The 72,089-nt window shown below is 38.2% G+C and overlaps 2 protein-coding genes and 1 long non-coding RNA gene across 3 annotated transcripts in view; all 3 read left to right on the forward strand.

Annotated features, from left to right (window-relative positions):
- LOC111890745 (LRR receptor-like serine/threonine-protein kinase FLS2) overlaps window positions 1-134 on the forward strand; it is a 2,915-nt gene extending 2,781 nt beyond the window's left edge. The window contains exon 1 of the mRNA XM_042896352.2: window positions 1-134. This exon is cut by the window's left edge and continues 2,781 nt beyond it. Coding sequence (XP_042752286.1) covers window position 1 — 1 coding nt within the window. The 3' untranslated portion in view covers window positions 2-134.
- A 21,364-nt stretch (window positions 135-21,498) lies between these two features.
- Window positions 21,499-22,827, forward strand: LOC111891222 (uncharacterized). The gene has a single exon (XM_023887290.2). It carries the CDS (start codon window positions 21,499-21,501, stop codon window positions 22,825-22,827), a length of 1,329 nt encoding a protein of 442 aa, XP_023743058.2.
- A 9,454-nt stretch (window positions 22,828-32,281) lies between these two features.
- On the forward strand, window positions 32,282-34,766 carry LOC111890739 (uncharacterized). Its single transcript, XR_002849970.3, has 2 exons — window positions 32,282-33,212; window positions 33,853-34,766. It is a non-coding gene; the product is annotated as an uncharacterized LOC111890739 (long non-coding RNA).
- Window positions 34,767-72,089: the final 37,323 nt, after the last annotated feature.

Below are 72,089 nucleotides of genomic sequence, written 5' to 3' on the forward strand. Positions count from 1 at the left end.
ATTAAGCAATAATTGTTGGAGTGAAAGTATATATTAATTTTCTTCAAGGCTGAAAATGGTTTGATCATAGAAGACAGAAAATGATGTATGCATAGCAGTAGAGTCAACGAGTTTTTATTTGTGTTTTGTTTTTTTGTTTTTGTTTTTGTTTTTTTGGAAAAATTAATCTGTCAGAAACCATTAAGTTCTTGAGACTTTTGGGTAAAGAATGAATAATGCCCCCATCACATATTGCTACAAGGATGAAAACTTGGGAGGATTCCAAACTTATAAATAGAGTCCAAGACTTTGGTTTGAAAGACACTCAACCAAAATATACTTGAACTCTTTAGTTCTTTCCTTTTATCTTGTGTTAAAGTGTAGAAAGCGTTAATGAATACTTTGGAAGAGTATGAGAACTTATGAGGGAGACTTGAGAGATTAGTGTACGTATGTGATTGTAACAATTTACTATATAGTAGATCTTTCTCTTTGGAGGCATGTAGTTTTTTTTATTAGTTTTTGTAGTTTCTACTTATATTCTTGTGTATTTTTATTTTATATATTATTGTTATTGGAGGATTGTTCGGGATCCATGAGTCCATTTTCCCAACAACTGGTTTCAAAGCGAGGAAGTTGCACCATAATTTTTCAACATGTGTCGATATGAAATTCTTAGAATGATTTATTCAAAATGGAGATACTTTTTATGGTGGAGTATGATAATTCTATTTTTTTTTTAAATTATGATTGTCAGTTGAAGATGATGTTCCTTTTATGTGGTTGTGGGTATCATCCATTTATCCCATGTTAAGATTTTCGAATAGAGAACACTACTAGAATATACGCCTTTAATGACACGCGAACTATGACACGCATTGATTTACGATACGCAAAAACGTGTATCCTAAAATAATGTCATCTCTTCTAAATTTGAAGAATGTAAGACACGCATTTTTGTATTCCCTTAAAATTATTGTCAGAACAAAAAAAATAAAAACATGGAGGGCACTCGACATAAAAGGCATGTCGTCTAAGCATGTCGTAGTACAAAATTTTCATGGAACATGCGTTCTCCTCTTTAATATCTATAGGGGGAATCAAATCCCAAAAAAACTAAAACCCCCCACCTTATTCATCTTCTACCAACCAAAAATCCCTTCTCTTTTCCATGAAGCTCTACAAATTCCATGGCCGCTTTGATATCTATAGATACACTTTGAATCAGATCTAACCATACCTTTGCCCAAAATTCATCAAATATGGTGCGTCTTCATCTTTTATCTTCGCATATGGCCCATCTTCACATAATCAATAAGTTACTAGGGTTTAGAACTGGAACTCACATAATTCTTAGAGCTCACAACAACTTCTCACACTTACAAGCGCTCCCCGCTAGTAAAAAAACCCTTCCGGTGGACACCCAAAGTCGACGTCTTAAGCAGCGCCTCCACCGCCCACCAGGTTTGTCATCATTTTCATCTGGGAGTTGTTCAGTTGTTCAGTGGGGCCACACAACTTCCGAGAATTCATTTTAAATTTATAAATATAACCATAGTAAAGCAAATCATCTCACAAAAACATAAGTGATAGTATCTCAAAACATCATATCAAAACATTGTATCAAAATCACATGTCCAAACATCAGAGTAAATCATCACAGGCTAAACGTTGTGGTGTGTGCAATGCATACATATAAACATTCCTCGGGCCCCGCCCGACATCGGACGTAAATCCGGAAACATATAAACATTCCGCGAGCTTGCCTCGGCATCGGACCGAAGTCCAGAAACATACAAACAGACACTTGCAAGAATCACGAAGACATCAAGCATACAAACATTCCTCGGGCTTGCCCCGACATCAAACCGAAGTCCGAAAACATATAAACCTACATCGAGCACAGCCCGTCATCGGACCTTAGTCCGACATATGCTAACATACATAAACGGGCCAACATTGGTGCCTTCGACCTGTTCCTACTAGAGGTAAACTCACGTCAAATATCGGGTGAACTATTTGAATGTCTCTGCTCTTGCAAACGACTCTACTCACGTCCTGTTTAGAAACAATCCCTTAGATACCATTCTATACACAAGACCCGTTCACGGGTCAACCATGGTCAAAGTCAAGGTCAAGGTCAAAGTCAACATCCAATCAAAGTCAAAGTTAACATACCGAGTTGACTCAACTCGTCGAGTCATCCTTCTGACTTGCTGAGTTTCCATGCTCAGCAGAATCGTGATAAAACGAGTCAACTCGTCGAGTCCCTCCTAGACTCGCCGAGTTCTGCCCTTTACATTGTCAGGAAAAATCATTCTAACTCGTCGATTCCATACTGAACTCTTCGAGTTTTTTCTTCTACGGGGCCGGGGCATTTCGAACTAACTCATCGAGTTCCTCTATGGACTTGATGAGTTCTTTAGTCTGTTAAGCCATCTTAATGGATTAAGCCCCTATTCTTCATATTTGAGCTTCATACTTCACATATACTCTAAGAATGTCCTTTTAAGCCTAAAGTTTCCAACTTTACCTGTTATTAGCCTTACATAATGGGTTTGGCTCAAACCATAATTCTTTAAGAACTAGATTTTGATCCCAACACCATCAATACTCTAAACCAAGGAATATAAGCTGAGATCTGGACCCTAGACACTACAAGAACACGCAAATCTTCCACCTTTTTCTCCATGCATGGAATTTGTAGCTTAAAAGTCCAAAATAACATCCTAAAGCTTCCATGGGGCTTCAACAGCTATAAAGTTTGCACCTTTATGCCATGAGAGCCCTTCTATGTTATAGATCTGAACGTATACTCACTTGGGATGTCTATTTCCCAAAGATCAAGCTTCTTGGACCAAAAGCCCAATAAAATGACAATAAGGAGATCTAAGAAGTTACTAAGAAAGTTTCAGACTTGCTTACCAGAAAATGATGAGAATGAATTCGAGTCTCTGGATCTGCTAGCTTCTTCTTGATTCCCCAAGCTTCTCCTTCCTTTACAAGCTTCAACACACATAATACTTTACTCAAAAATGGCTCACAAGCTTACAAATGCATTAGGGTTTCTGGATTTAAGGTTTCGGACTTGGAGGCTGGAAATGAGGCTTGCATGAGGGTATTAAGGTACTTAAATAGGGTGCAAACCTCGAAAGTAGGGTTTCAACCTTGTCGGCCTACTCGTCGAGTTGAGGCTCTAAACTCGTCGAGTAGGTTGCTTGAACTCGCGTCCCTTCTAATCTCTACTCGACATGTTTGGGGCTACCAACTCGTCGAGTTGCTTTATAAAAACAAATAAATTATTATTTTAATTACATACCAAGAACCATGCGTTACATTGGTACTTGAAGAAATCGGTCGTATGTAATCTTCTAGACCTTTGTAAGTTCAATAGTTTTAAGCTTTATTTATTTACATTCATAAATCTAGTATTTTGTTGGGTTTATGTTAATTTTATAAAGTTTTGATCCCTTTAAGGTTTATTCCATGGAGTTTGAAGAACTTTAAAGCTTGAGGGTGAAATTTGGGTACATATCTGAGCTTTTGGTGGAGTAAAGAGTGCGTGTAAGAGTTCTCTTTGTTCCATGGTAGAAGAAATAAATATTTTAGACAATTTATGAATTAGGGTTTCAGATCTTGCTTGTTTGGACCATCTTAATGAATAAAGTTGGAAACTTAGTCCATTAAGACATCAAGGAGTTTCAGATCTGAGATTTGGGGGTTCTCACTTAACGGATAAAGTCACCCGTTAATATATTTTGGTATAGAGCATGGTGTGCTTCCTGGAAGGCATGGAGTGATTCTTAGCTTTTGCGGCATTGGGCGTCTTTGACCTGGGTTGTTGACTTTGACCATTGACTAGTTGAGTTTCAGTAGTTTCACTTTCGGGTCAAACCTTGATGAAATTAGTATTTGACTAAGGACTGGTCTTATATTGGTATTAGGTTAGTTGTGATAGCTTTTTCATCTTGGAGTCTGCTGTTGAGTTCATTCTATTGACTCATATGAGTTTCTTGTTGGATTAGTGTCTAAGTCCATAACTATTTTGGTATGTACTTGACCCGATTGTGCATGGTCCTCTTGGGTTGCCTTCGCCAAAGCAACTTGATAGGATGAATTATGGAGAGAGAGGATTAATTATGATTTATTAATATGTTATGAGAATAATATATTAAAGGAGAAATCATATTGTTTAAATAATATTAGTCAATAATTAATAAGAATTAATTTTGTGGCTAAAAGAGATTAATTAAATAAAGGGGACTAGAATGGTCAATTGTGTGATAGTTGAATATTGAGCTAATAGACTCCATAGAGGATGGAGTGTACGAATTCTATGGGGAAACCCATTAGAAATCGTCCAAGGCCTCTATGGAGGGAGTCCATGGGTTCCTTAGGGCCTAAGCAGTCAAATTAGGGTTTCCTTGTTAGATAACCCTAATAGCCTCACTATTTAAGGACCCTTAGGGCACCAAAAACGTGGCCAACTAATTCCTTAGGGTTTCTACACGTTTTTGGGTGCCTCCTCTCTTATCATTCTTCATCCTCTTGCTCTTGGTGTTTGTGAGCCATTAAAGAAGTGACACTTGTGACTCTAAGCTTTCTAAAGCCATTACAAGGAGGATTTGAGATTGTTATTGCTACATAACAATCAAGGTAAGATCTAAACCCCATTCTTATCTTAATATTATTAATTGTATGCTAAATCTAGGGTTTATCGCTTTGGATATTCAATTGCATGTTCATTAGACAAACTAGATCCAAAAGCTATTAGGGTTTGCATGTACACCATAGGAATGATGTTTTGCTCAAAACCCATCATTTCTCACTATTCCACGTGTCACATTTTATATCCTTTGTATGATAGGATATAGGTATTGTAAGGGTATGACTGCTAGATGACGAGGATAGCCTTTGTGATGTATATGGTTGATTGATTGTATGATAGTATTTTGTGTCATGATTGGATGGGGGTATTGGTAGTATTGGTTTATTGTTGAGACAATGCGCTAGGGGTTGTATGTAGTTTAAATTTGATAGCTTGAGACGTCTTAATCTGTTTTTATTGTCTTGTTCTTTTCTAACTATTTACTCTCACGTAGGATCATATGTTCGACTATCTATGTTATTTTCTAACTACATATGACAATGCATTCATAAGGTGGTCTTTCAATATTAGTAGTAGTCTTCTATATAGGTTTCCTTATATGTTATATGATTGGTTGGGCTGATGAAAAAATAAGAGAGAGCGTGAGTCAAATAGGTCATCGGGCTGATAAGAAGACTAGAGATTCTATGAGTAAAATTGGTCGTTAGGTTGATGACAAGACCGAAAACGACCATGAGTCAAACAGTCCTTATCAGGATGATAGCAAGACCGAAAAGTCCGTAAGCTATAGAGGCTCGATATAGATATGAAAACTGATATGTTATGATCGGATGAAGCTAAGAGCCTTTGTTTATATGCATTGTATATATAGTGGAATATGTGGTATATTGGGGAAGTCACTAGGCTTATTTGTCACACCCCCAAACCAAGGATGGCGGAAACGTCCGGGGGTGGAGGACTTCATGTAATATCACAACAACGAGTATAATAGTGCTCAAAGTAAATACAACCATCATAAATATAATGGAAAAAGTTACACCAAAGTATATGTTTACATGATTCAAATCAATTACATGATGATGACAAAATGAATTGTTTGACAATTTATCGTCCCATCTTCAAAATGCTGTTGATTTCCTGTTTCACTGAATTCCTAAGAATACAAGTAGTTTTGAAAAAGTGTCAACAATTAAGTTGGTGAATTCATAAGCTTTTTAGATACAGAGTTTGGAAACTGTTCTTTGTAATGTGTTGTGTGTTACCAAGAAAAATCCAATATTTTCCTTATAAAAGTTATGTGGTCCTAAATACCAGAACCGAAAATGAACAAGTATTTTTCATACTTAAAGATATAAAAATGGTTTTAAATTGGCGTAAAACCCTTTTTAATTTTGAGAAGAATCCCGTAATGAATGATGTGTAGTCTTAAATACCAAGACCGAAGGTATACAATAAAATCTGTAATTATTGATGTAAAAATTGATTTTAAATCAACATAAAACCCCTTTTGATCTATAAAAATTCCCGTAAACTTTATGAGTTGTTAACTTCCTATGTGAGTCGCTATAATCGTACTATGACTGAATGAACCTGCCACGACGTTTCTCAGGCGTCGCAAAATTGATATGACATTTGTCACCACAGACCGGCCAGTCTAGCTGTTGCATGCAACTCAGGTGTGGGGTGTCTAACCCAATATAGATCTATACACAACTATCACGTTCTCCGTACAAGAGACTCTGATTATAACTACCAGGAATTTGGATCCCGCACTCGGACGTACGGGAAGAGAATGTCTCACAATTTAAGTTAACAAGTTTACGTGTGGTGTGCGTGAGTGTAAAACCTTTTTCTGTGGGAATAAAACCTTCCGAAATGTGTTTGATGTGTTAATGGAAACATAAACCATACATATTATAGTTTATCAAAACGTTTAAATGTAATAGTTATAACTTTGTTTATTATGGTTAACTACTGTGTTTGTGAAGGTAAAAACTCTTTTGTTTACCGATATGTATATGTACTTTTTACTAAAGTGAAACAACATGCATTATAACAACTAATTGATTTCCATACTTTTGTAGGTAAAAATCCATTTGTTTTCTGATGTATGAATATATACTAAGTCAAAATGTCATCTATTTGTCAGAACATATTTTCACATAAAGATTTACACCTTACTCAACATGTTACAAAGTGAAATGAAATTGATAGCATTTTTCTGTTGTTAATATTTTCATTTACTGTTCTTAGAAAATTTATAGAAAAATCATCAAAGGTCCAAATCAGAATCCGTAAATTCTGAGAATTTGGGAAATGAGTCTAGTTTGTTCATAATTTTTATTATGAATTTTAATGACCTTCAACTTGTGTGAAAAAGTACATAATCACAGACTGGTCTGGATTGATGTTTGAAATGATAGGCAGTTTTGTAAAAATCACCATAACTTGTAGAAAATCGTATGGAAATGTGCATGTAGTCATTTAAAGCTAAGAACTTGAACTATTTGCACCTAATACAGTTTTGAAAACTAAAATGTTTAAATTGTCCAAAACAGTCCGTGAATAGAGTCCAACTTTTCTGATGAAAGCTGTTAGAAAAGTTTTGTTATGTTCTTGGTGTTTTAACTTGTATTCCCCGCCTAAAAACTTAAGAAAACACAAAAATTTAGGGGTATGAACTCACCTTATGTGATTTCAGTAGATGAATGTTGGAGAAGAGAAGTGTTCAACTCAAGAACACTTGAAGATTTTCGAGAATCTAACACCCAAGTGTTGGCGTTTGTGTAAGAAATCAATGATTTGAGTAGAATGAAGTGTAATAATCACAAAGAGGATGAATTATACTTACCAAGAGTATAATGAAGCTTGATGATCAGCCTTGGAGTCTCAAAATAGAGAGGAAAAGTTTGAGAGAAAAGTGTTTGATCTTTTGGTGGAAAATGAGAGAATGAATGAAGTGTGAGGAGAGAGGATGGATGTTCGATCTCTAAGAACATGGGAAATGGCTGATGATTGATGAAAAGGTACAAGGAAGTGACTAGGGATGGTGGGGAGGAGTGTGGGTTAGTCATGGAGTGGGTATGGTGGTTGCTTGTGTCATAACTAAAGAGAAGTCAACACTCCACCTCTTGTACTTCACCCACCCTTCTTGGATAAGGCTTATCCCCAAAAACGTGCTTAATTAATAAATATGGGGCCTTATATGTTAAAATGAAGTTTTGGGAGAAAATCCCGTGTTAAAACACTTAAAAAAGGGCCTAAAACGCAAAACTAGTTGAAAACCAGGTGAAAAAGAGCTCCCTGCGAGGCCTGTCGGTCCTAGGCCGAGGTTCGATCTGAAGGAACCTTCGGTTCCTGAGAGGGTTTGGTCCGAGATGGTTCACTTCTGATGCCTTTGCTTTTAACAAGTTCGCTTCTGACAAGTTCGGTTCCTAAGAGGGGTTTCATGTCCTTAAGAGGGTTCGACTCCTTAAGAGGGGTTTCGGGTCCTTAAGTTCTTTTTATCCTTTTTTGCCACGTTTTAAGCGGCTTTTGACCTGGTTAAGGGTCGGGATGGCCCGAAAGACTACAAAAAGTTTAAGGAACTTTTGAGAGGGATTTGGGAGAGATTTCACATTCTTAGAGAGATTTCTCATACAAAGAGAGATTTGGGAGAGATTTCACATTCTTGGAGAGATTTCTCATACAAAGAGAGATTTGAGAGAGATTTCACATACTTAGAGAGATTTGGGAGAGATTTCACATTCCTGGAGAGATTTCTCATACAAAGAGAGATTTGAGAGAGATTTCACATACTTAGAGAGATTTGGGAGAGATTTCACATACTTAGAGAGATTTGGGAGAGATTCTAAATAGAGAGAGATATATAGTGAAAACGATTGAGAGGGGTTTCGTGTGTGACATTTGTGAGTGTCTGGCTTCGCAACGCAAGGTCCATAAACCCCATTAAGCCATGTTTAAGGATCTTACACACTCTCGATGAGTATGCAATATTGTTTTATCGGTTTGGTTCGTTACTTACCACAGTTTTAGGTTAAGGAAATCTAGATGTACGTACTTTTCAATTTATGATTTCTCATTAGAATAGTGAGTTGTATCGTAATTACCTAACATAATACCTAGTACACAAGGGTTAGTTGAGTCGATCGGTTTGACTTGTTGACTTTAGTTGACTTGGACTTGACTGGAATTTGACGGTTGTCACATCATCCACCCGTCAGATGGAATTTCTTCCCGAAATTAGCACTTTGACCGGGACTTCATGAATTTGGAGAAAAGATGGGGAAAACGTTTCGTAATACAAGAAACTGGTATGGCGGGGACCAATCCGCCTGATGTTAAATGACGCCTTGGAATTTTTTTTATTGTAACTTGAGCTAAGTCAATTTAAAGGAGTTATTGTTTTATAATGATAGTGTATTCTATGTGTGTCTTTATGCTCCCCGCTACAAAGTGGTGACTCTCGTTCATTTCGATTTCGCCAAGAAGTAAGTGACCACACCCACGTTTTACGAAAGTTAATCACCCAAGCTATTAACATGTCGCCCAAGTTTTGAAAAATCCCTTTTGTTCTGCCCGTTGGTTTGCTGTTTGTAGGCCATACACAAGTCCAACCTAGTTCCGTGTAAGGGTTGCCAGGGTGACGAACCGAATCTACTATCTCTGATAGAGATGACAGATATTAATAGACCATGTGGTCGCATAATCTCTTTGATGTACGTTCTAGTCAATTCCTCCATCTTGTCGGTTTCTTTGATTAGCATGGAGTGTACGGATTCGGCCAGTCTGTCGACGGTTACCCAAATGGTATCGAGACCATACATTGCCCTTGGGTAGCTTGGTTATGAAACCCATGGTCAGCCGCTCCCACTTCCTTTCAGGTATCACTAGTTGTTGTAGGAGACGCGAAGGCTTCCTTTATTTTCTCTTGATATTGGCACAAGTCCGATACTTTCCCACATGTGTAACGATGTCTACTTTCCTATTCGCCCACTGATGGTACTTTTTGAGGTCCGGACACATCTTGTCCGAGCCTGGATGAAGGGAGTAGCGAGTTCTCGTGTGCTTCGTTCGTGACATTATTTTCTGAATCCATCAACCTCGGTGTCCAGATCCGGTTCATGGGATGACATGCCCCGCCGTCCGTGCCCTCTAGGTCCTTATGATCGGTGAAGATTGTTTGCTTCGTGTCGTAGAGATGGTGCCTCTAAACCTCTAGGGCGAACACTACCACTCCTAATTCGAGGTCATGCGTTTTCTAGCCGGCCTCGTACGTCTTTAGCTGTCCTAAGTCATAAGTAATAACTTTTCCTCAGACTGCATAGGGCTTGTTGTAGTGTTCCTCGATTGCTTAGCTCGGTAGGAAGCATGAGGGTTTGATTTACACGACTAAACTTATTCGGATAGTAGGACGTTCGCTCGTCCTCCTGGGCAACCTTGGCCTGAAGTTCATGGCAGGACTCGTACTTGGTCCATCTATCATTAACTTGCGCATATAGGTCGTATGTGCTTAAGGTTGGCAAGACAGTTGGATGAGTGACTCTGCCCCAAGTCCACAACTAGACATGCAACAGGAAATAGGGCGGAAGCGCACATCCAATGTCTGTAGAATCTTAATTATTCAATATCCTCATGCATACACGTAGTAGTGGTAGACTAACTGTATCCGTCCTAAGCTTCTGTGCTTGAACCATGTCTGCTGTATGCATGACATTCCGGAAAGGTCTCCTGTAAATACTTGTGATAAAGTTTCGGGAAGTATAACACTGCTCTGTTGCGTGTTTTGGGGTTTCACAGCGAGAGATGACCCGGAGGTCCGTGCTGGACGTGTTTATGGGAGACAAAGGTTTCGATATTCGGTAGGTTAGGTGAAGGGTCCTTTTGTAGTCGTTAAATCGGGAAGATGAGGACTATACCAATCGAAATTGAATGGTGACAACCGAATCTTTTTAGATAAACTTGTGTTAAGCTGTATTAATAGGAAGTGCTCATTAGAGTGATAGAGTATCTTGTGTTTCTTTTTAGTATGTTACGTTTTGTTCGATGTTATTATTACCACAGATGGTTCATACCACAGTGTATAGCACTGGTAGTAGATGTGTTTCGATAGCTAGTAATGATACTTGATATCATGATCCTTGATAGGTCACTCTATGATCGAGCGGTATATGTACGTCGTATGTAATTTGATATTGGTGAAATCGTCGAGTGGGTGGATCCACTCAATTCCCACTACTAGACATGGAACATGAGTCAGGTTGGGATTATTTGTTTAAAGTCTTTAGTATTTTGATTATAATTAACACTGATGTACATACAAAGTCATCACAGCTTATAGGTAATGGTCCTAAGGTCATATATGAGTGTCTTTGGTTTGATTTGAACGAGAGAGTATTTTAACTACATTTAGAAAGACGGTAATTTTAGCAATCATACCAAATTTATTACAAGCATATGGTACTTAAACGTTTTGTCGTTGAAAACATTACAAAAGTCCTAGTAGGTTTCCTTGTTGCTCCTGCTGGTGTGTTCATCACGCTCCTCCTGCTCCTCCGTCATTCTTCTCAGTTGGACACTCTCTCTTGAAGTGTCCCGTTTCACCACATAGGTAGCATACTGGGCCTACCTTGGTGCTGGTGATTGAAGGGAGATGCTGGTTCAGGGCCTTGCAGAAACAGACGGTATGTCCTTTCCTGTTGCAGTTGTTAAAGTGTAAAATCCAGCAAGCTCCTGTGTGATGGTAGTTACACTTGTTACACTTTGGGAGTGCTCCCATATATTTCTTGTCTGATGTTTGAGCGATAGATGTTGTGGCTGATGTCGAGGCATGTGTTGTGACTGTTGTCCTAATTGTAGGGGTGTCCATGGGTTGTTGCCTTTTAGCGGATCTTTGAGATTGGTTGCGCTCCTTTTTGTTCCAAAACTTTCGCTTCTTGTTCGTAGGTTTGTGGCCTGAGGTATTTTCATTGGTAAACGCCCGCTGGTGTTCTTGATTGCTATTGTGGTTAGTATTTCCGACACCATCTCCGTGTCTGCTGGCGTGGTTAGCATTGAGTTGCGCCATGACGGCTGCCATGGCTGCCGTGACTGCAACTTGAAAAGTAGCAGAGTCTATTTGCAAGGTTGGCGCCTTGCTAGTTGGTTGATTGCCTCTTGGTGAAGACATAGCTCTATTTCACGATGAAAACGACTACGTGAGTGGGGATAATTATCTCAAGTGCATTCTTACGATTTATATTCACTTATATAAATTTTTGCACATTGTTGTACTATTCTTAGTGTTTCTGCTAACGTTCTTGATACGGATTTATGGTAGTGGGTATAAGTAGGTTTCATACGGGCGTTTTAAGATTTACTCATCTTGGGATCATGCTTGTTCAAACACACTTGGCTGAGGAGCTTTGATGGGATCTGATGCATTAGTGCTCGTATGATCGCACCCTGTAGGTCTACGAAGAAGAAACCTCTCAACCAAAATGTTCAAAGGTGAGACGATAATGATTTTTTAGAATGGCTATGTCGCGAGTTTTCTTACTAAGTTTATCTTAGTTCAATTTGCAACGTAATTTGGTTGTTAAGGGTGTTCTGTAAGCAGTTCATAACGAGAGTCTTTATATGGTAAACTCATGTGTTTTAGTAGTTCTGTATCCCAGTGAAACCTTGTAATTTGACCCAAGCTAGGTCCTTATTATGACCAACTTATGTATGCTTAGTTATATAATTAAGACTAAATAGACCTTCGAGTCTGTTAGGTATGTCCTAAGCCCATCTTGTTAATATGATTCTAGTAATTCTGGTTTTAGCGAAAATTTTACCTAGATGTAGGTTTACTCCAGACTATTGTAGGGAAAAGTTTTGATAGCAACTAGATCCCTTTATTAGTATAACTGCTTAAATCGCAGTGTCGTTTTTACGCTTAGAATAGAGTAGCACCAACGCATACTCATGAACCTATTTTACGAGGTCTTGTGAGCGGTATGTGTCACACCCCAAAACTGGAACGATGGAAACGTTCGGGGTGGAGGACGTCATGTTTAGTATCACAAGATATGTATATGGTAAGCAAGTAATGAACAACCATTTCATTTAGAAAGAAAGTGTTTACAATGTGTGTGCTCACAAAACATAGAAGTCATAAACAAATAACAAAACAAGACTTGAAGCTATAATGCTCCATCTTCTGAATTCCCAGCACGAGCACCTATCTAATAGTCTCCTGAGAATACAAGTTATTTGAAAGAGTTGATCAGAAATTAAGCTGGTGAGTTCATAAGATTTTAGTGATGTGAGTAAGCTGTAAAATGTGGTTGAAAATGTATATGCACAAGTGATGTAAGCTGTAAGTTCTGTTTTGAAATGTTCGCCTGTTCCTCTAGAAAATCCTATATTTCCTACTTTAATGGAAGTTAAGTAAAATGATACTACAAGCCTTTCTATGCGTACTAAGTGGGTACCAGTTATATATACTTAGAGTAAATAAACAATCGATTATGCGCATCTGCCCTAAATTCACAACCCAACGGGGAACAGCAAGTAAGGCGGATAGCACACATTCCATTAGCTGTTAGATCGTTGTCATATATAACCTTGGTGTATTCACTTGTTACTCATGGAGTTATTTTTAATGGTTCCTTTATATCTAATGGAGAGTTCTTTAAGAAAACTTATTTCTCTTATAGTAAAATATTGACTATGGTGATTACTTTTATAATATCTTTGTTTATACTGCTATATATAATCTGATATCGGGTAGATAGTTAATTGGGGGAATCTGCCCTAAGCCCACATCCAACAGGAACAGGACGTCGGGGGAAAACACACATTTAGCTATCTATTGGATATTAGTTTTATATATAAACATGGTGTATAAACTAAGGTGTTATAGAGTTAACTCGCCTAAAGTTTTTAAAACTGTACTGGCTTAATAAAATGGATTAAGCCCTTATCTGGGAAATCACTAGTTTTGTATACCAAAAGTACTGACTTTGAAAAGTATGTTTTGTACTAGAAAAACTGTGCTTCGACTCTGTGTCCTATAACCTGATCTATACTTGATACCCTTATGATGACTTAATGTATACTAAGCATAAATATATATAGATTCGGGTAGTTAATAGGTTGGGGGAACTCGGTGCAATACCACAATCAAACAAGAACAGGCAATGAAGCGAAGGAACACATCGTATTAGTTAAAAGATTCATTACGGGGTGTTCAACTTGTATTCCCCCCCCCCCCCCTTAAGACACTTAAAATAGTTAAAAGATTCATTACGGGGTATGAAGTCACCTGATGTGGGTGATTCAAACCGGTATGCGTGTAAGGATGAGAAGTTCCACGAATGAAGTCCCGAGACACAATAAGTCCTAAATGATATGTAAGGACACATATTGACATGAATATTGGGTTTATAAACAACTATATGAAAGGAAACACCTTCCGGGACAAGGAAACACCTTGACCAAGTGTTGGAATCACATGTGATTCAACATATGAAGGTATAAAGGCACACACATGAGTTTACTACCATGAGTCCATGGCCCAAGGGAGTTTACAGACGTAAACTCATGGTTACTCATGTGTAAGTGCAAGTTTGAAGGCTAGGGAATGATTAAGGGACATTAGCTCTACCCTAGGATGAGAAAGACCACTTCCTTTGGCACTTTTAGGGTGTTCACGGCCCTAATGAGCTTACAACCATAAACGCATGGCCATTTATGTTTATGAGGGTCCTAAAGGTCATAAAGAAGCATCCTAAATTCAAGTCTAAGCCTTTGGAAGTGTTTGTGGCATCAAAACACCCCTAACTTGAGTTTACGGCCCATGGACCATTTGGTCATGTGTTTGCGGCCGTAAACACCTATGGGTGTTGGTATTTTGGTTGCTTTGGGTCCTAGACACATTAAGGTAAAGTGTTATGCTTGTCTCTTGGCTTAAGAATGGCATTTAGGGCATTTTGGCACCCAAAAATGGAGTTCACGGCCCAAGAACTTCCTTGGCCGTGAACTCACTTCTAGCCTTTGTTTCTTAATGATTTTGAGGTCTAAACATGTCATGGTAGTCCTTAGGTTCAGTTCCAAGGCTTGGAGGGACATTGGGCACACTTTGGCCCTAAAAATTAGTGTTCACGGTCCAAGAAGATCTTGGGTCGTGAACACCATTTCCTTGGTGTTTTGGCTTGATTTTTCATGTTATCATAGTATATAACAAACTTAAATACACTCTAGGTTGAAGTACTCACAATTTGGGGGAGATCGGGTGAAGATCCTTGAGAGATAAATCGACTTTTCTCTAGTTGGAAATGTAACAAATGAATCCAAAATGGCTCAGAATCATATATATATACTCTTGGGGTTTTTGGCAGAAAATATTTTATTCATGCATTGAATTCTAATATCATGAAGCTTTGGAATAACAGAGTTGCACAAAACCCTAGTGCATCCTCTCTCCTGATATCATCTTCAAGTGTATATCCTGAAATGCTCAAACTTATCCCAAAAGTTTGAAAGTTAGCGGAACGGATTTAACTTTGATTGATGTGGATGGTTTCACTGAATGGAAATTTTTGGGTTGTCACAGTATGAACTCTACTCACGACGATCCGTCCTTTGCGATGCCTGAGGCAAAGTCGATGCACCTTGCAACTCTGTCAATCGATGCTTGGCTGCAATCCTCCTCTCTTTGAATGCCATGTGTCTATCATGTTACTCTCTTGCCTCTGCCCGAGTGGCGATAAGGTCCGAAATAGAGAGTTGGTCTCTGAAATAGTAGTCTCCTTTCGAGTCTCTGGTTGTAATCTTCCTGTTTTAATCCTCGATGTTAGCGATCTGCCGGATCTTTGCCGGGAAGGCTTTGTCAGTCGGTCCCCCGTGGGTTGAGGTCATAGCACCCTCATTGGTCTCCACATGGTGGTTGCTGTCATTGATGTCGACATTCAACCGTCGATCACGGTTGCCCAACGGGGCACAGGTTTGATGTAGTCAAAACGGTTTTCGGAAACCCTTACTATGCATGGAGGATTGATTACCTCCGGTTCCGCTTCTGATTCTTCTCATAACCATTCACCATTTCTCGGGTTCGGATTGGGAAAGTAGGGGTCGCACGGTAAGTAGGATCTTGCTATGTTATACGTGCGAGAATAGGAGTGGAAGAGATAACTGCTAGGCGTCTAACTCTATAATTAATTACTTATAGGGGTCTTTAGTTTTCACATAAGTTGGTTATCGTATTACAAAATACTCCTATAGTATTTTAGTGTTTGATTTGTGTTTTTCAATGTTTGTTTGTAGATAGAGTTGGTAAGTTTTTAGACTTGTAGCAACGCCACAACCATTCTCGGGCATATGCTAATCACTTCTGGGTTAGACATAGTTGATCAGGCTATGTCCTTCCCAGACCTGACTATACATCCCCAAGCCTACTTGTGCCATTCAACAATCATTACTTTTGTTTCGTTCTAGCATGATGCTGACCTTAGAATGTATGCATGCATGTATACTTTTAATAAGAAACTATTTATTTCTAAAAGTATAGTTATTTGGAAAATGTTAAATAAGAGACCTTAGTCCCAATGCATTTATAGTTTGTATATCTTATGTGGTTCGATATACTTAGTTCACTATAAACAATGCTCTGATACCAATCTGTCACACCCCCAAACCAAGGATGGCGGAAACGTTCGGGGGGTGGAGGACTTCATGTAGTATCACAACAACGAGTATAATAGTGCTCAAAGTAAATACAACCATCATAAATATAATTGAAAAAGTTACACCAAATTATATGTTTACATGATTCAAATCAATTACATTATGATGACAAAATGAACTGTTTGATGATTTATCATCCCATCCTCGAAACGCTGTTGATTTCCCGTTTCACTGAATTCTTGAGAATACAAGTAGTTTTGAAAAAGTGTCAACAATTAAGTTGGTGAGTTCATAAGCTTTTTAGATACAGAGTTTGGAAACCGTTCTTTGTAATGTGTTGTGTGTAACCAAGAAAAATCCAACATTTTCCTTATAAAAGTTATGTGGTCCTAAATACCAGAACCGAGAATGAACAAGTATTTGTCATACTTAAAGATATAAAAGTGGTTTTAAATTGGCGTAAAACCCTTTTTAATTTGAGAAGAATCCCGTAATGAATGATGTGTAGTCTTAAATACCAAGACCGAAGGTATACAATAAAATCTGTAATTATTGATGTAAAAAGTGGTTTTAAATCGACATAAAACCCCTTTTAATCTATAAAAATTCCCGTAAACTTTATGAGTTGTTAAGTTCATATGTGAGTCGCCATAATCGTACTATGACCGAATGAACCTGCCACGACGTTTCTTAAGCGTCGCAAAACTGATATGACATTTGTCACCACAGACCTGCCGGTGTAGTTGTTGCATGCAGCTCAGGTGTGGGGTGTCTAACCCAATATAGATCTATACACAACTATCAGGTTCTCCATACAAGAGACTCTGATTATAACTACCAGGAATTTGGATCCCGCACTCGGACGTACGGGAAGAGAATGTCTCACAATTTAAGTTAACAAGTTTAAGTGTGGTGTCCGTGAGTGTAAAACCTTTTTCTGTGGGATTAAAACCTTTCGAAATGTGTTTGATGTGTTAATGGAAACATAAACCATACATATTATAGTTTATCAAAACGTTTAAATGTAATAGTTATAACTTTGTTTATTATGGTTAACTACTATGTTTGTGAAGGTAAAAACCCTTTTGTTTACCGATATGTATATGTACTTTTTACTAAAGTGAAACAACATCCATTATAACAACTAATTGATTTCCATACTTTTGTAGGTAAAAATCCATTTGTTTTCTGATGTATGACTATATACTAAGTCAAAATGTCATCTATTTGTAAGAACATATTTTCACATAAAGATTTACACCTTGCTCAACATGTTACAAAGTGAAGTGAAATTGATAGCATTTTTCTGTTGTTAATATTTTCAATTACTATTCTTAGAAAATTTATAGAAAAATCATCAAAGGTCCAAATCAGAATCCGTAAATTCTGAGAGTTTGGTAAATGAGTCTAGTTTGTTCATAATTTTTATTATGAATTTTAATGACCTTCAACTTGTGTGAAAAAGTACATAATCACAGACTGGTCCGGATTGATGTTTGAAATGATAGGCAGTTTTGTAAAAATTACCATAAATTGTAGAAAATCGTATGGAGATGTGCAAGTAGTCATTTTAAAGCTAAGAACATGAACTATTTGCACCTAATATAGTTTTGATAATTAAATGTTTAAGTTGTCCAAAACAGTCCGTGAATGGAGTCCAACTTTTCTGATGAAAGCTGTTAGAAATGTTTAGTTATGTTCTTGGTGTTTTAACTTGTATTCCCCCCCCCCCTAAAAACTTAAGAAAACCTGAAAATGTAGGGGTATGAACTCACCTTATGTGATTTCAGTAGATGAATGTTGGAGAAGAGAAGTTTTCAACTCAAGAACACTTGAAGATTCCTTGAAGATTTTCGAAAATCTAACACCAAAGTGTTGGCGTTTGTGTAAGAAATCAATTATTTTGAGTAGAATGAAGTGTAATAATCACAAAGAGGATGAATTATACTTACCAAGAGTATAATGAAGCTTAATGATCAGCCTTGGAGTCTCAAAATAGAGAGGAAAAGTTTGAGAGAAAAGTGTTTGATCTTTTGGTGGAAAATGAGAGAATGAATGAAGTGTGAGGAGAGAGGATGGATGTTTGATAGGTCCATTTTATGCACCTATTTTGCATGTTTATTTCCGTCTTTTTATAGCATTCTACTTCATAATTCTTGCATTTAGTTGATTATTAAGGTAGTTGCATATTTCATTAAGAATGTCTGGTACTTCATTATTTTTGATTTATTTTGAAGGCATTATGGAGCATGGAACATGGAGCTTGGATGCATGGATGCATGGAGTTTGGATTCTTGAAGCTTTGGAGCATGCAGAGAAGATGAACCAGTCATTCCATGGAGGAAAGCATGAAGACATAACCCGAGTCGTTGTTGCATTATCTTCATAGCAAAGGATTATGTTTGAAACGCGGTTCTTGTCACTTTGACACGGGTCGTGTTTGTCCTTTATCATCTCATATTTGAGCAACATGACGTGTGGTGAAGCTGGACTGAAGATGGAGCCAACAGTGAAGACTTTTTGGAATTTTAGCAAAAAGCATGGGACATGCCAAAAAACACATGGTCAAGACAAACGGCCATGCCAAAAAAACACATGGGCAAAAGGCATGGTCATGCTAAAAATGCATGACCTTATGGCATGTCACGTGAACTTTAATAAAAGAGCAGGAGACGTCATTTTGAAGGGCAGAACGGTTTTGGGGAGCAGTTTCTGGTGATCTAGGGCAATTTTGGGAGAATTCTTGGAGCTTTTGAGAAGACTTAATCATTGCAAACATTTGGATTTCACTTTTGTAAGGATTAAACATTCCAATTCCATCTTCTTCTTGTTTGATTTGTTCTTAGCCATGTGTGGCTAAGAAACCCTAGTTTCTAGTTCTTGTTCAAAACATGTTGATTGCTTGACTTGAGGCATATGATTTGATGCTTGATTTGTGATTCTATTCTAGTGATTATGTTTTTGTTTAAACTAGAATGCTTGAATTTGATTTGTGTTTGATTGGCCACTTTCATGAATTGAATTTTTGTGCAGTTAATTAACTTTTAGGGCACCTAATCGTTCTATTGAGTTAATAATTGGTAACAAGCAATAAGTTTTCTTATTGTAAAACATATATCACATGTTTTCACACTTCCGAGCGTATGAGAAGAAATGAACATTATTGGGAAGCTTGTACAAAACTTAATGCAGTTTTTCAATACAATCTAAGAGCGTGTTTAGGTTGAATTAGTAAAGCTAGGTCTAATCAAAGAGCGTGTTTTGGTTAGATAACTTAGCAAGCGAGAGTTATTAGAGCGTTTTAATATCTTTCAGTACCAACATAGAATAGCAATCTTAAATTACATCAAGTCATAATCAAGTTGAACAACAACATTGAGAACTAGAACTAGAACCATTCAATCAATTTGTTTACAAATCTATTTCATTTTGTGCATGCTTTTAAAGTAGATTGTTATTTAGTTATTTATTTTTGCAAACAAACCCCCCTTTGTGACCAAAGTACCTTGCGCAAAGAGGTATAGACTTTTGTCCTGTGTCTCTATGGTTCGACCCTGCTCGCCTTGTACTACTTTTTAGTGCGTTAAAGCAGTGTATTTGGAGTCAGTTGTACCCCTTAATTTGTTGGGTCTGACACGCCTAATTGACTCGGAGATAGAGAAGACTGCAAAGAAGTTAAGGAAGCAATTGACTCGGAGATAGAGAAGACTGCAAAGAAGTTAAGGAAGCAAGCCAAGCTTCGTAAGAGGCAACCGGTTTCCGGTACTTCTTCATCATCCAATCCCCCGATCATTAACATTTGGGAGGATATTACCCTCTCAAGTGTGTCCGCATCCCAAACAGAAAGTCCATTACCTTCACCTCAACCATCATCATCCAGAAATACCACCCCACCCTCTTCACCTACTCATCACAACCCAAACACTACACCCACAGAAACTTCAACCACTACTCATACCATAGGAGACAACCATGGAGGGAATCCGCCTCCAAATCCACCACCCGAACAAAGCCTTCGCCAATGGGCGAGGCAAGAGGTTACTCAACAACCTCTTTGCATCACCTATCCGGCAGCCACAAACCTTGAATTGAAATCCGGTCTCATTCACATACTCCCAACCTTTAGAGGCTTAGAAAATGAAGATCCCCACAAGTTCCTCACGGAGTTCCATGTTGTGTGTGTTGGCATGAAACCGCACAATGTCACTAAAGACCAAATCAAGCTTAGGGCATTCCCCTTTGCAGTGCAAGACTCAGCAAAAGATTGGCTTTATGACCTTCCACCGAGGACGGTCAACACATGGGTAGATCTTGCACGCCTATTCTTAGACAAATACTTCCTAGAAATGAAAGCCTCAGCCCTAAGAAGAGAGATAATTGGGATCAAACAACACAAAAGAGAAGCCTTTCATACATATTGGGAGAGGTTCAAAAAGCTTTGTGCCCGTTGCCCAAAGCATGGTATTAGTGAGTATCAAATCCTTCAATACTTCATTGAAGGCATGACTCCTTGGGAAAGAAGACTTCTTAATGCTTCAAGTGGAGGATCTTTGACTGACAAGACCCCAACGGAGATTCGGGATCTCATAAAAAACATGGCGGAGGATTCAAAGCATACTAGTCAAGATGAAGATTGGTACACAGATGCACCTCGAGGTGTAGAAGAGGTGCACACTCCTCAAATTGAAGCTCAAGTATCTGAATTGACTAAGGTTGTAATGATGCTTGCTAAGGACAAAGGTGTGCAATCCACACCCCGTCCCTATGGCATTTGCACTCAAGTGGGACACCCGACTGATATGTGTCCTCAATTGCAAGAAGAAGAATATGAAGAAGCAAATGTTATAGGAGGCTATTTCGGGCATAATCAAAGAACTTATGATCAGCCCCGAGGAAATCAAGGGTGGAACAACAAACAAAACATGGGTTATCAACAAAGACCCCCACCCCATTACCAAGTAAGGCCTCCATTCCCACAACAAAATTACCAACCGAGGCAACTACAACCTCCTCCTCAACAAGCTGGAGCCTCAAGTATGTCCTTAGAAGACATAGTCAAAAGCCTTGCCACCAGCACCTAAAGTTTTCAGCAAGAGACCAAGGCAAGCATCAAGAATCTTGAGCAACAAATGGCACAACTTACTCAATCGGTGAGCAAAATGGAGAATTAAGGAAAGCTACATCCTCAAACTGAAAAGAACCCAAAGCACAATGCTTGTGCAATTAGCTTGAGGAGTGGAAAGAAATATGACGGCCCGAAGATGCCTGAAGAAGAAGAAGAGGAGTTAGTGATAGAAGAACCACCAAAGAAGGATGAAAAGAAAGAAGAAATGGTGGAGAAAAAGAAGTCGGAAGAGAAAGAAGCAAAGATCACACCACCACCTTTTCCATCAAGATTGAGCAGCAACAAAAAAGAGAGAGAAGATAGTGAAATCATGGCAATGTTCCGGAAAGTTGAAGTCAACATTCCTCTCTTAGATGCGATCAAACAGGTACCTAGGTATGCTAAGTTTCTTAAGGAACTTTGCACATCTAAAAAGAAACTGCGAGGTAATGAGACAGTGAAAGTAAGTGAAAATGTGTCTGTAGTTTTGCAGAAAAGGATGCCCCCAAAGTGCAAGGATCCAGGTGTTTTTACCATTCCTTGCAAATTGGGAAACTTGTATGTCCCCCGTGCTATGCTAGATTTAGGAGCTTTAGTTAATGTTTTACCATATTCTGTTTATAAATCTATTGGCATAGGCACTTTAACAAAAACAGGGGTAATCATCCAACTTGCAGATCGTTCTATAGTACACCCAAAAGGTGTATTAAAGGATGTTTTGGTGCAAGTTAATGAGCTTGTCTTTCCTGCAGATTTTTATGTGCTTGATATGGGAGATGATGACCATCCATCCTCGAGTTCCATACTTTTAGGTAGACCATTCTTGAAAACAGCAAGAACAAAAATTGATGTCTACAATGGTACATTGTCCATGGAACTCGATGGGGAGGTCATCAACTTCAATATCTATGAAGCAATGAGGTACCCAGGTGATGTTCATTGCATAAATTTTGTTGATATAATCCAACCTTTCACTGAAAAGTGTTTTGAGTTGACTAACCATGATTTGTTGGAGTTAGTTTTGAGCAGGAATTTTGATAGCAAGTCAGTCAAAGAGATTGCAGAAAATTTCAAGTTAGATGAAGAGTTGCTGGAAATTGTGGAGAGCATGGAAGAAAAGAAAAAAATAAGGTATGATAATGGCAATGTGAAATTGCCCATTTCTGACACAAAACTTCTTCCTTCCGTTGTACAGACACCTAAGCTAGAATTGAAGACTCTTCCAGATCATTTGAAGTATGCGTACCTTGGGGAAGAGAAGACTTTGCCTGTCATTATCTCCAACAAGCTGTCCATTGTAGAAGAAGATGAGTTGGTGACTTTGCTGAAAAAGTATGAGAAAGCTATTGGGTGGACAATTGCTGACATAAAAGGGTTGAGCCCTTCCTTGTGCATGCATAAGATCCTCATGGAGGAGGACTTCAAACCAACTCGAGAGGCACAGAGAAGACTGAATCCACCCATGATGGAGGTGGTAAAGAAATAAATCATGAAGATTTTGGATGCATGTATGATTTACCATATCTCAGATAGTAAATGGGTGAGCCCCGTTCAGGTAGTCCCGAAAAAAGCAGGGGTCACAGTTGTCAAGAATTCTGAGGGAGATTTGGTGCCAACCTGTGTGCAAAACGGGTGGAGGGTTTGTATTGACTATAGAAAGTTGAATGCCTCAACGAGAAAAGACCATTTTCCCTTGCCATTTATTGACCAAATGCTAGAGAGATTGGCGGGCAAATCTCATTACTGTTTCTTGGATGGTTTCTCGGGTTTTCATCAAATTCCGGTAGCCACGGAAGACCAAGAGAAAACCACCTTCACTTGCCCCTTTGACACATTTGCTTATAGGTGTATGCCTTTTGGTCTATGCAATGCACCTGCAACATTTCAGAGATGCATGATGAGTATTTTTTCTTAATATGTTGAAAACATCATTGAAGTTTTCATTGATGACTTCACAGTCTATGGAAACTCCTTTGATGAATGTTTGAGCAATCTAACAAAAATTTTGCAAAGGTGCATTGACACAGATCTTGTGCTTAACTATGAAAAATGCCATTTCATGGTGGACAAAGGATTGATTCTAGGTCATATTGTGTCCCGAAAAGGATTGAAAGTTGACAAAGCCAAGATTGATGTTATCAAAAGTCTTCCTTACCCGACAAATGTTTGGGAAGTTCGTTCGTTTCTTGGCCATGCAGGTTTCTATCGGCAGTTCATTAAAGATTTTTCAAAGATTACAGTGCAGATGTGTCAACTACTCCAAAAAGATGCTGAATTTGAGTTCACTTAGCCATGCAAGGATGCCTTCGATCGTTTGAAGGATTTACTCACCTCTACTCCAATCATCCAACCACCTAATTGGGATCTCCCATTTGAGATCATGTGTGACGCGAGCAACACGGCTGTAGGGGCAGTATTGGGTCAAAAGGTGGGTCGAGCACACCATGTCGTCTACTATGCATCAAATACCCTTGATAGTGCACAATGCAACTACACCACAACAGAAAAAGAGTTGCTCGCTATTGTTTTTGCACTAGAGAAGTTTCGACAATATCTCCTTGGAACTAAAGTGATCATATACTCGGACCATGCAGCCATAAAGCACTTACTTACCAAGAAAGATTCGAAGTCGAGGTTAATACGGTGGATGCTGCTTTTGCAAGAGTTCAATATTGAGATCAAAGATAAGAGCGGGAAAGCGAACCTAGTCGCCGACCATTTGAGCCGAATAGTTCAACCTGAAGATGCGATTCCCATCAATGACACATTCCCGGACGAGCATTTGTTTGCTATCCAAACACCACCTTGGCATGCGGATATATGCAACTTCATGGTCACGGGAAAGTTCCCACCTAAGCTCACGAGGTCACAGAGAGATAAGATCAAGAAAGAGGCGAGAAGGTACATTTAGGATGAACTGTACCTTTGGAAACATTGTGCAGATCAGGTAATAAGAAGATGTGTTGAAGAACATGAGGTACAATCTATTCTCAACTTTTGTCATAGTTATGCTTGTGGAGGTCATTTTGGTCCTCAATGAACTGCCAGGAAAATTTTAGACTGTGGATTTTATTGGCCCCGACTTTTTCATGACTCTTACACTTTTTGTAAAAGTTGTGAGAGATGTCAAATGACCGGTTCTTTGAGTTCCCGAAACCAAATGCCCTTGACCCCCATCTTGGTTTGTGAAATATTTGATATATGTGGTATTGACTTTATGGGTCCTTTTCCTTCATCCTTTGGGAATTTATACATCCTTTTGGCTGTTGACTATGTTTCCAAATGGGTAGAAGCACAGGCAACAAGAACTGATGATGCAAAAGTTGTTGTAGATTTTGTCAAGGCTAACATTTTATGTAGGTTCGGAACTCCAAAAGCCTTGATCAGTGACATGGGCACACACTTCTGCAACAAAACTCTTGGATCGGTTCTCAAGAAGTATGGAGTCCAACATCGGGTGTCCACAGCTTATCACCCGCAAAAAAATGGACAAGCTGAAGTGTCAAACCGAGAAATCAGGTCCATACTTGAGAAAACAGTGAACATAAACCGCAAAGATTGGAGTTTGAGATTAGAAGATGCACTTTGGGCATACCGAACTACATATAAAACTCCAATTGGGATGTCACCTTATAGACTTGTGTTTGGCAAAGCTTGCCACCTCCCTGTTGAACTAGAACACAAAGCTTTCTGGGCTATCAAAAAGCTAAACATGAAGATGGATGAAGCGGGCGTCCAACAAAAGCTAGAGATCCAAGAGCTGGAGGAGATAAGAAATGAAGCATTAGAGAGTTCACGCATATACAAAGACAAGACCAAAGCATTCCATGATAAGTACCTCTCCCGTAAGACCTTTGAGATTGGTCAAAAGGTATTACTATATGACTCTCGACTTAAATGGTTTTCTAGTAAGTTACGGTCCCGGTGGGTAGGACCGTTCATTGTTACTAATGTATTTGATCATGGTGCAGTTGAGATTAAGAGTAACAAAACATGAAAAGTGTTCAAAGTTAATGGCCACAGGTTAAAGGTTTTCTATGAAGGTTTCCATGAGAAAGATATGGAGGTTGATAGCTTGGAACGCCCAGACTACATTGAGTGAATCTAAAGGGAAAAGTCAAGCCAAAGACTTGAAACAAGGGCGGCTAACCGAGAGGCAACTTGGGAGTATTTCTTTCTATTTTATTTATTTTGATTTATTTCATCCGTGTTCTAATGTTTTTACGTCTTTTCGAGGGTTCCGCACAAATAACTTTCCTATTTAATGCTCAAAGAAAATATGTTTTTGTTTACAAAAAAAAATCATGAATTTCATGTTAACAGAAAGAAAATGCACGGGGTAATCCAAAAACACACGGTCTCATGCTAAAACGCATCGTCATAATTTTTGCCCATGCTGCCACGTCGAGGTTTTTAAGAAAAAAAAAGATTTTGGCACGGGCTAGCTCCAAATCGCATGGGTAAAGGGCCAAAACGCACGGCCTAGGTTCTAGATCGTGCGTGTAATCAAAGATTGTAACAAACAGAAAAAAAACGCACGGGGCTCCCAAAAACGCATGACCTAAACACATGGCCCGTGCGAATTGATCAAGACCCTTAAAAAAACGCACAACCTTCATTGAAAAAGCGCACGGCTCAAAAAAAACCCACGAACTCACGGACGCATATCACAGCCTCGATGGACAAGCTTGGGCCTGTGACTCGGCGAACATAGGGCTAATCGATTCCACCTTGCGTCCGTTTCTCCTTCTTCCTTTCTTCTCACGATCGTGCGTTTGTTCTTCCCCCCCCCCCCCCCCACCTTACTCGTTAACCAAGAACCCTTCAAAATCGTAATCAATTTTTCGATTTTCTTCTTCAATTAATCCAAGATTAAGCCACCAAGGTATGCTAATATCAATTCCTAACTTCATGATCTTCATTATCTAGATCGATTTCTTCAATTAGTGGGTAAAAGATCGAATTTTCCTTCATAAACCTTATAAACCCTAGTTCTTGATTTGTATAATTTGAATTAATTCTTGTATTGGGTTTCAAAAAATTCTTGTATAGGGTTCAAGACCAAGCTTGGGGAGGTGCTTTTGGAAGGAAGATTAGAAGCTTTCATCTCCAATTAGACATTTAACCATTGAAGAGTTCAAGCCTTCTTGAGGTTGAAGATGAAGTGAATAATACAAGCCAACACCTCAAATCCAAGCGTTTAAACGGTAAATTCCTTCCATATCTCAAGTTTTACGCTTTGAATTTAAAATTGTTTGGTTGGAATAATTGTGAATCCGTTCTTGTGCTTCATATAATTGTTCATTCGTGCTTGTCTAGTTGTGTTATCATTTTTGGGCACCACCCGTTTGTCATAAATCCGGTTTGTCATCATGCCAAAACGAAAAAACCCACAACCAAAAGAACAATGGGAATCAAAATATGGTGTCACCACCCTCATTCACAACTCTCTTGAGCAACGTGAGCGATTCCTTCACCTCAAGGACCGCGAATATTCTCAACAACGGTTTGTAGATATTCCCACTCTCCAAGAACTAGGAGTTTATGATGGCGTCCACAGATTGTTTAGCAACATTGGTTGGGAGAGACTTCTCACTTTGGCACCAATGGAATCATATAAAAACACAACCATTGAATTCTTATAATCTTTGGAATTCAATGACAATGCCAAATGTCTCTCTTTTCGTCTCATGCGTCTGCAATTTAAACTGAGTCTAGACAATCTTAGTGGGTTTGTTGGGATTTCTAAATTCAATACATATGGTCCTAAATTAGGCTACATGCGAGAAAAGAATAATCTTTTTAATGCCCAAGCCAAAGCCTTTTGGAAGGAAATCACAGGACTTGATGTGTATGAGGCTCGATCCGCCAAAGCATCTCATATCATCCATCTAGTCTTAAGGGTGGCTCTCCGAATTATTGCTAACCTTGTCTTCCCCCAAGAAGACGTTAGCAGAGCCAGTAAAATGGAGTTAGAAATTCTTTGGTGCATGGTCATCGGCTTGAAGAGACCTCATTTTGGCGCCTTCCTGCTTCCAAACTCCTTAAGGTCTCTACTAGCGATTCAGGCCCTATTCATTGTGGCGGGATTATCTCCTATCTTGCCACCCGCCTTACTTGTGCCGAGATTTTTGAGAGCAAGTGCCCGGACCTCGAGAAAATCACACAAGGCACTAATACCATCACCTCAAATGTCCTTGTAGCCTCATCTTTCTTCCGTAAAGAAGGTGATGGTAGTATCACATGGTTGGTGCAAGGTGAGCCACACTTTCGAGTTCCTGCTGGGTATTTCAGCTCTCTCCAACTCCAGCAGGACATCACTCAGACTCGGTGGTGTCTACCAAAGAACACTTCTGCAAATTCCATCCCACGCGCCCCCGCACCCATCCCGAGAGCTCCTGAGCGGCCAGTCGTCGACCATGAAGACAACATCCCTATTCCTCCCGCTCACTCCATTGCTCCCATTGCGAGGGGGTCCACTTCTGTTGCCCCAGTAGAGACTGCACGTTATTTCTACACCCGACGGGCGACTCAGTACCACGACATATACATGAGGCGTTTTGATCACCTTGATCAAGCTGTTGCTGACATTCGCGCTGACGTTCAACAATTGACACAAACGGTACAACAAGCCATGCAGTTCATGCAGCGTTGGGCCCCTCGCAACTAGTAGATTGCCCTACCCTCTCCGAGCATCGAGGACGATGCTAAATCTTAAGCTTGGGGAGGGGTCTTTGTACATTAGGTTTTAGTTTCAACATGCATGTAAAAAAAAATTGCTTTTCTTATTTTTATTTTCTTTCTTATTTTTATTTATTTATTTTCTTTTCATGCATTCAATTAAAAGCATTAAAAATCTTTAAAAAAAATAATAAAAATAAAAAATCAATTTAAAGAAACCTAATCCTGTTGAATAAGTTGAAGTGGTAAATTAGTCGTGGCTTGAGATTAGAACTTGTTCATTTTTCATTAAAAATCTTGAAGCAAACTAATTTCACACGAACATGTCTCCCAAAGCTACTCGTGCAAAACAAAAAATGATAAGGTTATCAACACCAAATCATGAAGACAGATATAGTTTAGCCCTTGGAACACACGATCGGTCTTATGAGTTATTGCTCATTCATATCCAAACTCCAATTTCAAAGAGTCATAAAATGAATATAAGATTTCAGTGACTCGAATTCTTCAGCTCTCTAAAAAGTCTTTTCTACCTATTCCCTTCTAAATACCCTGCTTGGGGACATTGTTTCCGACTATACTTACGGGTCTTTGCGCGTTTACATCAGTCCCCTATATATATATATATATATATATATATATATATATATATATATATATATATATATATATATATATATATATATATAAAATAAATAAAAAAAACAATAATTTTTTTTTAATAAATAAATAAATAAAAATATTATTAAGTTAATCTGTGACCTTTGGGATTCGAACAAGTAAATTCCGAGGGGTGTTTTACACTTAATTGCCTAAAGCAAAATTGTTTGGGACTGATTGGGTTGAAAGTTCGCTACACGGGTTCCATAGAAAGTCATGAACTTAATAATAACAAATAAAGCTAATCTGTGGCCTTTGAGGTTCGGGCAAGTAAACCCGAGGGATCTCTTTAAATCTAGCACACTAAGGTCATCTGATTTGGATGTGTTGGTTGGAAGCCCGTTACACGGATTTCAAAGGAAGCCATGAGCTTTATTTGTAGAAAAATATAATCAGATAGTTGGTATATATCTATTCTTATAGTTTAATTGAATAATGTGTTTGAAAAATGTTTGGTTGTAAACATTAGGACTGACCGTAAACTACTTTGACTGGTGTAAGTGGTTTGAAACATGTAACCAATCTGGGTAAATATTAGGGAATTTTTAGAAAATATTTTTTAGAAAAAGATTGTTGTCAGTCAACAAATAGCTGGAGTTGGTCAGTGTCATGATTTGAAAAATGAAAATGAGCATATTTTGCATCACATGTTTTCATGAGAGTAAGACCATAATTTGTTCCATGTGCTAACCCAATACCTGTAAAAGCGAACAAGTGTTGTAACTTTTGATTTTGTTGAGTTGCGTTAGGGAATGGCTAAAAACCTTATTTTACTTGTTATATATCTTTGTGGGATTAATGTCAAGTTATCTTAAGGCCCGACAGGTACACCTTCAACTGTACGACATAATGAGGTTAATTGGATTGAATATGTTCGTTTGTTTTGTTCATTGCATTAATGTTTGAAAAAAAAAATATCTTTATGTACATATGTTATTTTCTTTAGTTCTTTTATTGCATGCATGCATTCTTAATTCCATTTAGTCATTTTCGTTCCTTCCATTCTTTTCATCTTAGTTTCTTTTTAGTCGCCTATCGTCTTCTCTAGGTTGATTCTCAATTTTGTTCTTTCTTGAGGACAAGAAAGGTCTAAGCTTGGGGAGGTTTGATAGGTGCATTTTATGCACCTATTTTGCATGTTTATTTCTGTCTTTTTATAGCATTCTACTTCATAACTCTTGCATTTAGTTGATTATTAGGGTAGTTGCATATTTCATTAAGAATGTCTGGTACTTCACTATTTTTGATTTATTTTGCAGGCATTATGGAGCATGGAACGTGGAGCTTGGATGCATGGAGTTTGGATTCTTAGAGCTTTGGAGCATGCAGAGAAGATGAACCGGTCATTCCATGGAGGAAAGCATGAAGACATAACCCGAGTCGTTGTTGCATTATCTTCATAGCAAAGGATTACGTTTGAAATGCGGTTCTTGTCACTTTGACACGGGTCGTGTTTGTCGTTTATCATCTCATATTTGAGCAACATGACGCGTGGTGAAGCTGGACTGAAGATGGAGCCAACAGTGAAGACTTTTTGGAATTTTAGCAAAAAGCATGGGCCATGCCAAAAAACACATGGTCAAGACAAATGGCCATGCCAAAAAAAACACATGGGCAAAAGGCATGGCCATGCTAAAAACGCATGGCCTTATGGCATGTCACGTGAACTTTAATAAAAGAGCAGGAGACGTCATTTTGAAGGGCAGAACGGTTTTGGGGAGCAGTTTTTGGTGATCTAGGGCAATTTTGGGAGAATTCTTGGAGCTTTTGAGAAGACTTAATCATTGCAAACATTTGGATTTCACTTTTGTAAGGATTAAACATTCCAATTCCATCTTATTCTTGTTTGATTTGTTCTTAGCCATGTGTGGCTAAGAAACCCTAGTTTCTAGTTCTTGTTCAAAACATGTTGATTGCTTGACTTGAGGCATATGATTTGATGCTTGATTTGTGATTCTATTCTAGTGATTATGTTTTTGTTTAAACTAGAATTCTTGAATTTGATTTGTGTTTGATTGGCCACTTTCATGAATTGAATTTTTGTGCAGTTAATTAACTTTTAGGGCACCTAATCGTTCTATTGAGTTAATAATTGGTAACAAGCAATAAGTTTTCTTATTGTAAAACATATATCACATGTTTTCACACTTCCGAGCGTATGAGAAGAAATGAACATTATTGGGAAGCTTGTACAAAACTTAATGCAGTTTTTCAATACAATCTAAGAGCGTGTTTAGGTTGAATTAGTAAAGCTAGGTCTAATCAAAGAGCGTGTTTTGGTTAGATAACTTAGCAAGCGAGAGTTATTAGAGCGTTTTAATATCTTTCAGTACCAACATAGAATAGCAATCTTAAATTACATCAAGTCATAATCAAGTTGAACAACAACATTGAGAACTAGAACTAGAACCATTCAATCAATTTGTTTACAAATCTATTTCATTTTGTGCATGCTTTTAAAGTAGATTGTTATTTAGTTATTTATTTTTGCAAACAAACCCCCCTTTGTGACCAAAGTACCTTGCGCAAAGAGGTATAGACTTTTGTCCTGTGTCTCTATGGTTCGACCCTGCTCGCCTTGTACTACTTTTTAGTGCGTTAAAGCAGTGTATTTGGAGTCAGTTGTACCCCTTAATTTGTTGGGTCTGACACGCCTAACAATGTTCCATCTCTAAGAACGTGGGAAATGGCTGATGATTGATGGAAATGTACAAGGAAGTGACTAGGGATGGTGGGGAGGAGTGTGGGTTAGTCATAGAGTGGGTTTGGGAGAGATTCTAAATAGAGAGAGATAGAGTGTGGGTTACTTGATGATTGATGAAATGGCTGATGATTGATGGAAAGGTACAAGGAAGTAACCCACATAATTAGAGAGATTTGGGAGAGATTCTAAATAGAGAGAGATAGAGTGAAAACGATGGAGAGAGGTTTCGTGTGTGACATTTGTGAGTGTCTGGCTTCGCAACGCAAGGTCCGTAAACCCCATTAAGCCATGTTTAAGGATCTTACACACTCCCGATGAGTATGCAACATTTTTTTATGGGTTTGGTTCGTTACTTACCACAGTTTTAGGTTAAAGAAATCTAGATGTACGTACTTTTCAATTTATGATTTCTCATTAGAATAGTGAGTTGTATCGTAATTACCTAACATAAGCCCTAGTACACAAGGGTTAGTTGAGTCGATCGGTTTGACTTGTTGACTTTAGTTGACTGGAATTTGACGGTTGTCACATTATGTTTATGTTGTTAGGTTAAATGGTTTTCAGGTTATTCGAGGGAAGGGCGCGACATGATTGTACATTTGCATCGAAAATTTATTAATATTGACTTTTGTTGTTTTCATAAATTAACTCTATTTGAACTATTGTTTTCAAAATGAAAGGATAACATAATATGTGTTCAAGAATGTGCTTGTATGTTTAATCTGGAATGAAAATTCCGGTTTGAAATTTGGGACGTTACAAGTTGGTATCAAAGCCATAGTTTGAGGGATTCAGGTACACTCCATAGTATGTCTGAACTTAAACTGAGGACTAAGTGATTTTTCTAAATTAAAAGACGAACACTTTTCTCTCAGAAGAACTTTAACAAATTAGTTAAGTTAGAAACATGAGCTCGGTCTTTTGTCATGTTCTTATATGATTGTTGGCTTGAGATCGTGAACTTGGTCCTCTGACTTGAATTTAGTTTATAAAAGGAAGATGCAATGCATACAACCGGTCGGGGTTTCTAAAGGAAAGTAATTCCAAATATACCTATATTGTTGTGTATGTTATTTATGTTGATAGATATCCATGCTAGATTGTAGGCTAAGGATCTATTTGGGAATCCCATGCTAGAATTGACTAATTTGTAAGATGCCTTGTATGATTTTTGATATGTATATCTCATCGACCTTTTGGAAATGGTTCGGCCAGTTCTAGGTGGTTCGGCCAGTTCTAGATAGTTCTACTAGTTCTAGGCAGTTCGGCCAATTCTAGTCAGTTCGACCATTTTCGGCTTGCTCCTTCCAAAGGCAAAAAGTACATTAGTCACCTCAACCTTCTCATGTCCAGCTTTAAGCTTTTTCCCCAAGAAATAAGGTACATCTGATTATACTATATATACACCTCTCAAGACACTTCAAATGAAAGTCTCTCTCTCTCTCTCTCTCTCTCTCACTCACTCACTCTCTCTCTCTCTATACATCGAATCGGGTTCCTTCCAGTCAAAGGACCCGACCTCGTTTCGTATCGATACTAACTTGACCGTCGAATGCCGCTCCCGGGATGTAAGTCTTGGGACGATTCTAACGATCTCGTTGATGAGTGTAACAGGAATCAAATCGGGGCTCGATAGCGTCAACAAAGCACACATACAAGATCTCAACTCAATCAGCCTTGTGACGATTTCCGAGTTACATCGAGTGGCGCTATCCGTGAGACTACGAGCAAAACAGCCCTTGCCTCGTACATTCTAAAATCATTCACACAACAATCTCCCCAAATCTTTACTATTCACGTCAGGATCTCAGCCTCCCATTGAAAAGGTTATGTTCTTGAATTTGTAATCGTATCTTGCATCCCAATGTTTTGATTTTCTCCTCAAAACTCAAAGACTACTTTTGCACTTAAAAAACCATATTGTGTATATATACTCGGATTCGTATCGAGGAGAGTCACAGGGAAATACGAAGAAATAACTTATGTTGGAAATTTAAGAGTTGTACTTTTGGCTAAAACTTATGTAACTTGGAGATATCAAATTCTAAATGGATAGAAATGCAAAAATACAAAAGGTCTAGTAAAGAAGAGAGAGGCTGAGAGCCACATGTTTATTGTGTGCAGCTGTAATTTAGTATCATACAAAATATATAAAATATCATTTTGGTACAAAGAACTGAAGAACACACATCTATCAATGAAGAAAAGTGCGTTACAATACATAAAATATGGATGCGATCAATTTCGTACAAAGAGGGCATGCCAACCTAGAAATAAAAAAGTAGTGTTGTCTTTTCTTGTTGTACCTTATTGCAGTAAAAGTTATATGAATATTTGTTATTTTATTCTCAAAATAAATAAATAATCACACGTCTCGATATGTACCTTCGAACTCTTTGGAAAAAAGCTTAGACACTTGATATAATTTTAACATTGTTTAAAACTATCGTATCATGTATACATCAGGTACTTGGTTTCTGACTTGGTCTGCGGCCTCAAGCATTGCGGTTAACCCCATAGCATTCTCTCATTCCCGAATTACGCCAAACTCCATAGATGATAGCATCGAGCTCCATGGTGTCGGTCACCAGGCAGCCTCGACAATTTCCGCCATTCGCGTCTCTTAAAAGAATAGAGCCTTCGATTTCCTGTCACCACGAATTCACGTGTGGAGGCTGAATCTAGCAACCTGAAATGTCGACAAGTTTTGAAGGAGTCACTCCATCTTCGGCTTCAAGAGTTCACGCTTTCACTCAAATCGATCTTCTATACTCGAACCCAGTTATCATCGTCAAAAACTCCAAGCAGCCAACTAATACACCATCCCTAACCTTGTCTATATATGTTGGACTTTGCTTGCCGAATTATCTTGTTAAAAAAAAGGGAGATGCACCTAACATATGTTCGAGAAAAAATGGGAAGAGATGAGTAGTGCATCTCAGATGTCCGATGAAATACCTACATCAAAATCTTCTATCCTAGAATTCCATCAAGGTGTGGTATCTATGCTTCAGTTATCTACATTATCTACCGATGGACATACTTCAGTACTCTATTTCAAGAATCTAGTTCGGACATCTACAGTTCGGTCAAGCATGGTTCGGGCATCTACGGTTCGGGTATATACGGTTCAGGCATAGATGGCTCATCTCCGATTCGAGTTCGGTCACACAAAGTGAAACACAAGCACGAAGAAGGCTTAACTTCAGACTTTTCGTTTTGATTTCTGGTCGTTCATTACAATATTGTGAAGTAATGAATCTCATATATTTTATTCGATACATACTCGATTCTCCGCTATCTATTCCTTGATCAGATCGATTGTATTCAGTTCTAATGTGCTTCACTACACATTTGTTTTATAATCGTTCCTCAATAAACCTTTATAGGAAACGCACACAAGAATTACTCCAGTTTTCCAATGCGACTTTCAAGATGTAAAATTCAGTAAAAAAAAAGAATTTTGTTTTTCTATGATTTTCACCATCGATGGTTGCGCACCAATTAATGACAAAAGAAAAAAAAGAAAAAGAGGAGTTGTGCACAAAAGATGCTCTCGATGAAATCCATGCGCCAAAATTTCCTACCTCGGTACACATGGGTCGCTATCTGTGGTTCTGGCATCAGTATCTATGCCTCGGGCATCTGCACCTCGGTCTTTTAATACTTCCGACATTATGCATCCCTAATTTGCACTTCAGCATCTACACCTCGGTCGTCTCTTCGGATCACCATGATCGGTTCGGTACCTGTGGTTCGGTATATATGGTTCGGTATACAGGGCTCGGTATGAACGGCTCGATCTCTACTTCGGTCACGCATGGTTCGGTCGTCAACTGATCAACATACTTCGGGCAATTTATCTTGAATCTGTGGTTGGTTTCAAATGAATACCTATTCTACTGGTACACTTTGAATGTATTCAACTATGCTGCTCTAATTTCGATTCTCCATTGTCTGATTGTAAAATCAATAGTATTTAGCTCAAGATTAAAAGCGCCAAAACTCCAAAGTTTTGCTCGTAAAAAAAAAAGCAAGTTGTCGAAACAAGAACGTTGATCAGCTCCACTGGACCACCGACCCTTGCGTTTCGTTCTTCGCGGGTTTTATCTCATAAAACTTATCCTTCATAATTTCATCTTCTTCATTCAGAAGATTTGATTTATCCTCCTACTTTCGTGGTTCACTCTTTTAGAGAGATTCATATCCACGTTTAATAGTTCATTTAACAAAAAAAAAAAAAAAAAAAAAAAGGAGAAGAAGATTAGAATCGTGTATAGCCCAGTGTACATTGTGCATTGTATAAAATAATTCGAACGGAGTTTAGCAAAAACGAATCTTGAAAAGAAAGAATTTTTTACAGCTATATCAAAAAGATGCCCCATTGCTTAGCTGGAAAGGAAGTACGGATGCTGCAAAAGGTGTCAATTCCAAAAGATGCATCAACTAGCTTCTACGTTGTGCAGCAAACAAACATAACAGCTGGTGCACAAGGAAAAATCGATCAAACGACTTATTCATTTATATTATTCTCATCTACTAAACCCATCCATTTGGTATATATTTTGAAATACATAAATCAATATACAAGTTGTAGCACACCCGTTTTCTTACCCAACTAGACATGTTAACCATGAAGGTCAGCTCATAAAGGATTCCATCGAGCTCCTAAAGTGGTTTCAAGCTATTTTACATCCAATGGGAAAGTTGCCATAGAAACGCCATACCGAGCTCTAAGTTTGATGTCATCACCGAGATCCTGTATTATTAAAGACAAAAAGAAGATCCCATACCCACTTCTACAATTCAACTGTAATTCTTAAGTGTTTTCTTCACTCACCATTCCAATTGCTACCAAATTCACACATGAGGGCGGATTCATTATCACATATACACGTCAAAAACAAGGAAGTGATATTCTAAACCCCAAATCTTTGTGGTTTGACTACAATCATGTTGCAACCTGTTTCCTACACCCAGGTCAATCTAACGTCGGGGTGGCAACGAATACAGTACAATAGTTTTGAGGGAAAATAACTTACAAGCCCAATGAAGTTTCCAAATCGTTCAAAAAATCTCAATTATGTTTTGTCTGTTCAAAAAACCTAACAAACTTAACATTTTATTTAAAATGCCTAAGTTACATTTTCCTGAAAGTCAAATAAAAGAAACAGATGACGTAATTTATTACCGTATCGGAAAAATGACTTGTTAGACCAACAAAGTTTCCAAAACATCTAAAAAATTCCAATCATATATTTTGACTGTTCAAAAAAAAACCCAACACACTTAAACAAAACAAAATTGGGATTTTTTGAACGGTTTGGAACTTGGACTTTTTAGACAAAATGTTATGTTCCTTGGGTTTTTTTGAACAAACAAAACACGATTGGAGTTTTTTGAATGGTTTAAAAACTTCATTGGGTTTTTTTAAGTCATTTCCCCATAGTTTTAAAGAGACAGACCTCTCTTCAATACTCAAGACTCCTTAAAAGTTTTAGGTTACAAAATCAAACCTTATATCAAATAAAGCCTTCAAATCAATAACTATAGAGTAGAATAATAAGTATGATTATTATTACTCGATGTGTCAAACTACATCCCCTTCATTTTGGTTTCAGCTTCAAGCAAGCAAACACAATGGAGTGACTCCCAAGTTAATTTTCAAAAGTAAAAATATGTAAGGAACTCCAAACCAGGACCTAAATTCGTTGTCATCACTGGGGTTTCGTGGTTATTAAAGGCAAAGAGTTTCCTATACTCGCTCCTACAACTCAAGAATCAATTGCTTAATCTATACATTTTGTTTGACTTAACCCCATCCAACTCAGTCCATGACGTTTCAAGGCTTAAGAAGCTTCAGGAAGATTTCATGGTCACAAGTCACATCTGACACAACCAATTTCATAGTTAACGCGATTGGCATAGAACGAACGGGATTTATTTCAACAAATCATACCTGTAAATTTGGTATGTCAAGAAATTACCAATCTGTTCAGTTGAAGTGTGTGATTTAACAAACCAAACCGAACCAAATCAATTGCGGACGAGTCGAACAAAACCAAACAGTTACAAACTCACGAATGCACCACTCTTTTTGGCTTTAGATTAGCTAATCTTGAACCACCTCTCATGTGACAACCCGATATTTCAACTCTATGTAATGACCTAAAAAGTCAAGTATTGTAACCACTTTTGATATAATGAAATTAACTTCGAAAATAAAATGTCCAAAAAGTCTCTAATTAATTACCTACTATGTTAGATGTCATTAAACCGTGATCGTACGTAAAAAGAACGCCCAAATCCGACTTCGTATAATGAAGTTATGATTTTTCCAAGTTCGGTTTAGCGACAAACAACTAAAAACTCAAATCGGAGATCGAACGACTTTTTGCCGGAATGATCTAAAGGAGAATCGAAGGTCTCGACAATGGTATTACAACGGTAAAGAGTCTGGAAAAAACAGACGTCAGATAATGAAGTTATGAATTTCTAACGAAATTTTCTTACCGCGACCCTTTTAAAAATAAATAATAAAAATAATTTCAAAATTTGCCGACAGAATGTAAACGAAAGTTGTAGAGCGTAGTCTCACCTACGCGTGGATATAAAGAACGTCGAAAACGGAGTTCGTATGAAGAAGATATGAATTTTTGAAGTTTATTAAGTAAATAAAATATAAATTTTATTATTTAATCTTGGTATTATCCGAAGGAGGAGTCACCAGGTCGATCCGAGTTACGCCCAGCGTACTCGAGGCCTATGCCTCGGATCGTCCACGTCGCCCCTATGCGAGGCTATGCCCCTTCCCATCCGAAGTTCCGAAGCAGTCGAGGATGCGGTCACGCATGACGCACGTGTACGCCCAGCGTGGTTCCCAGCCCCTATAAAAGGGATGCGAGGGTTCCGAAGAAAAGGGCCAATTCCTCTCATCTTTCTTGTGTTTTTGCCTCGTTTTCCGTGCACATACTATCCCGAAGCCCCGGTTTCCTTGCTCAAGTCCCGAAGGTCGTTTGTGCTCCCGAGATTCCCGAGAATCCCGAGAAAATCCGCTTTCTCGAGTCGAAATTCTGCTCGGTTTTCATCTCGTCTTTTCCTATCTTTCAAGTGAGTTCATACCCTTATAATCCACACTTTTAAATGTTTTATAAATGCTTTTATATGCTTTTAAGGGGGGGAATACAAGTAAAACACACGATTATTATCGTGTGTTATATAAAGTTTCATTATACACTTTTTTATCAACGGAATCATATGCGATTTATAACTATTATAGGAAACTTTCGTATACAAAATATATCACGATAACATCATATCTTTGGAAACAAAAAGTGTTGTTATATATGTATAAATCAAACACTCTATTCTTACTGTATGTATATGTGTCCATCTTATGCACTACAAAAATTATACTTTTCATTACAAGTGAGCATTTCACTAGGGTTTACTATACAAACGAGACACACTTTTAGAAAACTATAATAGGTATAATTTTACGAGAACATCACGTACTTTTACATACTAGAAACACTATTTCAAGAAGTTTACTTTCACATACAAGAACAAACGAACATTTTTGCACGTAAATCTGTTTTATACTAAGTTTTGTGAGACATTAACTTCACGTACGTTCGAGTACACATTTCAACTCCTGTATTATATACCAGAATCCCTTGGAGGGGGAGCATGCTGTTTGTGTATAGATCTATACGGGATTGACAACCCCACGTCCTGACTGTTAGCTACAGTACACCATTTGGGGTGACAAATGTTAGAACATTCCAACGCTTGAAGAACGTTGTGTATAGGCATTTCTAGTCAATAGCATGGTTATAAAACTAACATGGAGTATTAAAAACACATTGATTTACGAGGTTTTTCAGACGTATTGGCAATTTTATACGTACATACATTTTCTAGAAACAAACATTGGTCTTGATAGAAGGCTACATTTATGCTAGTAGAAAATATGGGATTTTATAGGAACAAATAAACAAAAACGAAACATTTCATTTCATACAAACGTTGTCATTTAATAATTATGAAACTCACCAGCTTAAATGCTGATCTACTCTTTCAAAACTACTTGTATGTCCCAGGGATTCAGTAATTACAGGTAACAAACAGCTTTTGAAGAAGGGACGCTGCGACACCAGTTTAAATTCATATTTTGGCATCATATTGTAATTGGTTTTGAACATGTACCTTTTAACAATGTAAACTTTCAATTATATATATCATGGTTTTATTGCTTTCTTTACTATGTATTCATTTGTTACGTTACCACATGAAGTCATCCGCCCCCGAACGTTTCCGCCGTTCCGGTTTGGGGGTGTGACAGATTGGTATCAGAGCAATGTTTATAGTGAACTAAGTATATCGAACCATATAAGATATACAAACTATAAATGCTTAAGGGACTAATACTCTCTGACAAAACATTTTTTTGTTTTACGCCTAAGCCGCATTTCGTTTAACTTAAATTGTTAGTTCATTTAAGTACAAATACATGCATACAACAACTTATTTTCATGATTATAGCTATACAACAAGTATTTAGACAAGTTGGACACTACGATTAAGACTCGATATATGTAACCAGATTTGGGACAAATATAGCATGATCAACTATATTTGCCCGAGATCGGACCAATATATATCGAGGAATGCTCGTAGTGAGCAACAAGTCAAAACTTACCAAAACATCACAAGAATTGAACACACAAATTTAAATACTATAGGAGTATTTGCTACATAAAATAGTTTAACCTACATGTTTAATTTTACACATTCCAAATTTTATTGAATTCTTATAACCCTATTCTCGTACAGTCAAATGGTTGGATTTCATCACCCCGGCGACCCCTACTATCCCAACCAAGGCAACGGGGGATGGATCAAAGAGGATCCCGAGGAGGACGAAGAACACATAGAATTGGATGAAGAGGATGACTCCGGTACCGACTAAGAGCCGGAAGTGATCAACCCACCACCCGCACAACCTTCCGTCTTCGTAAGGAACTTTCAAGGACCGACTCCCGTTTGGGGAAGTCACCTCCACCATTGGAGCCAACAACAAAGTTTACGCCCTCCCTACGGCATGTGCCGAGACTTTTACGATGTCTGCAGCGGAGGTTCAGCCGATCGCGCACTCCCACTCATGGTGGGCAAACTAGCCAACCATTCCTACCAATCCGGAGTTCAAGCTAGCCGGATTTGGGAAGTCAACGTGGAAGTACAGGTTCACACTTCCGACATCCGTAGGCTGGACAGAGCTCAGGACAATGCCCAACTCCAAACCGAGGCATTCTAAGCGCAAATGATTGCAGCCCTCGCCGAATTGAGGGAACAACAAGCCGCCTTCGATAAGCGTCTTATGGAATCAAAGCAATCGGATGCGGAGTCAAGCTCCAAGCGCAACCTACGTCGCAAGTAGTGCTTGCCAAAATCTCAAATTTTGTTATAAGTTAGGACCTCGGCTAAAAGTTTTTATTTTCTTAAACTTTGTAACCGGAGACCCTTATAGGGGTCAAATTTTCCTGATCGTTGTATCAACTATTATATTAATATAAGTGGAACACTATTATTACTACGTTGAGTATTACGTTCAATCCTTAAAATGAGATGGAGAAACCATATGCTTGTTTCATATATTCGGTCTTACGAATAACTTTCATTCTTCTATCTTTGAGACTGATACTATGATCTGTTGTTGAACTATAGCGATTTTAGTTCATGAGACACATTCATTTTCTATGCTATGGAATTCTTATCTTTATCTTTTCAACCTATAGTTGAAGGATGCCTCCGCGTAGAAACCCGAGACGAAACAATGGTGGGGAAGCACCTATACCACCACCGCCTCCACCTCCTCAATTTGATGCTGCCATGTTCCAAGCAGCAGTCACAGCAGCTATGCTGGCTGCCATGTCACAAATCAATACCCCTGTTACTACTAGTTCGAGAATTGGCACACTTCCTTCCAACCATGGCGAGAGTCATGGGCAACCCCGAGAGTGCACCTATAAAGACTTTACGAATGCCAAACCTCGGATGTTTAATGGAACTGGTGGTGTGATGGTTCTGAAGCAGTGGATCGAAAGGACAGAAGCAGTCTTTAAAGTCTACTCCTGTCCCGAGCACAGCAAGGTCAAGTTTGCCACTTTCGCGCTTACTGAAAGAGCTTTAACTTGGTGGAATGGCCACGTTAAGGCACTTACTCTGATAGTGGCAAATGCAATAAGCTGGGAGAGCTTAAAATCATGTTGATGAGAGAATACTGTCCACGAGGAGAGATTCAAAAACTTGAGCACGAACTCTGGACTCTTGGAATGATTGGTACCGATATAGCAACTTATACCAACATTTGGGGACTGTCGCCCCAAATTCAGTCAAGTGGGTTAGCTTCAAAATCTGACACTTTTGAAAGTGCCAAGGATCTGGCACAATCTCTTATTGATCACGGAAGCCATCAGAACTCGACAATTTCTACACCAGAACCACAAAAGGGAAACAACAACAACAACAATAACAGGAAGAGAGGATGGAATAAAGGGAAGGGTGGGTCTTCCCAAGAATCCTCAAAGAAACAACAACTAGTTACAGTGAATGATGCTACTGTACCTACTACCGTTCCTACAAATCGATACCCAACAAAGCCTTATGTGGGTAACTTTCCAAAGTGCACCAAATGCACTTACCACGACAATGGACCTTGTCGGGAAATGCAGTGCTCCAACTGCAACAGAAAGGGACACACTATCCGTTTCTGTAGAGCCCCCGTAAAACCGATCACTCAAGTTCCCAAAGCAGGTGTAGGCCAAGCTTTCTACGGTTGTGGCGAGGTGGGCCACTACAAGAGAAACTGCCAAAAGGCAGCAAATACCGGCGGGGTGGGACGAGTTTTGGCTATAGGCCATGAAGAATCCGTAGCTGATCCTACAGTAGTTGCTGGTACGTTTCTTCTCGATAATTCATATGCATGCATACTGTTCGATAGTGGAGCAGAGAGAAGCTTCGTGAGTCAAAACTTTATTCACTTACTTAAACATAAACCTAGCAAGTTAGAAAAAATCATTCACTATAGAAATGGCAAACGGAAAAACGGAAAACACTAACTGCATATACATGGGTTGTACATTAACTTTAGACGGTCATTCTTTCCTAATCAACCTCATGCCGGTCCAAATTAAAAGTTTCGACGTCATAGTTGGCATGGATTGGTTAAGTCTTCTTCGCGCCGACATCAGGTGCTTTGAGAAAGCAGTTCGTCTTAATCTCCCTAACGACGAAACATTAGTGAGTTACGGCGACAAATCAAGTACAAACTTTCACATCATTTCGTGAATCCAAGCTTGAAAGTGTTTGCGGAAGGATTGTCATGCATTTCTTGCACATATCGTCGATACGAGTCAGGAATTAAAGGACATCAAGAGCATTCCAGAAGTACGCGAGTTTCCCGATATCTTTCCAGAAGAACTACCGGGATTACCACCACAACGTCAAGTCAAGTTTAGAATTGACTTAGTTCCAGGGGCTACCCCAGTAGCAAAATCGCCTTATCGTCTGGCACTAGCAGGGATGCAAGAACTTTTCAGTGAGCTTAACAAACTCCATCAAAAAGGATTCATTAGACCAAGTTTCTCACCTTGGGGAGCACCGGTCTTGTTTGTAAAGAAGAAAGACGGATCGTTCCGTATGTGCATTGACTACAGAGAACTGAACAAACTTACTATCGAAAATCGTTATCCTTGATGGGTTTTGAGCATTCTAACACTTCCTAAGTGTACATGCAACCCTAATAACCTTGAATCTATGTTTTCTCTATATACATGCAAATTTCTTTTTCAAGGTTATTTCCTAACTAGCATGGCATGGGGAATATATGAAACATAAAAACTAGTAGAAATACATACCTTGTTGTTGCTTGGATTCCTTCAAGACTTTGTGAGCCTAGCACCCCAAATGTAGTGCCTCAAATGCTTCACACAACACCACAAAACTTGGAATAACTTGAGAGAATACTTCTAGCACTCAAAATCGGTTATGCCCTCTCTAGTAACCTTACTAGCTCCGATTTCACTAGCCAAAGGGTCCCTTTTATAGTGGTGTCACAATTAGGGTTTTCACATGAATACTCTTAATTGTCATGACTCTTCATTTATCATGTCCCATGGGTTTGTAACTCCCATAGACTATCCATGGAGCTCCAAATGGTTACATCCATAACCCATAAACCATGGATCATTAATCCACCATAAAAGATTTGATGATTGTCATAATCAACCCTATATATTTAATTAGTCTCACTTTGATCACCGAATTAATACTAGATTAATACTTGATCAAATACTAATTAAATAATACTACTATTAATATATTAGAACTTATAATATATTAATAATCATAAGTGCCATATTCTCTCATTTAGTCTATCCAAGTATTGCAATGCCATGCAACCCAAATGGACCATGCCGGGTCGGATCAAGTACATACCAAATAAAGTTATGGACTTAGACACTATATCCAACAATCTCCTACTTGGATAAGTTTAATAACTATATTTGCAAATATGACTTCAAAATCCAACTAGCAATCGTAGCTCTTTCAAAGTCTCTCGGAACTGAGATGATGATGATACGCCATTTAAGATAAGTGATCATATAATCCTCTGCTCTCATGATATCAGACGGACAAACACATGGAACATGGTCTTACTTATTGTCTAGCATTTGTTTCTCGATCTCCGATTTGTTTCGTCATAGAACTAAATTGAACACATCAATTAGGTTCTGACCGGGCCCGGTACATAGGTCAAAACCAAATCATCGAGGGGCCCAAATATCGCTTCTATTTCTAGAAGGAACAGATAAACTTCGACTGATATGCTTGTACTAACTACTTGTTGAATTACTCACAAAGGCACATTTTATAACATCGAGTTACCAATGCGTTTTTGTACAATCAATGAATAACCAACTCATAGTCAACAACTCATATCTCTAGGTTTGAAGATTTATATGATATTACCGTCTCACGATCACTCGAGATAAATTCCATGAAGTGATGCAAGTGAGCGTGGGTTGAATCCAATACTCAGCCCTTATGAGTACTTATGAATGTTGTAGCAACCATTGCATTGTCCAAAGCACTTTAGACAAATCATACAAGCCAAATTCATGGCAGTCTTAAATCAATACTTACTTCCAAAGTTTAACTGACTGTGGATGGTTTGAATAATATGATATATACCATAACATAATTATTCTGGAAGTAAAAACATGCAAAACTGAAACATAGTAAACAATCAACACAAGATAGTAACACCTTACTCATAAATAAATAACAACTTTTATTTATCATCAAATGTCAATTACATTTTACAAGTTTCAGGAATCTAATTATTGAAACTAATATCATCCTTCAGCCCAATGCGCCTTGCATGCTGTAAATGCTTAACCCTGCTCAGTCCCTTCGTGAGGGGATCTGCCAGGTTCTCATCTGATGATACCCTCTTTGCCACGAGGAGTCCTTCTTCTATTCTATGTCTGATGAAATGGTATTTTCTGTCAATGTGTGCCTAGATCTCCCGTGATCTGTTGGTTCTTTTGCCAAAACAACCGCACTATCACTGTCACAGAAATTTTCCATTGGCTCCTTTATAGCTGGTACAACTCTAAGGTCTCCGATGAAGTTCTTCAGCCATATCGCCTCTTTTGCTGCCTCGCTTGCTGCTATGTACTCTGATTCACAAGTCGAATCAGCTATTGTCTCCTGGTTGGAACTTTTCCAAGTAATGGCTCCTCCATTTAGGATAAAGACCCAGCCTGACTGAGAGCGGAAATTATCCCTATCAGTTTGAAAGCTAGCATCACTATATCCTTCCACTCGCAAGTCATCACTGCCTCCGAGGGTAAGGACCCAGTCCTTAGTCCTCCGCAAATACTTGAGAATGTTCTTTACCGCTGTCCAGTGTGCCTTGCCAAGGTTCCCTTGATATCTATTGACCATGCTCAAAGCAAAAGCCACATCAGGGCGAGTACAGGTCATAGCATACATGATCGAGCCCACAGCGGAAGCATATGGTATCTGACTCATCTCAGCTATCTCAGCCTCTATACTCGGACTCTGAGTCTTACTTAGCTTGGCATTACTCTAGATTGGTAATTCCCCTTTCTTGGAATCTTGCATACTGAACCTCTTTAGTACCTTATCCACATAGGTACTTTGACTAAGTCCAATTAGTATCTTACTCCTATCTCTCAATATCCTGATCCCTAGGATATAGGCAGCTTCCCCAAGGTCTTTCATAGAAAAACACTTCCCAAGCCAGGCCTTAACCTCATGCAAAGTTGGGATGTCGTTTCCTATGAGAAGTATGTCATCCACATACAACACCAAGAAGCTAACTATGCTCCCACTAGCCCTGACATATACACAAGACTCATCTTCACTCCTAGTAAAGCCAAACTCTTTGACTTTCTCATCAAAGCAAAGATTCCACCTGCGAGATGCTTGTTTCAATCCATAAATGGATTTTTCAAGCTTACACACTCTATTAGGGTATTTTGGATCGAGAAAACCCTCTGGCTGAGCCATGTAAACATCCTCAGCCAACTTCCCATTAAGGAAAGCGGTTTTGACATCCATTTGCCATATTTCATAGTAATGAAATGCAGATATGGCTAACAACACTCTAATAGACTTAATCTTTGCTACTGGTGAGAAGGTCTCATCATAGTCAACTACCGGAGTTTGAGTAAAGCCCTTCGCAACCAGTCGCGCTTTATAAGTGTGTACTTTCCTATCCATGTCGGTCTTCTTCTTGAATATCCATTTGCACCCAACTGTCTTACGACCTGGTACATTGTCAACCAAGTTCCAAACTTGATTGTCATACATGGACTGAATCTCGTTGTCCATAGCCTCCTTCCATTTCGCAGACTCAGGGCCTGCCATGGCTTCCTTATAATTATTAGGTTCATCCAAATCTATCAGTGTACTATCACTGATAAATGTATCACCTTCAGTGGTGATGTGATAACCATAATAAAATTTAGGTGCATTCCACACCCTAGTGGAACGTCTTGGAGGTACAGACTCGTCTATCGGCTCAACAGGAGTTTCCTCCTCAGGTTGGCTGACAGTATTTGAGGTTCCTTCACCACTTGACTCTTGAAGCTCTTCAAGGTCAATTTGCCTCCCACTGTCCCTTTGGCTTATGAATTCTTTCTCACGAAAGACTCCTCTTCTTGCTACAAAGACCACATTATCACTAGGTCTGTAGAAGAGGTAACCAAAGGATCTCTGTGGGTAGCCGATGAAAATACACCTCTCGCTTCGGGGTTCAAGCTTGTCATGAGTCTCACGCCTCACAAAAGCTTCACAACCCCAAATCTTGATGTGGTCCAAATTGGGCACTTTCCCAGTCCACATCTCGTGAGGTGTTTTGGCAACCTTTTTAGTAGAGACTAGATTAAGGATATGGGCGGCAGTCTCTAAGGCATACCCCCAAAAAGAGATTGGTAACGAAGCTCGACTCATCATGGAACGAACCATATCCAACAAGGTTCGATTGTGCCTCTCAGCCACACCATTCAACTATGGTGTCCTGGGAGGTGTCAATTGTGAGACAATCCCACATTCCTTAAGATAGTCAAGGAACTCAATGCTAAGATACTCTCCTCCCCGATTGGATCGGAGCATCTTGATGTTCCTGCCCAATTGATTCTCAACTTCCTACTTAAACTCTTTGAACTTTTCAAAGGTTTCTGACTTATGCTTGATTAAGTAAATATATCCATATCTACTGTAATCATCAGTAAAAGTCACATAATAACGATTAGCATCCCTTGTAGCAACTCTGAAGGGCCCACACACATCCGTGTGTACAAGGTCCAACAAACCTTCACCCCTATCACAAGTACCTGTGAAGGGCGACTTTGTCATTTTTCCAAGTATACAAGACTCGCAACTATCATCTGACTTGAGGTCAAATGATTCCAAGACTCCAGCCTTTTGGAGTTGGCCTATGCGCTTCTTGCTAACATGTCCAAGACGACAATGCCACAAGGATGCTTTATCCAAGCTATCAGAAGAATCAATATACAAGACATTATTTCCTAGATTGTCTACAACATTCACGGCTTCATATACACCATCACAAGGTATTGCTTTAAAGTAAAATACATCATTGTAATAAACATTAATAGCACCATTTTTATTATCAAATGAAAATGTAAAACCTTGTTTGTACAAGCCATGAAAAGAAATAATATTTCTCACCATTTCGGGCGAGTAACAACACTTATTCAAATCTAACATTAACCCATTATTAAGTAATAAAGAATAAACTCCTATCTTGGTAACAGGTGATGCTTTCCTATTGCCCATGACTAAGTTTATCTTCCCGTGCTCTACTTTCTCACTTCTTCTTAGTGTCTGCAAATCAGTACAAATGTGAATACCACACCCTGTATCAAGCACCCAAGAATTAGCATTAGATGAGTTGTTATACCATATTGTGTAAATACCTGCATGGGTGGGTTTAACCTTCCCATCCTTTACATCTTGCAGATATTTGGCGCAGCTTCGCTTGAATTGTCCATTATCTTGGCAATAGAAGCACTGTGCTTACTTTGGGTTCGAAGAAGGAGTAATGGGACCTTTCTTTGTCCCACTTGAAGAGGAACCATCAAGAGTATTACCCCTGGTACCCTTTGAAGGTCTTTTCCTCTTCTTACCCTTCCCTTGCCCAATTGCAAGAACAGGGGCTATTAAAGGAGTAGAAGTAGCAACCGCTTTACCCTTAAGGCCATTTTCAACTGTCCTTAAGAGTCCTTGAAGTTTGCTAAGTGTGACTTCCTCCTTATTCATATGATAAGTCATACGAAACTGATCATAACTTGAAGGTAAGGAATGGAGAATGATGTCAATCGCCAATTCCTCAGGGAAGTCAACATTGAGCTTTAGCAACTGGTCAACGAACCTCTGCATCTTCTGCAAGTGACCGGTGATGGGTTCACCATCCTTCATCCTTGCGGTTATCATGGAGGAAATGATTTCATACCTTTCTTGACGTGCGCTCTGATGGTACCTTTCCATCAGATCTAGGTGCATCTCATAGGGGTAGAAATCTTCATAAGATTTTTGGAGTTCCGGAGTCATTGTGACCATCATAATGCAGGACACCTTGGTGGCATCCTTCTCATGTGCAATGAACTCCGCAAGCTCTTCTAGAGTAGCAGTGGCTTCGTTAACAACCTTAAGCTCCCTATCAAGGACATATTCTTTGTCCTCATAGCGGGTAATCATCCTGATGTTTCTGATCCACTCATTAAAGTTGGATCCATCAAAGATGACCTTACCACATAAGTTCATTAGGGAAAAGGAGCCTGTACGGTTTGAGCCAGCAACGTTATTGGAAGACATCTGGAATAAAAGGAAGATAAGTTTCATTAGATTAAGAATCCTTAATAAGTCACCCAAATGAAATATTAAGGCTAGGATCCAACAAACTATTTATAGGTGGAAGAGGGATGCCGTAATCCACACTATAAAATATTTGAAGGTAGGTAAATGACGAATTTACCAATTTCCACCATAAGAACGAAATATTTTATTATTAGGTTTTATTGGTTTTGAAACTCCTAGATCTTTTGAGATACATTGAACTTTTCAATGACATGTTTGAATCTCGAATGTGCCCTCTCAAGTTTGTGACTGGGATGCCGAGGATCACAAACAAGGTGTGAATAACCATACAAATTGACTTGGTACCCTTAACAATATTACCTAATCGATGTGTCGGTTAACCACACACGCTCCACCGATCTATAATAAAGTCAAGTTACCCTTTTCCACTCTTACTAGTCCATGTTAGTGTGCCGGTTAACCACACACGCTCCACTAACGACTTGGTAAGGTACAAAGTGTAGTTTTATGGGCTAGCACCAATTTCACATTTTCCTAAAGTAACTAAGATTGGGAATTTATAATGTATAGTTACTTTATAATTCATTATACTTTTAATGAGAATTTAAAGTCGTATCCTACCCGTTCGGCTAACGACCCTCCACCGATCAAGGAAGTGGTGGGTGAGAGTGGACACCCATTAAGTCACCATTTTATAGGCAACATCCTTATACCCCCCTTATAGACCGGCTTCGTGAATGAGGCCTACTAACGATAAGAACGACATACTCTTATACATATCTATATAATACAATTATAATAATAGTATAAGTTCTGATTTTTAAACCTTTTAAAAATCTAAGGTTTAATTTGGAATTAAAGTATTAGAGTGTAAGACTTTTCAAATTCCAAAACTTGAGGGCAAGAATTGAAACTATTCCAAGTCTCTTCAATTTTGTAACTTATGAGTTTTAATGGTTCATAAAAATGAACACTCTTCATTTTATGAAACCTCTTTAGTTCTTTAAACACAAATTAAAGAAGTGACCTTTGGTTATCCATAACTTGAGGACAGGTTATGGACACCATCAATACAATTAAGATCAAGAATTAAACACACATGGTGGTTACACATAATTCCTATGATCTTCTAAAAACTCATAAGAACACAAATTCATGTCAAGCAATTTCAAGAAATCATATGAACATATATAATACTTTGAAATTGTTAAAAGTCATGTAAAATGGATTAACATAATCATTATCATTTTGAAAAACAGATTTTACAAGTCCAAAACAGATTGGGATAATGATTCTAATCCATTTCCAGCAACAAAAACTTGAAAAATCTGCCCAGCTCGATCCTACTCGGCGAGTGCATTATCCTACTCGGCGAGTAGGATGAATTTGTTCATGGACTCGGCGAGTCCTCCCCATTGACTCGGCGAGTACAGTCGTCAGAATGCAGAATTTTTGATTTTCAAGCAGTTTTGCATCAAGTATACAGAAAACAATCCTAGGCTCTGATACCACTGATGGGTTTTGAGCATTCTAACACTTCCTAAGTGTACATGCAACCCTAATAACCTTGAATCTATGTTTTCTCTATATACATGCAAATTTCTATTTCAAGGTTATTTCCTAACTAGCATGGCATGGGGAATATATGAAACATAAAAACTAGTAGAAATACATACCTTGTTGTTGCTTGGATTCCTTCAAGACTTTGTGAGCCTAGCACCCCAAATGTTGTGCCTCAAATGCTTCACACAACACCACAAAACTTGGAATAACTTGAGAGAATACTCCTAGCACTCAAAATCGGTTATGCCCTCTCTAGTAACCTTACTAGCTCCGATTTCACTAGCCGAAGGGTCCCTTTTATAGTGGTGTCACAATTAGGGTTTTCACATGAATACTCTTAATTGTCATAACTCTTCATTTCTCATGACCCATGGGTTTGTAACTCCCATGGACTATCCATGGAGCTCCAAATGGTTACATCCATAACCCATAAACCATGGATCATTAATCCACCATAAAAGATTTGATGATTGTCATAATCAACCCTATATACTTAATTAGTCTCACTTTGATCACTGAATTAATACTAGATTAATACTTGATCAAATACTAATTAAATAATACTACTATTAATGTATTAGAACTTATAATATATTAATAATCATAAGTGCCATATTCTCTCATTTAGTCTATCCAAGTATTGCAATGCCATGCAACCCAAATGGACCATGCCGGGTCGGATCAAGTACATACCAAATAAAGTTATGGACTTAGACACTATATCCAACAATCCTCTGCCCCGCATTGACGACCTATTTGATCAACTTCAAGGAGCAAACTACTTCTCGAAGATAGATCTACGATTCGAATATCACCAATTACGAGTACTAGAGGAGGATATTCCCAAGACAACCTTCCGAACCCGTTATGGACACTACGACTTTGTAGTGATGCCGTTCGGATTAACCAACGCACCAGCGGTATTCATGGACCTAATGAATAGGGTGTGCCGTCCTTACTTGGATCAGTTCTTCATCGTCTTCATCGATGATATACTTATCTACTCCCGAAGTAAGGAAGAGCATAGTCAGCACCTACGAAAAGTCTTAGAAACATTACGATTGGAGAACCTCTATGCGAAGTTCTCTAAGTGCAAATTTTGGATTCGAAGAGTCGAATTTTTGGGCCATGTTGTTAGAGAGAAGGGGATACACGTGGACCCTCCAAAATTAAGGTCATTGATAACTGGTCGGCACCAAAGACACCTATAGATATTCGTCAATTTATGGGTCTCGCTGGCTACTATCGCTGATTCATAAAGACTTTCTCTAGCATTGCGAAACCTCTTACTACATTGACCCAGAAAGGCGTGGCCTTTGACTGGGGAGCAAAACAAGAGAAGGCGTTCCAAACACTGAAACAAGCTTTGTGCACCGCATCGATACTATCCCTCCCCGAAGGGATAGAAGATTTTGTAGTGTATTGCGATGCATCAAACCAAGGACTTGGTTGTGTTCTTATGCAAAGAGGGAAGGTTATTGCTTATGCCTTCCGTCAGCTTAAGACACACGAAGTAAACTATACAACACACGATCTTGAGTTAGGAGCAGTGGTATTTGCTCTGAAGATCTGGAGACACTACCTGTACGGAACAAAGAGCACTATCTTCACCGACCACAAGAGCCTTCAACCCATTTTTGATCAGAAGGAGCTCAACATGCGACAACCATGATGGGTCGAGCTACTCAATGACTACGAATGTGAAATTCGTAATCATCCTGGCAAGGCCAATGTGGTAGCTGACGCCCTCAGTAAAAAAGAATACACTGGTCGGAGAGTCAAATCACTGACTATGACTATCCATTCCCACTTATCCATACAAATTAAGAAGGATCAACTGGAAGCTTTGCAACCCGAAAATGTGGCGGGTGAATCCCTGAGAGGAATGGAAAAGAATCTAGAAATCAAGGGTGGCGGAGCATATTATCTCATGGACTGTATTTGGACACTGAAACATGGTGGTTTCAGAGGCATAGTCATCGCCGAAGCACAAAACACGAGATATTCTGTTCACCCAGGTTCAGATAAAATGTATCTGGATCTTAAGAAACTGTACTGGTGGCCTAACATGAAAGCAGAAATTGCTACCTTCGTAAGTAAATGTCTTACTTGCGCTAAGGTTAAGGTCGAGTATCAGAAACCTTCAGGATTACTACAACAACCGGAGATACCAGAATGGAAATGGGAACGGATTACTCGATGCCATATGGGTCATCGTCGACAGGTTGACCAAATCCGCGCATTTTCTACCAATCAAGGAGACTGACAAGATGGAAAGGCTTACAAGAACTTACATAAGGGAAATAGTGTGACTGCATGGTGTTCCGATATCCATTATCTCCGATACAGATAGTGGATTCACTTCAAGGTTCTGGCAGTCACTACAAAGTTCCCTGGGGACTAGGCTAGACGGGAAAAGTGAGAACGATACAAACCTTAGAAGACATGCTAAGAGCCTGTGTGATTGAATTTGGAAAGAAATGGGATATCCATTTACCCCTTGTCGAATTTTCATACTACAATAGTTATCATACGAGCATAAAGGCTGCTCCATTTGAAGCCCTCTATGGCCGTAAGTGGAGGTCCCCTCTGTGTTGGGCTGAAGTTGGAGACACACAATTAGCTAAAGGACGAGTTCCTGAAAGCACTCTCACCGGTCCGGAAATCATACGGGAAACGACAGAGAAGATCATTCAGATTCGTGAACGGTTGAAAGCCTCTAGAGACCGATAGAAAAGCTACGCTGACCAAAGGAGGAAACCTTTGGAATTCCAGGTTGGAGACCGTGTTCTATTGAAGGTCTCACCGTGGAAAGGCTTAATACCATTTGGAAAGCGTGGAAAGCTAAATCCAAGATACGTAGGGCTTTTCGAGATTCTCGCCAGAATCGGCCCTATAGCTTACAAGCTTAATCTACCACGTGAACTTAGTAACATACATCCAACCTTCCATGTCTCGAACTTGAAAAAGTGTCTGTCCGATGAGACTCTTGTTATTCCACTCGACGAGATCGAGATCAATGAGAGCCTCAACTTTGTGGAAGAACCGGTAGAAATCAAGGACCGAGAGGTCAAGCAAACGAAACAAAGTCGCATACCCATCGTGAAGGTTCGCTGGAACGCCAAGCGAGGACCTGAATTCACATGGGAACGCGAAGATCAGATGAAACAAAAGTACCCTCATCTTTTTCTCTGATTCACAAGTATCTTTCTTACTTTAAATTTCGGGACGAAATTCCCTCTAACGGGGGGATGATGTGACAACCCGATATTTCAACTCTATGTAACGACCTAAAAAGTTAAGTATTGTAACCACTTTTGATATAATGAAATTAACTTCGAAAATAAAATGTCCAAAAAGTCTCCAATTAATTACCTACTATGTTAGATGTCATTAAACCGTGATCGTACCTAAAAAGAACGCCCAAATCTGACTTCGTATAATGAAGTTATGATTTTTCCAAGTTCGCCTTAGCGATAGACAGCTAAAAACTCGAATCAGAGATCAAACGACTTTTGGCCGGAATGATCTAAAGGAGAATCGAAGGTCTCGACAATGGTATTACAACGGTAAAAAGTCTGGCAAAAACAGGCGTCAGATAATGAAGTTATGAATTTCTAACGAAATTTTCTTACCGCGACCCTTTTAAAAACAAATAATAAAAATAATTTCAAACTTTGCCGACGGAATCTAAATGAAAGTTGTAGAGCGTAGTCTCACCTACGCGTGGATATAAAGAACGTCGAAAACGGAGTTCGTATAAAGAAGATATGAATTTTTGAAGTTTATTAAATAAATAAAATATAAATTTTATTATTTAATCTTGGTATTATCCGAAGGAGGAGTCACCAGGTCGATCCGAGTTACGCCCAGTGTACTCGAGGCCTAGGCCTCGGATCGTCCACGTCGCCCCTATGCGAGGCTATGCCCCGTCCCATCCGAAGTTCCGAAGTAATCGAGGATGCAGTCACGCATGACGCATGCGTACGCCCAGCGTACCGAGGCGGTTCCCAGCCCCTATAAAAGGGATGCGAGGGTTCCGAAGAAAAGGGCCAATTCCTCTCATCTTTCTTGTGTTTTTGCCCCTGTTTCCTTGCTCAAGTCCCGAAGGTCGTTTGTGCTCCCGAGATTCCCAAGAATCTCGAGAAAATCCGCTTTCTCGAGTCGAAATTCTGCTCGGTTTTCATCTCGCCTTTTCCGGTCTTTCAAGTGAGTTCATACCCTTATAATCCACACTTTTAATTGTTTTAAAAATGCTTTTATATGCTTTTAAGGGGGGAAATACAAGTAAAAAATACGATTATTATCGTGTGTTATATAAAGTTTCGTTATACACTTTTTTATCAAAGGAATCATATGTGATTTATAACTATTATAGGAAACTTTCATATGCAAAATATATCACGATAACATCATATCTTTGGAAATGAAAAGTATTGTTATATATGTATAAATCAAACACTTTGTTCTTATTGTATGTATATGTGTCCATTTTAGGCACTACATAAATTTTACTTTTCATAACAAGTGAGCATTTCACTAGGGTTTATTATACAAACGAGACACACTTTTAGAAAACTATAATAGGTATAGTTTTACGAGAACATCACAAACTTTTACATACTAGAAACACTATTTCAAGAAGCTTACTTTCACATACAAGAACAAACGAACATTTTCGCACATAAATCTGTTTTATACTAAGTTTTGTGAGACATTAACTTCACATACGTTCGAGTACACATTTCAAGTCCTGTATTATATACCAGAATCCCTTGGAGGGGGAGCATGGTGTTTGTGTATAGATCTATACGGGATTGATAACCCCACGCCCTGACTGTTAGCTACAGTACACCATTTGGGGTGACAAACGTCAGAACATTCCAACGCCTGAAGAACGTTGTGTATAGGCATTTCTAGTCAATAGCATGGTTATAAAACTCACATGGAGTATTAAAAACACATGGATTTACGGGGTTTTTCAGACGTATTGGCAATTTTATATGTACACACATTTTCTAGAAACAAACATTGGTCTTGATAGAAGGCTACATTTATGCTAGTAGAAAATATGTGATTTTATAGGAACAAACAAACAAAAACGAAACATTTCATTTCATACAAACATTGTCATTTAATACTTATGAAACTCACCAGCTAAAATGTTGATCTACTCTTTCAAAACTACTTTTATGTCCCAGTGATTCATTAATTACAGGTAACAAACAACTTTTGAAGAAGGGACGCTGCGGCGCCAGTTTAAATTCATATTTTGGCATCATATTGTAATTGGTCTTGAACATGTACTTTTTAACAATGTAAACTTTCAATTATATATATGATGGTTGTATTGCTTTCTTTACTATGTATTCATTTGTTACGTTACCACATGAAGTCATCCACCCCCGAACGTTTCCGCCGTTCCGGTTTGGGGGTGTGACATCTCACTTCTGAGTTTTCGACTGATTATTGTATAGTTCCTGTGCGTCGACATTTATCCAGATAGAAGCCCTGGCCTTACCTTCAACCTCCTTCTCAAACCTTGGCGTATATATGGTTTAGGCCATCTGTGGTTTGGTATATATGACTCAGCATCTATGGTTTGGCTATGTATGTTTCGATCACCTATGATTCGAATCCTTAGCTAACACAAAAAATGATGAAGAAAAACCACAATTGAAGGTTATTATAGTGTCAAAAACACTTTCTTTTTACGGTTGTACAGTATAACGCATAAGAATACCCAATTCTAAGGATCCATTTATTTATTGCTCTTTTGTGCACTAATTTTTACACTAATTTTAAAGAAAAACATGTAAAGGATACCATTTGGATCCATGGCTATTCGATTGTGTTTATACATGACACATGTAGAGTGGAGGATGTATGTAATTGAAGAGTTGTTTGACTTTGTATAAGGCGTATAGGTGAGGGAAAGAGTGAGGGAAGCTTTTCCTCTCAGCTGAACACCATCCCTTGACTGAGGGAAAGGTGGTGAGGGAGCCATTCCCTCACTCTCTCTCATATTTCTATAGGCCAACTTTTTTTTTTATCTTTTTTAATACTTATTAAATTGTATACCTACTAAAAATTATAAAACAATATATCAAAACTCATGGTTTTTAATTCCCTACAAAATGAGTATAATATTTATAGGAAATATATTTAAAAAAAAATAATAAAAAAAATAGTGAGGGAAGTTTCCAACCCATTCATTGGGTTTAGGTGAAGGAAAGGATAGTGAGGGGAATGGTCTTGTGAGAAGCTATCTTTTCAAATATCTTTTGAATGCCATGGTCAGGTGCTATAATCATTGGCTATCCAACTTTCGAAGATGACCACGAGCCTCTACTAAAGTCAAAACCCTACGCCAAATCTCGACACCCCCTTCAATAACGTAGCAAGAACCAACACAAATCTTACATATGTGACCAAAGAAAAGCAAGGGTAATCCAGAAGTCCAAGAACTAGTTGCCTTCTCTATTCCTAGCTTCCACTACCTCCATCACAACTCTATTATCTGGTTTCTGACAACATGTGGCAATGAATACTGTTGAAATCACAAACCCGATCCCGACTACTGTAGTCATGACAATAGTTGATTTATATGTAACGGTAGAAGCGGTTCAAGCACGTACATAAGCATTGAAAACTCCCAAAGCGGTTCAATATTGAATTGAAAGTGTATCTGGTTTTCAAACAAGTACATAAGTTTTAGTTATGTTTACTATGACCGCTTTTCATACCTTCGTGTATTCGCATATCAAAAGCATTGAAAACTCCCAAAGTCGATTCACTCAAGTATACCACTCCCGATATTGACATCACATTTGCAACAACAAACTATACAAATACTCAAGCAACAACCTTCGTTTACAAGATACTCCCTTCAATCGCTTAAAAATACAGAAAGAAGACCAACATATAGCATTATATACCGCTACAAAAAAAGGGAGAGAAAGCATATACATTCCATCACCCTATCAGGAGCAGTTTACTCTAATCATCTCACATCATATGGATCATAATATACAATTTACATATTTTTAATATGTTGCTATTAATAAATAAATACAGATGCATAATGTGCAAAGTGCACCACATACTCTTCACTCTCGTATGATTTGATAACTTACCCTATCATTTAAATATGGTATTTTTTTCATCACAAATTGGTTATAGGATTGGATTTACTTGACAAAGCCCCTCCTGAATAAATAATGCAAATCATCATATGAATCACAACTCTGGATTGAATCGACATGCCATCTTTAAGTTTAAAATGAATGATACAGTTGATAAAACGCTAGTGTTCAGATTAGCTAGATATGATGTTAACTACAGAAAGTAAGGGATGCACCTTACTTACATATTTCGGTCCATCCCACCGAACTCCGTGATTGATAAAATTGAATGTCACCTCTCATGAAGCCTAAGTCAAAACTTAGCATTAGGAACTATAAACCAAAATCATATTATTAAAACCATATTTACAAAAATGGCAATAATCGAAGCAAATAGTACCACAACTAGTTGAAAAATAATCGAATAACAATTATCGAAATGACTAATACAGCAACAAGTTGAAAATTTTATCGAATGATCTAGGGTTACACCCAATATCATGAATTTATCAAAACAAAATGTATCGAAAAAGAAAATCATCGAAACGACATTTATCAAAATAACATACAACAAATATTGACGAAGTATACATTTATAAATGAACACCGTGCTTCGTAAGATTCATAGAAACTGAATCTTGATGTTGTGTGTAAAACAACATCAATTTATTGCTTTGCAACATTCATAAAACGTGAAAACAATGTTTGTCAAATTAACAACTTTCAAAACGAAATCTATCGAAATAACACTTATCAAATCAACAATAAACAATACTTATCAAAATGAGGCCCGTCCTAAAAAATGGATAAGTGTAAACACTGAATGTGCCCATATACAATACAAACATACATGTTTGTAACTTTTTGTCACACCCCAAAACAAAGAACGGCGTAAACGTTCTGGGGCGGAGGACGTCATGTACAGTATCATAACAATGCAATGTAGTAAATAAGCAACAACATCATCCATTGCATTAATAGTATCATTTCATACAAGTGTGTTCTTTAATAGTAGTAAGACACCAAAAATGAATAATCAAAATAAAAGACGAGTCTTGAAGATGCTTCATCTTCTCAAAACCTGTTCATCGGTACCTGTCTACTGGTGACCTGAGAATACAAGTTATTTTGAAAGCATAGATCAACATTTAAGTTGGTGAGTTTATCAGTATTTAGTGTCAATGTTTGTATAATTTTGATGAAAATGTTTGTAATTGAACAATGTAAATGTTTGTATATGTTTGAAAACTTGTAGAAAATCCTATATTTTCTACTAGTATAAAAACTAGTCTTCTACCAAGACCCGATTGTTTTGTATGTTTGTCTCTTTGTAAAAGTGAAAGCTTTTCCCAAGTATGACTATCATTACCAAAATATAGTTTTATATTACCCTTAATATGGAAGATCGCGATTTGAATATAATGGGAAAATGTATATGTGTACTGCAGTATTATTTGTATTAATCACTGAAGTAATAACAACCTTAAACCCAATGGTTTAATTAAGGCAAAATGTGATATGATTTTTACCATACTAATCTGACTATAACACGACAATGAAAGACGTCGGAAGAAATGACATTTGGCACCCGTAGACTTGCAAGTCCCACTGTAGCGAACAACAAAAGTGTAGGATAGTCAATCCAGTATAGATCTATACGCAAACTCACGCTCTCCCTCCAGGAGATTCTGGTTACAAAACATGACATAATGAAATGGTCGATGTGTCATGAAGTAGTATCTCACATTAAGTTATCTCTGAATATCGTTATAGTAATAGTATTCTATGCATAATATTCTCTGTCTATTATCCTTTGTATAGTATTCTCTGTTATAGTATTCTCTGTCTAGTATTCTTTGTTATAGTGTTCTCTGTTATAGTGTTCTCTGGTATAGTATTCTCTGTTATAGTATTCTCTGTTATAATATTTGTATATGATAGTATTCTCTTAAACTATACATATTATAGTTTACTAATAAATTATGTATATGAATAGATGAATGTATACCTTTGCTACCCAAAGGTACTGCACTGATTGAATGGAACTTTTATGTCCAAACATGTATACAAAATATATATCTAATATTTAGACGACCTTCGGACAACTGACCGATACCCTAAGTCCACATCCAAACAAGGAAAAGGAAATAAAGTGAGCTAGCAGTCCTAAGTCCTTTAAACATTATGTATATAACTATACATATATAGACATGCTTTTGACAGTATATATAAGTTAAAAAGAGGTTTTGCAATACATTTAAAGAGTTTTGAAAAATAAATAAATAATGACTTGATGTCAGTTTATAAAACAATTTAAAAGTAGTTTGTTTTGAAACACAATTTGAAGTATATGAAATCCTTGTTTGAAACACAGTTATAAATCTCATGTGATTGATCTTATAACTAGCACGTTTTCTACTTGTATTCCCCCTATAAAAGCATTTCAAATCATTTAAAAGATAAGTTTAAGGGGTATGAACTCACCGGAAGTGAATGATGTGAATGTAAGATCGGTAAAGTGTGCTAAGTGTCAAGTGAGGACTTGAGCACACACGGATCCTATTTAACATAGAATGATACATATATGCTTACAATTAGTGTTTATAACAACTAATTGGGTAATTGAACAACCTTAGGGACTAGGAAACACTTTTACTAAAGTGTTAAACCACTTAGGGTTGCATATAAGGGGTGTAGGGCCTCACTTGGGAGTTTATGGCCCATATGGTATGAACCACATGAGTTTACGGCCCAAGGACCATTTCCTCATGAGTTTACGGGTGCAAACTCATGGTACTAAGTATCAAGTTGTGATTTAAGGTCTTATAAGGCAATATGAAGTGTTCTATGCTCAAGTCTAAGTCCTAGGAAGGAATAGTGGCACCATTGCACCGCTAACTAGTGTTTACAGCCTAAGGACCTTTTCTCCCAAGGCTTTGATAGAAGTGTTCTAAACTTGATCCCAAGGCTTTGGAAGAGATTAAGGCTCATTTGGACCCTTAAATAGAGTTTACGACCTAAGGAGGTTCCTTGGCCGTAAACTCCCTTTTGTTCATGATTTCTTGATGAATTCTAAGTGTAATATAGTTGATTTAAGCATAGAACAAGATAGGACAAGAGTAATTACAGTGTAGAAGCTTGAAAGGGTGCTTAAGGCTCAAGAACACTAGTGTGTGTTCTCGGTGTTCTTGGTGAAATGAAGAACTCTTGATTATCTATCCAATGAAGAGATTTCATGGATGAAATAGTTCACAAACACTAGATAATGAAGTTTATTAACTAATCAAGGAAGAAAATACTTACTAAGTTGAAGATCTAGTGATGTTACTTGAGAGAGAGTGAGGTTAAGGACTTGAAAATGGTTAAAAATGACAAAAATGGCTAAGTGTCACTTATATAGTCCTTAGGGTTTACGGACCCAATACCATTTGGGCCATAAACTCCAAACTTTTTGAGTTTTGGAACTTAAATGTTGCATACTTTACCCTAAAGTATCCTCTCTCCAGTTATCTCTTGCAATACTAGGCTTTAGAACACTCAAACTGACTCCAAAACTGCTAAAATTTAGCAATGGAAAGTTTGTATTTGATTGAATGCAGGGATTGTTATAAGATAGAAATTTCGAGTTGTCACACTTTTCTATAATTAATAATTAATCGAAAGCCATGTTTCGACCTATAAAGACACCATGTTCAATCACCATGGTTTGGCATAACAAATCACCATTGGCTCAGTGCCATGGTTCGATATAATAAAGCAACCATGGTTTGGCATAAAAAATCACCATCGGCTCAGTGCCATTGTTCGATATAATAAAGCCACCATGGAAAATCACCATGGTTTGGCATAACAAATCACTATCGGCTCAATGCCATGGTTATAAAGCCAATATGGTCAATCACCATGGTTTGGCATAACGAATCACCATCGGCTCAATACCATGTTTCGATATAATAAATCTACCATGGCTAATCACCATGGTTTGGCATAACGAATCATCATTGGCTCAATGTCAAGGTTCGATATAATGAAGCCACTACGGTGTGGCATAACGAATCACCATCGGCTCAGTGCCATGGTTCGATATAATAAAGTCACCATGGTTAATTACCATGGTGTGGCATAACAAATCATTATTGGCTCAGTGTCATGGTTCGATATAATAAAGTACCCATGGCTAATCGCCATGATTTGGCTAAGTGTAAATCACCATGTTTTCATACCAAGGGTTGGCTAAATATGTATCACTTGAGTTCATACACCATTTGTGTTGTAATTCAGCATAATATAAGTCTGAAGCAAGACTAGACATCGACGCGTTCCTACTTCAGACTTGGGTGACCTATTGGACATATCACTTTTTAAGGAAATATGAACAACGTAAGTTTTTTCAACACATCAGTCATATGTGACACCTTCGATTTACTAAAGCTTCATGATGATATTAAGTCATAGCAAATAAATGCTAATATGAACAAAGTTGTTATAACTCTAAACTCGTTTACATGCACTTGAATACACTTGATTGCATATGCATGCTACTATAAGTCCAAAGCAGGACAAGACATCGACTCGTTCCTACTTCAGACTTGGGGGACTTGTTGATATGTATATCTCATCGACCTTTTATAAATGGTTTAGCCAGTTCTAGACAGTTCGACTAGTTCTAGGCATTTCGGCCAGTTCTAGACAGTTCAACCATTTTCGGCTTGCTCCTTCTTAAGGCGAAAAGTACATCAGTCACCTCAATATTCTCATGCCCAGCTGTTAAGATTTCTCCCTAATAAATAAGGAACAACTGATTATACTATATATACACCTCTCAAGACACATCAAAATGAGGTCTCTCTCTCTTTCTCTCTCTTCACATATAATCAGATTCCTTCCACTTGAAGGACCTGACCTCATTTTGTATCGATACTAACTTAACCGTCGGAGGCCACTCCGGGGACTCAAGTCTTGGGCCACTCTAACGATCTTGTTTACGATTGTAACAAGAATCAAATCGGGGATCGCTAGCATCAACAAAGCACACATACAAGATCTCAACTCAATCAGCCTCGTTACGATTCCAAGTTACATCATATGCCTTATATGTTTTTCTTGCTATATGTTGTAACACCCTTAAAATTTAGACCAATTTAAAACATTTTCAAAAACATTTAAAACCAACAATTATTACAAATTTATTTCCAAAATAGTCTATATCATAGTTTTCCCCAGAAACAGTAATAAAACATGAGGTGTTGTACGATCACGGCTTCGCCTTGCCGCGATCCCCTGATGTGCCTGAAACAATAAACTGAAACTGTAAGCCCGAAAGCTTAGTGAGTTCCCCCAAAATGTCCATACTCTTATAAATACACATATAATCATAAACAACATACTATGGGTCCAGTCAACCATTGTGTTGGAATACCCCAGGCTCTCAACCATCAGGTTGGAATGCCAACATAATATGGGTCCAATCAACCTCGAGATGGAATACCCTAGGTCCACAACCAATAGGTTGGAATTCCCACCTACTATGAGTCCAATAATCCTCGGGATGGAATACTCACGGCCCATAACCAACAGGTTGGAATGCCCAGGTCTGTTGTCTTTCGCACAAAGCAGATAAGCCTCAACCGCCAAATAAACATGTGCACATATAACAGATAATCACATAACAGTCTATGAAAAACAAATGATCTAACGGAACGTATCACATACCACATAAAACCATCCTATCTAACAGGATTTCGATCTAACAGATCATACCACATACCACATAATATTATCCTATCTACTAGGATACCAATCTAACAGATCATACCACATAATATTGTCCTACCCTCTAGGATACCAATCTAACAGGTCATACTAGCATAAAATAACCAGATAACAATCCAGAGGGCCGACCTTGGTGCCTTAGGTCCCTGAGTATAGTGAGGATAACTCACCTTGCAACTGTCGACTCGTAAGATAAGCTCCAACTCTTGGAGTACTATGCCAAACTCCACCACCTATATTCATTGCCAAACCATACTTTTAAATTTCCAATCTCCCATAATGTCGTCGGAAGTCAACTGGTCAACCCTTGGTCAAATTCAAAGTCAACTGCCAAGGTCAACAGTCCATATTGACCTCAGCTCATCGAGTACCCTCAACTACTCGCCGAGTTCCATGCATAACTCACCAACTCACCAAGTCACTAGAGTGACTCGTTGAGTTCCTAAGGTTTGCGGCCACCAACTCCTTGGCCGACTCATCGAGTTTGCCTTGCAACTCGCCAAGTTCATATATGTCCAACAGTTGGGAAAACCCCATCCGACTCGTCGAGTCACTCATTCGACTCGCCGAGCTCACGACAATCTTCATCGGACTCGCCGAGTCGACCATGCCACTCGCCGAGTCCCTTCAGTCCTTCATCCATATATATGCTTTTTAAGCCATGCAAAGGCTCCATATTGCAGATCTAGCTTCGCACGGTATGCTTATCACATAAAGTTGAAAACTTTACGTGCATGCAAAGCTCTAAAGCCTTAAAATAACAAAACTAAGCTTGCAAAGAAGTCTTGCACTTTAGGGGAGGTTCATACTTGCCAAAGCTGGCGACTTTATGGACTTAGAGGCCAAAAAGAGTGTAGATCTGAAGTTGCAACTTCAGATCTTAACCCAAAACAAGAAAAGCTTTCCAAAAACAACCCAAAAGAGTTCTAAGAAGAGATGAGCCAAGGTAACAGCTTAATACCTTCAAAAAGGGTGCCCACTGAAGTAGATCTTTGATTCCCCACGAGTTCCTTACTTCTAATCACTTGTTTCCCCAAGCTTCCCTTACCAAAATCCTTCTTCAAAGCTTAACACACCAAGAAAGCACACTCACACACGAATTTATGGTTTGGAATCGCAAGAGGCTGTAGAGGGGAGGCTGGGGAGGCCAATGATCCATTATATAGGGTGCAAAACCCAGCTCTTACTCGTCGAGTCCTTCCTTGGACTTGGCGAGTAGGTCACTTAAACACGTGGACCAACCCGCTGCTACTCGACGAGTCGAGCAACCAACTCGTCGAGTAGACCTTGAAATCAAAAAGATCTTATAACAAAAGAAATCAACACCTTGGAATCGAGGTGTTACATATGTTTTGATATTATCAAAATGTCAAGTGAATTCCATCATGGTTGTACATAATTAGGATCTAATACCCATAGATTTTTTATTACAACCATATTTCTTTCTCCTTGTCTAGTTGTGGTCTTATAGTAGAGACACTTATTCAAATTTCTATCTTATTCTTAAGTATTTACAGATGCATATTCATGAGGTAATTCGCTAGAAGAAACTTCATACAATTTATGGGTTAGTGGGGAAGGGAGAATCCTAGAGAGATTCTAGGAAGAGTAGTGTATTGCATATGGGTAGACATATGCATGTATGTTATAAGTTTAATGGAGTGGTGAAAAGTGACTTGGGAGCCTTGGGAAAAGCCATAAAGTAAGTATGGATATGTGTGGAAGGTAGTACGGGCCCGTACTACCGGAAGCACAAGATACATTATTGGGTCAAGGAAGTGTCACTAGGATACTAAGGGGCTTGTAGGAGGGTATAAATAGTGTGAGCTGACACTGTGTATTAGTTATGACATGTTCATGTTATCTTTGATTTCCATATGGTGACTTCTTGAGCTAGAGGATCAGGCTCAGGTGCGGGTAGTGATGACCTATGAGGTTCGGCTCCGAGTGATATGGAAACTCATGAATTTATCTCATTTAAGGTTTCAAAGTTTATCATGGAGGAGATACCATGTATGTTTGGGACAATCCAGGATCAACTAATAGCAGTGTTCGATGTGTGATACGTACCTGCTCAAACTACTATTAGAGGTAGTCCACTGTGGACTTGAGAGGTTACATTCCATGAGTTATATGATTATGGGGATCTCTTGTTCATGTGGAGGAAGGACCCTACGTGGATATTGCTAATGTTGCTAGCTTTTACCCGACTAAGGCAAAAACTAGGTTCATAGCAGGTCATCTACAAGATGGAGCCAGGTATTGTTGCAGCAACGTTGTTTAGGACCTTGGAACTGATGATATTAAGACTATGACCTAGGTGGAATTTGTCACCAGATTTAAAGCATAGTATGTACCGGTTGTTGAGGTATAGCAGATGGTTGATGATTTCCTAGCTCTTAAGTAGACCACATAGACAATGATCGATATTACTTCTAATGTCAAGGAGATCTCACTATTTTGCTCATAGTATGTGACGATGGAGGATATGAACATGACTTGTTATTATGATATGCTAAGGATGGAAATATATGAGTTCATGAGTATTGTTATGTATGAGACCCTTTCTGAGTTAGTGGCTGCAGGCGGGAACAGCGAGTTAGAGTTGGAGTTGGAGACCCAACAACAACTATAGAAGCAAGATTAGGCTCATGCACTAGTGGAAGAAGCCAAGAGGTTCAGAGTGGATGATGTTCGATCAGGAGACTAGGAGGAGCTAATGATATTGAGGCAATTTTTAGAGGACACATGGGCGTATTTGTGGTATGCCTGTGTCTAGGTGTTTTAGATATTGTCAGGAGGGTCATTACAATCGGGATTGTAAGTAGAGAGAGTTGAGGGTATGTTTCTTGTTTCGTCACCCTTTTCATGCTAAGGTTGATTTCCCCATATGTATAAGAAAAATGGTTTTGGATATAGTACATATAGCTTGGCAATTACTGAATGGATGTCGAGGGAGAGCAAAGGTCCCTATGGTCTATGGCCATGGATTAAGTTTATCACACTTCTATACAGGAGGCGAGTGTAACATTTGTCGATGTTATGGGTACATTTTCACATCTGTTATGATGTTCTATATATTATATGTTGTGAATGATGAGTTTTATGCCTTGTCGACTATGATTGTGTTAATTTGACTCGTCGGTTCGTGTGTGAGTTGTCAAATGTATTATTTCCTTCTAGTACAACATAGTCACCAGGCTTAGGCTTAGTAGCTGATGGTACGATGTCTAGAAGCTTCCTTAGTCTTTTGAGTGTTATGCACGATTATAACTACATAGTATTATAATTAGTTACTTGGTCCGACTACATGTTCGTGTCTGATAAATGTTCTAGAGCGGAGTTAATTATTCGAAGGAAAATTTGGTTTAGTATTATACATAATCTCTTGGAAACCGACTTTTATGGTTCGTTGAGCTGATTCAGGAAATTCGATCGATCAAGGGCAACATCATAGGTTTATCAAATTGCAAGTGGGTGGAGAGATACCTATCTAGGGCAAGAGTTAAGGGACAATAAAAATTTGGGAGGAACGAGAAGACCTTGAGCAAGCTACAACTACTACTAAAAAAATTGGTCCCTTCAAGTGAAGTACATAGGAATGAGAAGATGCATAGTACCGTCCGGGATGGAGATTCAGTTCAAAAATGGTGTATTTTGTGGTTTATGTATTCAGAAATGTCACAGGTTTAGTTGTCAATCTAAGATGCATCTTGTTTGGGGATCTATGTTCATCTGACATTTAAAGGTATTTGGATAGGCTTAGGTTGAGAATTATGGTAACATTCCCTTTTCCTTTTCTTGTTTAATAAAGGCAAAGAAATTCAAAGCACAATCCAACACCTAATGGGTCTAGTATTCTAGGGTCCATTTGGGTATTGGTTAGTAATTGTTTGTTGTACTAGTGATGGAAAGAATGGTGATAGCCATGATTCTTTAGGGAAAATAGAAATAAGGCGTCATGATGAGATCATGAGCTGATATGTGCATACTTTATATAGGTAAGACCTAATTGATATGGATAGATAAAGTGTTTTTCGAGTCTTAATTTGTGAGAATATGAGTCCAAAGAAGTTGTCTGAGGTCGTACATATCTAGATAAGATCAGATCATTAGGAGTGTTGTCGTTTATATCTAGGTTAGATTGTGATCCATTAGCTAGAATGCATTTTGAATGGAATAGTGTTCACTGATAGGGAGTCAAAGCGATCTCTAGAAGCCTCCAATAATATGTTAGGATTTTAGTTCTTTTTTAGTATGGTGGTCACGTTGATCAAATTGCTCATTTCAATTTTTGGGTTTGTAGTGTTCTTCGTCGAAAGATTGGATTGATAATGATGTCAAGAAGTTGATCACCACCGGCAGAGTGTTAGTTTTAGAGGTTTAGACTGAATTTTTTTCTAGTTTTGTGGAGTTTATCGTTGGGTATGGTTCGTAGTTCCAAACCTGGAGTTTTTGATTTTGAGTGGTTTCACTAGGAATCTGATCGTATAGTAGGTGATGAGAATGGTAGTTGTTACGGTTAGTATAAGTATAGTTGTTTGGGTCTGAATGGTGGTGTTGTCTTGGTTCCGAGTGGTCTCAGGAACCCTTTTGTTTGATTCATCGAATTAATGAGTAGTTAGAGAGTTCATAAGGGACTGCGTAAGGATTGTCTTCTACAATTTAGCCAAAGTGGATTTCAAGGAAGAAGTCCAGTTGAAGTGAGGGAGAATTTTAACACCCAATTTCCAATTATTTTTGTTCATTATTTACTTGGTGGTTTTCAAGTCCATTGAAATATACAAGTAAAAAACAAAGAACAAAGGAATTAATCGTAAAGGAAATTAGGATTGGCCTAAGGTGTAAAGCGCCCTCATAGGTTGGGCTTAGGCCTTAGCCTCAAGATTTGGAACTATTTAAGAGCACCAACCTCTAAGGTTTATGTATTTTCACCCTCCACCACCCCTTGAATGTCTCTAATGAAATTCTATACTCTCTTGAAGTTTTTGGAGCTCATCCTCTCTCCTAAATACATTTTAGCACTCTTATGGTGATCCTTTGGTGTTCTTGAGTGAAGGAAACAAGAAAGATTAAGCAAGGAAGCTTAGTAGTTGAAGAAATCAACGTTATCTACCCTTATGAGCCTTTATAAGTTCAAAAGGCTCAATCTTTCTCTCTTTTCAACCATAGAACTTGGAGTTTGTTGGGTTTATGGTCCTTTTTAGCATGTTTCGTTCCCTTTAAAGTTTATTCCATGGAGTTTGAAGGACTCTAGAGCTTGAGGATGAAGTTTGGGTACATATTTGAGCTTTTGGTAGAGTAAAGAGTGCATTCAAGAGTTCTCCTTATTCCATGCAAGAAGAAAAAGATATTTTAGAAAAATTATGAACTAGGGTTTTGATCTTGCTTGTTTGGACCATTTACATGAATAAAGTTGGAAATTGTATCCATTAAGACATTAAGGAGTTTTAGATATGAGATTTAGGGCTTTTGACTTAATAGATTAACTCATACATTAAGAAATTTTGGCTTAGGGCACCATATGCCTCTTAGAGGGCGCGAAACACCTCTAATTTTTTCATACTCACATTTATATTGTGTAGTAATGGCACAAAGCGCCTGGTTTGGGGTGTTGGGCATTTTTAACCTGGATTGTTGACTTTTTAGGATGTTGACATTGACTGTTGACCTTTGACATTTAACAAGTTTGACTTTTCAAACCTTTATGGAACTGAGGACTTAACTAAAGATTGATCTTCATTTGGTATTAGGTCACATGTGCTAGCTATTTCTCCTCAGAGATTGTTGTTGAGTTGCTTATGTTGGCTCATGTGAGTTTCTTACTATAGTACGTGTGACATTGTATATCCTTTGTATGATAGGATATATGTATTTTTAGGGTATGAATTTACTAGATGACTAGGATAGTTATTGTGATGTATTTGGTCAATTGATTGTATGATATTGTTTTGTGTCATGTTCTGATGGGGTATTGCTAGTATTGGTCAATTGTAGAGTGAATGCTTTAGTGGTTGTACGTAGTTTATATTAGATAGCCTTATAACTCTTAATCTGGCCTTATTGCATGGTTCCTATCCGATTCGTTACTCTTGGGTAAGATCATTTGTTCGATTCTTTAATTTTATTTTCCGACTAAGTATGACTACGTTTATAAGGTAATCCTTCAATATTATTAGTAGTCTTTTGTATAGGTTTGCTTTATGATATATGTTTCGCTGGGTCGATGAAAAGACCGGAGAGGCCATGGGTCGAATAGGTTGTTGGCCTGATGAAAAGACTAGAGAGTCCATGAGTCAAATAGGTTGTTGGGTTGATGAGAAGACTAGAAAAGGTTGTGAGTAAAACAGGCCATGTCGGGATGATAGGAAGACCGAAGAGGCCATGAGCGAAAGAGGCCCGATATGTATATGCATATTGATATGTTATAATCGGCTGACACCAAGAGCCTTTGTTTGTATGTATTGTATGTATGGTGAAATATATGGTATATTTGGAAACATACTAAACTATATTTTTACATTGTTAAGTTAACTTTTTTTTTCAGGTTATTCGAGGGAAGGGCGATGTGTAACTGTACATTCGCACCGAAGATTTATTATTTTTGACTTCTGTTGTTTTTATAAATTAACTCTAGTTAAACTTATATTTTTTGAAACTAAAGGATAAGATAATATGTTTTCAGAAAAGGGGAGAACGGAAGAGGAAATCAAAGTTTTTTGTGTGCTTAAAAATTTGGGCTTGTGTCACAAACCAACTACCAGTAACTCTCATTTCTCTTTTAATAACTTATATTTTAGATAAAACTTCATAAATTGTCCATGTGGTTTTCTAGAATTTGGGATATAGTCCCTAACTTTAAAAAACTACATAAAAGGTCCCTGTGTTTTTCAATTTTGATCATGATTGGTCCCTCAACCACTTAAAAAGACTTTTATACCCTTTTTAATTTCTTTCACAATTTTAATAAAAATTATATTAAAAAACAAATAAGAAAAACTAGCAGCACCTACCATTCTTCTCTTAGACGCCTCTATCACAATTTCTTATCCATTTCCCATCTTCTTCTCTTTAGCCAACATCGCCATCTCTCCGATCGCCGCTGCCAGTTCTTCGATCTTCGGTGCCACCCCTTCCACTTCTCTTTCTCCATTTTCTCTTTTTGAATACAAAACCACTTGTCTTGATTTAGTCGACTTTCCCAACAATGAAACTCCCCCATCGGCGATGTCGATGTCTTGTCTGACGATCTGACTCCCCTAACTGATGCTTGAAACCTCCTCATTCATCTTCCCCGATGTTTTCTTCATTCAACTTTATGTTCAAGATTTCTCTGTTTTACTTCATTCCTTCAAATGGGTTTCTATGTTCTTTTTTTTCTCTCGATCGGATCACTGTTAGATTTTCAATTCTAATGCTAATTTGATCAATTCCCTATCTAATTTTCTTTTACAAAAATAGATGCAACTTATTGTGTATGTAACACTTCATTGGGTGACACAATTCTTCAAAAGAACATTGATTATGCTTGTGGACATGACACCGAATGTGCTCGTAAATATCTCAAAATGGAGATTTTCATAATCCTAATACATTCAAGGTTCATTGCAATTTCGATCTTAATAGTTATTATAAAAAGAAAGGTCAGCTTTTAGGGAGTAGTGATTTCTTAAACATGACATTTATGATTTCTTAAACATGACATTTCTTAAACCATAGGTATGATATATTTATATCTTAATTGGTGTTGGCGACAGGTGGTGGTGGTTGGTGGTGGACGACGATGATAATGGTATTTGGTAATGGTTATCATACTGAGTGTATTGAATGTGTCGTATTACAAATTATCCTGATGGGTTTTGAGCACCACAACATTCCTATGGTGTACATGCAACCCTAATGCTTTCGATCTAGGTATTTCTAAAGTTATACATGCAAATAATCATCCAAAGCAAAAACCCTAATTGACTAGCATAGTAATTTTGAAAATCATATATAAAATAGGGTTTGGAACATTACCTCACTTGTTATGTAGCAATAACAAGAAATCTTTGACCTTTGGAAGCTTAGTGCCCTAAATGTAGCACCTCTAATGGAGTCACAAACACCACGTAGCAATGGAGAATTGTGAGAGAGAAGTTAGGGACTCCTAAAATCGGCTAAGGTTTCTTATGTAGCAATAACAAGAAATCCTTGACCTTTGAATGTGGATGTTTGAATAACTTAGTTATTCTAGAAGTCAAAACATGCGAAGTGAAACACAAGAATAATCAAATCCAATATGGCCTCAAAACTTTTGAGTATAAATAAAACACTTATTATTTAATCATCATATTGATTACACATTATTGATTATATAATGTTTTGGATAATCAACTTAATACTTGAATTGTAACATTAGTTATCCCATGATCCAAGCATGCATACTATGTTTACCTATGGTCCTTACTTTGTGAAATAAATCAATTGAACACATTTCCAATTAAACTCATTTCACATTTTCCCAATCCTTATTGCAAGTGTAAGAATACTAAATTCTTCCCACTATTAGAATATGTTAGACTCTAACATTTTATGCAACTACACTTTTATAATTTCATACCACCAAGGTCACAAAGACTTTGCCAATTATATTACAAAGTGATCGATTGGAGATTGTTACAAGACAACTCCATAGATATGAAGTCTCACATTCAAAGCACATTCCTTTGAACATCCTTCTTGCATAAAAGTTTCTAACCTACACATAGATTCTTAATATCCAACTCACATTATGGAAACATTTCTATATTTCCCATATGACGACTC

Source organism: Lactuca sativa, chromosome 7 (genome assembly GCF_002870075.4).
Source record: "Lactuca sativa cultivar Salinas chromosome 7, Lsat_Salinas_v11, whole genome shotgun sequence".
In the NCBI taxonomy this organism is placed as follows: domain Eukaryota; kingdom Viridiplantae; phylum Streptophyta; class Magnoliopsida; order Asterales; family Asteraceae; genus Lactuca; species Lactuca sativa.

Coding starts and splice junctions, on each gene's coding strand:
- LOC111891222 (XM_023887290.2), top strand. CDS start 21,499: ATGCCTGAAGAAGAAGAAGAGGAGTTAGTGATAGAAGAACCACCAAAG.